This window comes from Spinacia oleracea, chromosome 1, assembly GCF_020520425.1.
Source record: "Spinacia oleracea cultivar Varoflay chromosome 1, BTI_SOV_V1, whole genome shotgun sequence".
Lineage (NCBI taxonomy): Eukaryota > Viridiplantae > Streptophyta > Magnoliopsida > Caryophyllales > Amaranthaceae > Spinacia > Spinacia oleracea.
In genome coordinates this window covers 66,136,777-66,208,865 of record NC_079487.1, presented here as the reverse complement: position 1 = coordinate 66,208,865, position 72,089 = coordinate 66,136,777, and the positions used below count along the sequence as shown (strand labels likewise).

Below are 72,089 nucleotides of genomic sequence, written 5' to 3'. Positions count from 1 at the left end.
ACCAGATTCAGCTTAATTTCTGATTGTTTTTCTCTGACTCCATTTTCTCTGAATTTCGCGTTCATCAGATCGTTGCTCTGACTTTTTTGATTATTTACTCGATCAATTTTTCTAAGGTTGTTCTTCGTTTTTCTCTGAATCTCTTCAATTTTCTCTTAATTTGTTCCATATTTCTCTGAATTTATGTTTGAGTTGTAGTTATTTTTTTCAATTCAAGCATTTTTCTATGATTTTTTCAATTCAAACCCATTTCTTCCGCCGCCGAAAATTTCAATTTGATTCGTCCATTTCGTCAGCAAAGACCTTGTTCAGTTTGAATTGCTAATTTGTTTGCACAAATTACTTGAAACAATTCTCATGGTGATTGTTGATCAATTAAGTTGTTGTGGATATCACTCATGTTGCCATCGTAGAACATCACAACTCATGAGAGTTAAGCGAGGAACTTGCTTTAGAGAGTTATGAGTCATGGGATGAGAAAGTCAATGCACTCATCCGCCCGCACTCGCAATCCGATTCTCTAACCCGTTGGTTTGCAGAAATTTGCAGAGAGGAGGGGATGCAAAAGAATAGGGAGAAGGAGAGAAGGGAAGAGGGAGTAAGGGGAAAATCAAATTTCGACGATTTGGTAGTTTATGGGATTTTAGAGGAGGTGATTTGGTCGTTTATGGGATACAGGTTCGAAGAAGACGAACGACAGAGTAGAAGCAAGGTAACTTCCATGGAGGGAAGAGAAGAAGGAAGGGGGTGAGAGAAAAGAAAAAGTAATTATGGGGAAAATGGGTTAATGGGTGGGTTAATTGGCTCAATTAGGGTTGAAGACGTCAAAAGGGTATTTCGTGTATTAAGTTTTGAAATAAGGGTATTTTATGAATTTCTGAAAGTCGATGGACATTTGGTGAATTATGCCAGAACTCGGGGGTATTTCATGAAAAATTCGATTAAAATAATATATTTATAAAACATAATCTCTATTATAAGTATGTAGAATAATGTCAAAATCCTAATTATAGATAATAAAATTATAGCATATATACTCATAAGTATCTTTGACTTTATCACTAATTTACATACTAACTATTTCGTAATGTGTAGTTGTTAGGAATTAATGCTAATCCAATTAACAATACGAAAACATTCATCATAACCAAGATCATATGCAAAAGTATGGATTAAATGTAACATACATTCGTATCGTGTACTTCCATTAGCCTCACGGACATGATCGAGAACTCCAAGTGTAGTTCCTCTACAATCGTCCACCAACACGTTCAGATCCGCCTTGATGACCATCTGAAAGATTATGGAATCTTGTCAGAACTAACTCCTCCTGGAACACCACAATGGAATGGTGTGTCGGAACGGAGGAATAGGACCTTGCTAGACATGGTTAGATCAATGATGGGTCAGGCCGAACTTCCAATAGAATTTTGGGGACATGCACTAAACATAGTTGCACTCACACTAAATAGAGCTCTACCTAAAGCTGTTGAAAAGACTCCATATGAGTTATGGTTTGGAAAGCCTCCAAATGTGTCTTTTCTAAGATTTGGGGTTGTGCAGTATACGTCAAACGATTAATTTCACACAAACTTCAACCAAAATCTGACAAATGTATCCTTGTTGGCTACCTAAAGGAAACAAAGGGGTATTCTTCTACAATACATTTGAAAACAAGGTGTTTGTTGCTCGAGATGGTAACTATTTGGAAAGACAACACATTTCCAAAATGATAAGTGGGAGTAAAGTAGACCTCGAAGAACTTCGAGTCGAACGACAAACTCTAGAGAATGATCAAGATGACATTTAGGTTGAAACTCAGAGATCTTTAGAAGTACCTGGTGAGAATCAAGAACCAACTAGGAATGTAACCCCGCATAGATCGCAAATGTATAGGTCTCAACCAGAAAGATATGTACGTATTTTGATGAATGAGAGCCTGAAATTCTATTGCTGGAAAGTGATGAGCCTGCGACTTACAAACAAGCTATGACGAGCCCTAGCTCCAAGCAATGGCTAGAAGCCATACAATCTGAATTAGACTCCCTGTCCGAAAACCAAGTTTGCGATTTGGTCGATTTCTCAAATGGGTTTTCATGTTGAAAAAGGACAAGGACGGAAAACTGGAAGTTTTCAAAGCTAGATTGGTTGCAAAAGGATACAGGCAAGTCCACAGTGTGGATTACGATGAAACCTTTTCACCAGTTGCAATGCTTAAGTCTATTCGGATAATGTTAGCAATCGTTGCATATTACGATTATGAAATATGGAAAATGGATGTCAAAACCTCTTTCTTAAATGGAGTTTTAATAGAAACTGTGTTTATGACACATCCTGAGGGTTTTAAGGATCCAAAGAATGCTAAAAAGGTATGCAAGATTAAGAAATCCATTTATGGATTAAAGCAAGCATCGAGGAGCTGGAATATACGTTTTGATGAAGCAGTCAGTGACTTTGGTTTCGTCAAGAAGGGCAGATAAATCTTGTGTTTATACAAGAAGGTTAGTGGGAGAAAATTTTCTTTCCTAGTATTGTATGTCAATGACATATTACTTATCGGAAATGACATTCCTATGTTGAACTCTGTAAAGATTTGGCTTGGGAAATGTTTTTCGATGAAGGATCTAAGAGAAGAACAAAACATATTAGGCATCAACATCAACATAGATAGATCCAAGAAGATGATTGGACTTGGTCAGAGCACTTACATCAATAAGGTGCTTGGCAGGTTCAAGATGGCTGACTTGAAGAGAGTCTACCTACCCATGTCTCATGAAATGACGCTTATCAAGACTTAGTGTTCAAAGACACCAGATGAGCGAAGACGAATGAGTAAGATTCCGTATGCATCACTAATTGGTTCAATAATGTATGCTATTGTGAGGGGGTCGAAAAAGCACGAGGCTAATGCGTGACCTCGTCCCTCGTGGGTGTGACGATTCTTTTTATTCAATCAAGTGTAATTGGATTTCCTGTGAGTTTACACCCAATTGACTAGTAATATAGGAGTCGCCATTCAGTTTTTAACGACAATGAGAAAAACTGACAAAACTCGGTTATCGTGACATAAAGGGAGTGCAATTATGTTTGACCACGACGGCCGTAGGTTCCCTTGTGATCCCTGGTGTGGGGATCTCTCAACATACACCCGCAAGGTAGAGATTGAGGGTTCGGGGGACTGTAACTACCGAGAGGAGTACTTCGCTCGTCGATAACTCCAGAGGCAGGATATTCTTACTAGCTCAGCATAAATAATTGAAGGGACATGCGTTAACTATTAAACTAATCTGAGTTGATTTTAGCAATATGCAACATATAATACTAATTCGATCGTGATTATCTGATTTAAATAGCATTAAGGGACCTAGCATGATAATCCGATTTCCCAAAAATATTATATTTGTTAGGCGTGATAGAACAATCAGATTTGGTTAGTTTAACAGTTCATAAAAAGGGCGAGGAAAGAAGTTAAATCATCGAAAAGGGACACATTACGACACACCCTTGAGAGGTGCGTCACGGTTCTCAGAAAACTAACCACTTTGACTTTGCTATTTCTCCTTTTTATTTAACGAATCTCAATTATGGGACAGGATACGTTCTGTTCGATTTATGGATCGATTGCGACAGAACGCGTGAACAGTTTCGCAGCGTGAGGCTTAGGCTAAGGGTTGGAGTCAATACTCAAAATATAATTGTGTTGTGTGTGTTCCTTTCACGTCGAATTTAGGGGTCTATTTATAGGGAAGAGTTCGTGGAAAGATAGAATTGCAGAGTCCTAATCCACAAAGAATTAGGAAAAAACACGTACCCAGGTATTTTCAGCGCCCAGGCCTGGACGCCGAAGATTTCGGCGCCCAGAGCCAGGCGTTGAAAATAGGGTCTGGGCTGTTTTCTTTAGTCAGATTCGGATTCCTGAAATCCGTAGAGTTTGAGATTTAATCGAGTCTTTTAGTGCGTATCAATTTTATGACGGAATGCGTCTGGGCCCATTACGAACTCTAGGCTCGTTAGGATTTTAATTAATACGTAACTCTTATTTCCGAATCATATTAGGAATAGGATTCTCGCAGTTTTCTATCTCGTTTAGGATTTACGTTGGAGTGCAACACCTAATTCTGACAGGTTTCTATCTTTTATGACTTGCCACTTTTAACAGCTGCCCATTACGGCAGTTACTATTTTTAGCAGGTTTCCATAAATAGCAGGTTTCGGGTGAAATGAAAAGGGGAATTGAGATTCGTTTATTTTATTGGAGATGCGTTGTCAAGTGGAGATTTATGCTTTCATCATCGAACCTTTCCCTTTCGGGAATGGGGACAAAAGTAGGTGTCTACAGCTATGATATGTACACGCCCGGATATTTCGTACGAACTCAGTGCTACGAGTAGATACCAGTCAGACCCAGGAGAGGCACATTGGACTGCTGCCAAGAATATTCTGAAGTACCTCAAAAGGCACAAAGATGATTTCCTGGTCTATGGTGGAGATGATGAATTAATTGTTAAAGGCTATACGATCGCAAGTTTCCAAACCGATAAAGATGATTTCATATCACATTCTGGGTTTGTCTTCTGCCTCAACGGAGGTGCAGTTAGCTGGAAAAGTGCTAAGCAAAGCACCATTGCGGATTCTACAACCGAAGCGGAGTATATTGCTTCACATGAAGCAGCAAAGGAAGATATTTGGCTAAGGAAGTTCATTGGTGAACTTGGTGTAGTCCCCTCCATTAAAGGACCAATAGCTCTATATTGTGACAATAACGGAGCAATTGCACAGGAAAAGGAGCCTAGACACCACCAGAGAGTCAAACATGCACTTCATAGATTTCACCTTCTACAAGAATTCGTGGAGAGAAAAGAAGTCGAAGTAAGCAAGATTGAAACTGAAGACAACATCTCAGATCCATTAACTAAACCTCTGCCGCAAGCAAAGCACAACTCGCACAATGCAGCTATGGGAATTAAGCATGTTGGTGAATGGCTTTAATGTCCTTATTAAATCTTATAAAGTTTTAGAGTTTAATACTTTGTAAAACATTTTTGGTTAATCATTCATAGAAATGGGATTAATTTCATTTTTCCATTTAATTTTGTTCTTTATTAAATAATGAGTCCTTTCAATTTGACAAATATTCAAGATAGACTGTCAGGACCAGTCAGGTGACTAAGAAATGTCAATCGAGAGAACTTGAATGTCAAAAGTTAAAAATGGTCTCTGGTCGGAATTTTTTCTATAAAGGTGGACGCATAGAAAACAATAGACGACTAGAATGCAAGATGACTAGTAGTTATGTTTCTTGAACTATGTGGACATGGCAATGTCGCAATCATTTGAATAGATACTTACTTTGAGAAGACTAGCATCGGACAGACCTATGAAACTTTACTGTAAGAGATGAAAATCTGTCATAAGTAAATTTCATTAAAACTATTAGACACTAATCCTCAATACCTGAGTGATTTGAGATTACTTGTTTGAGAACGGTTACTTTAACATTGTCAAGTGTCGCACCGTAAAGGAGACCATAACGGAAGCGCTTAGGTAATCACCTATCAAACGAAGTCTAACCTCAAGATCGCATGATTGGGATTGTCTTTCCATAAATCGGGATGAGATGCCGAAAGTTGTACAAGGCCACTCGGAGAGCTAGAAACTATAAAATGCATGGTCGGGCTAAGATGAATCGTAGGCTATGGTTATCTTTTATTTGATCAGTTGAACTCTGACACCGAGAAATACCTCTGGACATAATAAGGATGAGTTCTCTTACCTTATGTTCATGAGCAGGCATGAAGCGACAAAGGAATTAGGAAGTGTACACTTGTCCATAAAGACAATGTGAGAGACTGAAGGAAATAATGCCCTTGGTCCAAGTTTGAATTTAATGCTAAGTCTAATAAACGCGGTTCAGTATTAATTAGCAAGTTAATAATTCAGTGAGATCAATTGATCTGAATGCCTAGCTAGAGGTCGCTTCAGTTCAAGTGTAATTTAATAATATTAATCCACAACGTACTCTTGACTGAACCTGTACGGTTACACAACTAGTACGTGAACGGATCAAGTATTTAGGTGCATATAATATTTAGTAAATACTCTATTTATGGACATTCGGAAAGTGATTTATCTCGGTTCCAGTGGGATCTGAAATCATTAAAAGGCAAAGAATGAATATTTGCCGGAATTGAAGATATTACCGGAAACGAAAATATGGTTCATGACGGAAATATGAATATTATCGCAGTTGAAGATATTTCCAGAAATGGAAATATAGTTCGTTTCGAAAAATATTAATGAAAATAGAAATATTGCCGGAATCGGAAATATTGCCGGAATCGGAAATATTACCGGAAATTGAAATATTACCGGAATCAGAAATATTGTCTGAATCGGAAAATATTCTCCGAGTCGGAAATATTATCGGAAACGAGAATATAGTTCGAATCATAAATAAATTCCGGAATCGGAAAACGAATCGGAAGCACGATGAGCGGCTTCTGGACGAGTAGGCCCGCAAGACGCAAGGCCCAACGCAAGCGCCAGGCCCAACGCCCAGCAGGCATGTGAGCGCGAGCAACATCAATGGGCCTGCGAGCCATTGTGTGGGCGGCAAGCAACGAGCAGCAGCGTGGGCTTCAAGCTACGCTTGTTGTAGCGAAGCCCAACCCGCATGCCTTGCTTGCTTGTCCGACAAGTAGGCTTGGGCGCCAAGTCTACTTTCACGGCAAGTAGCTTGGGCCTCAAGCTAGCGTTTTTCTAATCCTACGTTAATTAGAATTCTAGGATAAATCTAATACTTAATTAGTGTTTGATTATTCCTAGAATACTAAGTGGTTATGTTTAACTAGAATCCTAATGGGTTTAGTTAAATCTAATCCTAGTAGGAAAAGAATTCTATATTCCCCCCTATAAATATGTGATTGATGATCACAAATTTATAAGTTTAGTACACATTGAATTCAACCGAGTTTAATATTTGCTATCACTTAGGGCATGCTTGGATTGAGGGTAATGCATTAAGGGGTTAATAAAAGTCGAACTAAAAAAAATTGAAGGTGATGATGAGGGGATGATGTGGTGGCAAAGAGAACAAGCTAGTATTGGCAACAAAATAAAAGGAAAGGGGGAACAAATACCCTCATTATGGGAGGAATAGTTACCCACCATCCCACTAGGGTAATTATTACCCTCATTTTGGGGGTAATAACTTCCCCCTTCCTGCCTTCTACTCACAACACCACCACTACCACAACTTATCATCACAATACCGCCACACCATCCTCCTTGCAACCACCTCAATTCAACTTCATTGTGCTTTTATTAAGGTGGTTTGACTTTTATTACCCCCATAATCCATTACACCCAATCCAAGCATGACTTTACTGTGAGTTCCCGAGTGCACATAAAACCTTAGATTATATCCTAGTTAGTTGAGCCTAAGGCGGACCCGAACGTGCTATGGACTATCTACGGAGGGGCGACATTTGGAGCCCTATACTTGTTCTTGTTCGGTTCGGGAGCGCAGCTAGGGAAGGCACGTATCACATAGTATGTATACTAAATTATGATAATTGATTATGTGGCAATTAATTTGGATTCCTGACTTTATGGTTTTTTCACATGACTTATATTGTTCATAACCACATGATAAAGGGAAAAACTAGGTCGTTGCTAGTCTTACACCTAAATCAATTCAAATACCTAAACTAACCACTAGAATCAAGTAGAGTGGCAAGCAAAGGGTCGATATCCACAGAGAATTGCGAGTTTCGTAGCTAGAAATGCTAATATAAGCTCGTTCGAAAAGGGGTTGGTTATTGAAAAAGAAAATTCAAACTAAACGATTAGAATGATAAACAAGGATTAAAAACACTAGGGAATTGGGGTTCACCCAGGGGTACATGCAATAGGGGATTAAGGATTTGGGGATTAACTAGACTTGCAAAGACAAATTGAAAAGGGGAATCGATCTTTAATACTCTCAAACAATGAATCATGCTTCCGCATCAACCCAAGGGCTAAGAATCAATCAAAATAAATCCGATCGAAATCATACAACGCAATGACTCACAATCCCTTGCCAAATCAATGCATCGTATTCCATTGACCAAGCAAAGTTACGTCTAACCAAGCTAGCAAGCAACAAGGAACCCCCCAACTTATGCATTTAATTGCAAAAACTAATAAATCCTACCTTAAAACCCCATACATGGAAACCCTAGGCTACACCCAAACCCCTAGATGAAGACTACTCACTCATGGAATTGACCACAAATTCAACATGATATATTCAATAGGAGTATGCATTTCCGAATAATCAAGGCAAAAATCTCTAACCAAATAGTTTAAGCTAATTTCATCATGGCCATCAAATCTATAAGCAAAACCATCATCAACAATACAATCAAAATCACCAAATCTTAAAAGATTAGAAAAGAAGCTAGTAAGTCTAATCATAAAGGATTAGGAAAAGCTAAATAATCAAACAAGTAGGAAGGAAAAAAATATAAAAGTGCCTATTTTTGGGGATTTTTGATTAATGAGAAAATAAGAGACAAAAGTGAGAAAAATCAGAAATTAATGACAATAAATGGAAATAAGAGTTGAGAATTTTTACAATGAAGCTTCAAATCCAAGATTAGGGAGAATCCCAAGCAATACAATGAGCAATGAATGAAGTTCTCTTCCTTTCTCTCTATAAAATAAATTCCAGACTACTTTTGTAAAAAACTAGGTATTCTAAAAGTCTCCAAAATGCTTAAAATAGTCCCGAAAAAACGGTTCAGCGCTGGCAGCAGGTTCGGCCGAACAACAAAGAAGTTCGGCCGAACTAAGAGGAAGGTTTGGCCGAACCAACATCAGGTTCGTCCGAACTTGAGGGGAAACAGGAACTGCTCACAGAGAGGTTCGGCCGAACTTTTTGAGGAAGTTCGGCCGAACACAAGGAGGTTCGGCCGGACCTTCAGAATTGTTCAGCCGAACTCTGGGCTTGTTTGCTTTAGGCTAGACCTGATCAAATGGCGGGGCGGGCTGGGTTCGGATCGGGCCCAAGCATAAAAAATCATCCCGTTATGTCTGTTCGGGCTGGGCAAAGATTCAGGACAAAAATTTGTGCCCAAACCCGCTATTTTTTGGCCTAAAATACCGGGCTTTTCGGGCCGGGCCAAATTTATAACTAAAAAGTGTAGTTTTGTGTTTCCCTAACCCGCCCAAAAAATGTAAATTTTCGGGCCGGGCCGGAAAATTATTCCCAAACCCGCAAATTTTTCGGCCGGGCCGGGCTCGTCTTGATCAGGTCTACTTCAGGCATTTCTGATTCGGTTCGGCCGAACACCTCTGAAGTTCGGTCGAACATCTCGAGTCCTTGATTCCTTGATTTCCTTTTTCCACTTCGACCTTTCCTTGGGATACCGTTGACTTCCATTGACTTTTTCGTCTGTTTTACTTGCTTTCCTACACATTAACAAACCCGTGAAAAGCAAAAGCTTGACAAAAGAAAAGAAAAACAAGGCGAAGGGACGGTAATTAGGAAAAACCGAGTCAACTAAGCAAGTAAAAGCAAAGGGGACTAAAATAAGCACAAAAGGGGAAGAAAACGAACAAAAACAAGAATAAAATGAGGCAAAGTACTATCCTAAGAGTGACATAAATGTCACTCATCACCGCATGAATTATTTTCGAGATTTTGAATCGTTTATAAATTATAACTGATCATTTGATGTTTCGTTTATCAAATTGAATAAATTGAATCAAAAAGGGAATTCCGAAATTTAGCAAACAACAACAGCAACAACAACAACAACAACAACAACAACAACAACAACAACAACAACAACTACTACATTACAGGAGAAGGAATATCAAATAGAGATGAATTGGAGAATTTGGGCTACGAATCAGTGGGAACTTTTAGAGGTTTTTTGACGTTTGTTGGGGTGGAGTCAAGAGTCAAAGAAAAAATAAAGGAAAATGTAATTTGTAATGATAATTAAAGACACGTCAACATATTACCCGAGGTAGCATGTCGTCGATGACGAAAGTCCTTTAAAAGAAGATGTGTGCATAAGGTTGTGTTATTCTTAGTTAAATAACTCGATCCTTTTTAATCAGACCGCTTAAAAGTTGTATGTTTAGAATCAATTTTCCCCATAAATAAATAATAGTGTGTACTTTTATTAATACCTTTTTAAATTTTCTTCAACAACAACAACAACAACAACAAAGCTTTTGTCCCAAAATATTTTAGGGTCGGCTATTTAAAATAAATTTTAATTTTAATTTTAAAAAATAAACAATATTGACATATGTGAAATGAGGAAAGAGAAAAGGAGATACATGTGAAAAAGTATTAAATGGTGTGGAGAAAAAAGTACAAAAACAATAAGCTAGGTCTTGAATTGTTCAATACTCCATCCGAATTTATTTAAGAGATACACTTGGTCGGGTACGGGTATTAAGAAGAAGAATTGAATGAAATAAAGTAATAAAACAAGTGGGGTTGGTTGATATTTTAATAAGTAAAACAAGTAGAGAACATGTGATTTTAGGGGGTGGGGGGTTGGAGTGGGGTATAGATAGATTATTTACTTGGATGGTGGGGTTGATAAGTTGCTAAAAATGGCAAGTGTATCTCTTAAATAAATACGGCAGGAAAGGCAAGTGTATTCCTTAAATAAATACAGAGGGAGTACTTAATTCCGGTGTACTGCATAGAAATGAGTGTGTGTACAAACACCTTAATTTGTGTGAAATCTCTAACCTTTAAAATACTCACATTTTGAACACTATGCTTAGTAATAGTGTTTTGAGTCACAAATACATGAAATCCACTATTCCTAAGGAAATTTTTTGCATTCCTTCCCTTTGCAAGCTCTATAATGCTTGTTTAATCAACCAAGGTTCAAACCTTGTTGCTTACATATTTCCACATTTTTTTTTACTTTCTCTCTTTTCTGTTTTCTGATTCCTAAGAAATTTGTTTCTTTCTCCTAATTTATTCCATTCCTCCCTCCTCTGGTTCTCCTTTCCTTTTGCCTCTGCTTCTCCGCTCGTTTATTCGTCTTGCCCTTACTCCGTTTTTGCTTTTGTGCGGCGTCGCTCGTTTATTTGTTTTCAGATTTTTTAGTTCTTGTTATTTAGTGCTTTTTATTTTTCCTGCTTCTTATCCCATGTTAAATAAAAAATAAAAAAAATAAAAAAATAAATAAAACATTACTTATGCATGGTTGTGGTACTCACTAATTAAGGTTACATTAGTATTGGCATACAAAAAGTCTTACACGCATAAGATGTACAATAAAGTTATTGTATACCGAGATCATTTTTACTCATTGTTTTGTATGAAATAACTTTTAACATTTTTTGATTAATTTTTTATTATGAAAAAAATTGTGGATAAACATTTTAAAATGTTAAATGGTTATGGCTCCTACACTTCTTAGCCTAGAATCAAACCCTTTAGTATTTGCACGTAATATGTTTATGGCTCCTACACTTCTTGCCAACAGAATTAGTTTCTGTTGCAATAGTATAGAAGGTGGGAATGTAGGCTCATTACCTAAAGGTTTTTGAAGGGAACAAGCTCGTAGTGCGGTGTTCTCAACAAATACCCCTTAAATATTTTGTAACTTGAACATAACTACTCTTGTACATATTATGACTCGGGCACTATGCCGAGTTCTTTATGTTCTGCTTTGCAATGCTGATTTCAGGAATATGTAATGTTGTTTTTCTAGCATGAACTCCTATAATGTACTATCTAGCTTGCATTAACCTGCTATTTGAACAGATCAAGCACCCGATATTGGAATACGGAATGCTATCCCTTGTAGTTGTTTTCGGACTACCTAATTCCCTCGATTTTTTCCCATACAAATTTTGCTTATACGCTAATTAATTATACGAACTAATTCCGATATCTTGGGGGACCGCGCGCGTTAGCGTGCGGTCCAACAACTAGTACATAAAAATGATTGTCCTTATAAAACTTTTGCTCTGCAGGTCAGACTTCGATCTGAACAACCATTGACAGCCCAATTCGAAAAAGGATTGGGCACCATCAAATACGTATATTTAGACCGAAGTCGGAGTTCGACCCGAGAAAGCTTGAAAGGCTCGAAACAACCCATTTTAACCCGAAAAGCTTGCACTAAATTTAAGAATTTAGGCATAAGTTCTTGTGTTAAAGCCTCGGCCTGTACATAATTTTGATCACCTCTGGTGACCACATTAGAAATGAGGGGTGATGATAAGGAAAATGTCCACCTCCAAAAAATAATAACCTTGAGGTTATGAGGCCAAGACTTACTTGATTTGTCCCATTAAACATGCATCACGCATTCACGCACATTGGATCAGTTAATTACTATTACTTGAGCCGACCAGACACCATATCTAAATATTTTGAAAAACTCTTGCATCACGCATTCGCACACATTAGATCAATTACTATTACATGAGCCCGACCAGATACCATATCTAAATATTTCAAAAAACTCTTACTAACTAAACGAGTTGGCATCCAACCCCGATAATAATAATGTTTTAAAGCCGTGTATTGAATGAGGCACCTACCACTTTTTGGCTTTCTTGCCCTCCTTGTAGCGTGGTGTTGGTAATAGTGTACTATTACTACGACTACAGTACTACTTCAAAAGCGTCCATCTTCCTTTCTATTCCATTCCATTTAAAACTCCCAAAAACAGCAAAATTCGGACAATTCAAGAGAAGAGAGAGAGAAAAAGCGAGAAAATGGGTAACAATGGCGAAATCGGCAACTGCTTAACCCAGTTTATTGACACGGGAAGCGTCGAGAGTCATAGGTATTTCTTGGCACGTAAAACCCTCTTTGAACTTCTCAACGACAGGGGTTACACTGTTCCTTCCTCCGAGTTAAATCGCTCTCTCCCCGAGTTCCGCGCTGAGTTTGGGGAGAAACCTGACCCGCTTTCGCTCCGCATTTGCGCTCCTCTCCGAGCTAACCCGTCTACTAAGGTACCTTACGGAGTTTTTCCTTCGTATACTCTGTTTTCATAATAATCCCACCATTTTTGGGATTTTTTTGTATAAATATTTTATCTTTTTTAACTTTGTCCTTTCTTTGGGGGGATTAGGAACTTTTGGGCTACCACATTATTATATTGGAAAATAAGTTTAAGTAATTCTGTGAAACCCTAGTCTCCAATTTTCATTTTCGCTCTTCTGATGATTGGAGATGTGTGCCTTTTTGTTTTGAACTATGTTACTGGGACTTTTGATTATAACTTATGGGCCCGTTTGATAAACGACAATAAATACTAATGAGAATGAATTTATAGGTAAACTTATACAGAAAATCAATATTTATTTTCATGATAATGGTAGGTTTTTATTTACATTTCCACCATTTATTATCGGCTAAGAAACGGGTTAAGTACCCGTGTCAAAACATTTGACATTTTGGACACCTGTATGGCACTTTCGACACTTTGATTTGGAAAGATTTCATGCTATATTTCTCTTGTTAAGTGTTCAAACGGTAAAAAGGGAAATGACTTAAATTTCTCCCTGAAATCGAGCTTGTGTCGAAATGTCGTATCTGTTTTGTTGATTTTGGTTTTATGTACTTGCCTTACTGCATCCACTACGAAATTAGCGATTCAAGCATGTAGGAGTTGATGATTGGATCCTTTTTACAACTTGGTAAAGGGAGTTTGTTGTCAATGTCCGAGGATAATGTGCAAACATGCGCGCGTCCCTTACTATTACTATCTTATGTGGCCATTGTGTGGTACTTGACCCTTGGTAGGCATATTTTCCACAACATATTAACCATAAAAAATCTTATTTTATAACAAGTTTACTATTGGTGTGTTCATTAAGATCATCTTCCCACTTTCTTGATGAGAAATTTCCTACGTATTGGGTCTAGATTCCAAATTTGAATTTCAGATGACTATTTGTTTGGCATGATGAAATTTACAAGAATGCCTAAAAAATGCTACTTTAAAAATGGATATTAGCATATACAGTTTTGATATTTGGGTTGGGCATTAGGGAGCAGGTTAACTGAATCTAAAGACCTAAAGACACCCCCTTGGCAAGTTTGTGGTTTTGTGCTATGTCCTTACTCCTTAGGTAATGTTGTATTCCTGTTCCTAGAAAGGGCTTATGCTGTCGATCTTCTTTTCTTTTGAATCATATTGTTAGCATGGTAGTTGGTATTCTGTGCTTAAAATAGATTTTCTAGTATGTTACTAAATTTATTGATTGATGATTTGGTGCATTTGGGACCTAATTAGCTATTGAAACCATATGTTATTGGTTTTTTCTGTTACATAATATGCATAGATAGTGCTTTCTTAAACAACGTTTTGGTAAATGATATGGTTGTCAATGTATAACCGTATAATGTCTGTCCCCTTATGAAAATATGAACCCTTCTTTTACGTTATTCGCTTGTTCATTCCCTTTGTAGAGGATCTTGAAGGTATAAGTGACGCTTGCCAGCCTGGGATTGTGTAGTGTACTTTTGTCTAGCTATATACTCCGTAGCATTTTTGTGAAAATATTCTCTCACTTCTTGAGCGTTCTTAGGATGGTGAAAGCAGTGCAAAAAAAAAAATCGCAAAGCGCACTAAAGCGATATGAGTCCTAGAGGTTAAGCGCAATGCGTGCGCTTCATCAAAGTGAAGCGCACTTTTTTAGAATTAAAGGTTACTAAAATAACCATAAAAATATATAAACATCAGATTTGCTTCCAAATATATATTACTCTTTGTTTTGACAAAAATAAAGTATATAACATAGTGTTTATCCAAAAGCTAGGATCGGTTGCTGTGAATGTTGTCTTCTTCTTTTCTTCTTTTTTCTTTTCTTTTGGACTCTTGGTCTACTTTCTATTATTAAGGATTAATAGGAAGTCGTCCAAAACACAATAACAACTTATAAAAAAGCTTTCAACGTAAAGTAATAAAAATTTAAAAGAATTTCAATGAAGCGCTAAAAAGCTCGCTTTTTGCGCTTCGCGGGCTTCGTGCGCTTAAGTGCGCTTCGGGACGCTTAATCACAAGAGCTTCGCTTAGACCTAATTAAACGCTTTTCCCTAGAGCTTCGAGCTTCGGGGCTTAAGCGCGCTTTCAAAAACTGGGTGAAAGAGAGGTCATCCTAGTCCTTAGGATGGATTTGGTGAAAGAGAGGTTAGCCTATTCAATATTAGAAATTCCAGATTTGTGGATATGGTAGGCTTCATAATTCAAGTTCAGTAGCCCGAGGGTCGATATACAAGTACAGTTTTATCTTTTCTTCAGCTGCTTTTTTTGTTTTTTGGTCTCAGAGCATCTACTAATAGTCTAATACCACTGTTAAACTTTCATGCAGATTTTGGTCATCTTTGGTGGAACTGAGGAAATAAAAAAAGGCAACATCCTTACTATCTTCAGTCAAATCATTAACAAAGATAGCTTGCACCGGATTATTTTAGTCCTGCAAAACAAAATGAATCACCATGCTCGGAAAGTTGTTGATGACTACCCAGTCAAAACAGAGATTTTTCAGGTTATGTCTATATAATGTTGTGTAAATATGTCAATAGGCATCTTTAAGCTTTTCGCTCAAACTTTTTATGCAATTTATGTTTTAGCATTCGACCTATTTTGAGAGTTATTATTTCTCCCTCGAGCTTTAGGGGGTATATCTGTGACTGTGACTGTTATTTGTTCTTTTTTTCTTTTTTTTTTGGTTGAGAAGTTCAGATTTTCTTCTTTGGTCATAGTTTTCTCTAAGCTTGGAGGAAAAATCTTGATTAAATAGTAAGTCATACACGATCCACCTACTAATATCTGTGAGTTTCTGGTGCTGGGTAGCTCCATGAACAAACTTGAGTGTTCTGTTGTTACTTTTGGTGGGGGTGGGTGGGTAGGGGGGGGGGGGGGTCTTTTGAATGGGGGTGCAGTGATTTTCTTCTTTATCTCGTATTCTAACGTTCATTCCCTAGTAGGTATAAGAGTTGGAGGTCATATGAGATAGTTCTCTTTGTGACTTTCTGTTATGAGTGATTGGTGCTGCATGATGCCCTCTTGACATTTTTTAGCACCTATCGAGCATGCCTGAGGTTAATGTACTACGGGGATAAGATTTCTCAGTAACCCTACGGGGATAAGGTTGGCCAAAGGAGATTTTTAGGCATTGGTTGTAATGTTGATGTTTAATGTAACGTTGAGGACAGTGTAATTTTATCCATATCTGGAGCTTCTCTTCAAATCACTCAGCAGAGTCAGCACTCTGTTCAGTTGTCCTTACATTAAAATTTCTGGAATAGGATTTAAATGATAAGTTGGCTTCCACAGGGTTAGACTATTTATTGTCAGTTGAGCTGTCAAATTATAAGAATGATTCGATGTATGCCTGATTCCGAGCTTCAGTTTTGTTCCTGTAATGTATAAATGTATAACTACATTCTTGTAGTATGTTCATTGAAGGGGTTGAATGGTGGATTGAGTTGGTTGTGTGAAGAGGCTACTGTCCTCTTGTTGAAGGGTGGATTCAGATAGCTCAACTGACAATAAATAGTCTAATCTGAATCCAATTTACGCTATTAAACATGTAATTTCTTTTCCTTTGTAGATCACTGACTTGATGATCAACATCACAAAGCACGTCCTGGCACCAAAACATGTAAAGCTGAGTGTTCAGGAGAAGGAACATCTGCTAGAGAAGTACAAGTTAGAGGATTACCAGGTAATCTATTCTTTCTCCCCTTTACATTACGACTTGCACTACTACCATCCTTAGGGCTTGAACTTGCAATGACATTTCCATATACATACATGAGGGGGGCTGAATAAGTCTGTTTGGGGTATCATACATTTTGTTATTTACATCTGGGATTCTGGTTATTATCAGCCAATTGTGTTGGTTTTTGGTACGTTTTGATTTCCTTTCCGGAATTATTCTCATACTCATAAAGTCATAATACACTCAGTCATAAACAGTAGTCATCGTCAATTCAGAACTACAGCTAGGGGAAAGCCCAAAGGAGATAGTGATTCAAACTTGTATTTAACAGATTCTTGAATAGAGGTGGGTACTAGTTCCTGAAATTTGTGACATAGACATTCCATCTGCGGTCTAATCAGGATTGGTATCATTTTGATTATTGCATACGTGAATTAGATTTGTTTCTGTTCTGCTAAGATTGCAGTAGTAGCTTTCCTTTTTCCCATGTGTTGTTCTGTTCTTTCAGAGCCATTTATTACTTTATTAACCCGTGTTGCGTTAATACTTAATACCCATACTAGTTGTTCTTTTTCTATTAGAGATTACTACTACCATTTTCATAAAAATGGATAAGCCAGCAACATTCTACAATTACTGAATCACATAAACTTTGTTATTTCAGAGTGAAATTTATAGTTTTCTTCTGTGAGAGGTCTGTGTTTCTTAGGCTTTAAGATGTGCAGAACTTTCTTTTCACATCATAATTAAGAATTTTGTTCTTGATACTAACCAAGTACTCGTAACTAGTTAAACAGTAACCTCTAATCATTCTTAACCCACGCGGTAATTATACATGTTTATTTTTCAGATGCCGCGCATGCAGGGGAATGATGCTATTGCACGGTACTATGGGTATGAGAAGGGTGAAGTCCTGAAAGTCAGCTACACTGGTGGACTGCCCAACTCCATGGTTAATTATCGCTGTATTCTCTGATGACTGGTGTCCCACACTTGAAAACTTTGTTGGTAACCACTCAAACAGTTAACAAGTGTAGTCTGCTTTAATACAAGTCTTAACATCTTACAAAAACTATAACAAGTCATCTTATGCTCTATCTATTCTGTGTATTTGGTGCCGGAACTTGAATATGTAGTACAAGAACTAACATTTTGGCGTCTTTGATTTTTGAACAAATTTGTTGCTTTATCATCCGTTTGGTAGCCGCGATAAGCCGACAATAAATGGTGTTAATGAAATAAGTTTGTACTCACCGTGTTCTTCAAAGATTGCACCATATAATTTATGTCTATATTTGTTTGTCTTATGTCTTATACCATATTTTGTTAGTTGTCCTCGCATTTTTTTTTCACAAGTTACTCCCCCCGTCGCTTTATATTCGCACCGGTTTGATCGGTACGGAGTTTAAGACACTTGAATCGACTTATTAATTTAATGGGTGTTAGTTGATAGTGACGTATTTTTTTTTTTTTTAATATAGTTAGCGGGAAATGTGTAAAGGGTGGGGAGTGGTGAGTGGGGATGTGAATTTTTAAATAATTTTTGTAGGAGTATGGGTGTAAGTGGGTTAGTAGGTAAATGTGAGAAATATATAATATTGGTAAAAATTTATAGAAGCGGTGCAAAGATTAAAGGACGACCCGAAAAGGAAAGCGTTGCGATTATTAAGGGACGGGTGGAGTATTATTTAATTCAATTAAAAGACAAATAGCTAGATACCCAATTGCTTTAATTTTGAGCATACCTAGTTATTAATAATGTGAATAAAAGTATTTGGGACAATCTTTTAAAAACAGATAAACCATATAATTTGTATAGAAAGTCAATGTTCAATGTTCATAGTCAATGTTCTACTCCCTCCGTTTCGAAATAATGGGGACGGTCTCCTTAAATGGGTGTTTCAAAATAATAGGGACAATGTGTTTTATTCTAATTTTGGTATATTACTCGTCATATTTAATGAATTCACACTACTCTTTTTTCCACTTTACTTACAACTTTCCACTCAATCTACTTTTATATTCTCTTTTTACTCATAACTTTCCACCCAACCTAATTTTTTATTCTTGTTTTTCTTACACCACCCCACTCAACCTAATTTTTTATTATTCTTTTCTTACAACATTCCACTTTTCCCATACTTGTTTCTTACATTCCAATCATTTATCTTGATTTTTGTGAAATGCGTAAGTGTCCCCATTATTTCGAAACGGAGGTAGTATATGTTAAACCGCTACTACTGTTAGTGGTTCATCTTATTATCATTATTATCATTACACTTAGTATGTGCAAGAAACATATACTCCGTAATAAGATGAACCGCTAACAGTGATAGCGGTCTAACATATAAATCTGCTACTAGTGTTAGTGGTTCTTTATGTTAAAACTACTGGTGTTAGGAGTTCATCTTATTAAACCGCTAGCATTGTTGATGGTTTTATGTTGAATTATATATAAAAAAAAAACGAAGCTCATACCCGATCCTACTTGGACGATACCATTGGAAATAGTTTTAAACCAATGCAAATTGGAATTAATTTTCGTTTTAGCTATTTCTAGGGAAATCGTTCCTCTCTTTACTCACGAATTTCCACTCAACCTATTTTTTTTATTTTTCTTTTCTTTCACCATTCCACTAAACCTTATTTTTCATTATTCTTTTCCTATAACATTCCATTTTTTCCATATTAATTTCTTACTTTCAAATCATTTATCTTGAATTTTGTGCCCGTCAAAAGAAAAAAAAATCTTAATTTTTGTAAGTCCCCATTATTTCGAAACGCAGGAGTACAACCTTAACACTATTTACTTCAATTCCTATCACTAAACCCTGAGTAAAGCACAATCAAATCAAGCTTAATAGATTCAAAACGAAATACAAGTATATCGGATTCAAACGCATTAAACCACAAGAACATGTTAGATCAGAATCATAACTTACGAGAACCAAAAATACTATCCAACTTGAGGAAAGTGTTGGAGGAGAACTGGAGAAGACATAATATTTACCTCATTGAGTCATCGAAATAACAAAATCCATATCTGCCCGTCTAAACCAAAAATTGATGATGGCAGGAAAAAAAGATCATACCACATATTTAGAGATAGACGAATAATTACGAACCACTACCGTTTGGGGTGGGGAAAATGTTGGATATACTACACCAGTGGCTGAAACTTCATCAGCAAGGCAACCACACAATAGCAAGGGTGGAGCTGGCCTCACTTGATTATACCCCTTGTAACAGATTCTGTTATTGTGTCAGCTTATGGCAGCTAGTTTGTTAGCTTATGCCACGTAGGATGATTATGATTGGTTGTTAGTTTTTATCCTGCATGCTGATTGGTTATGACAGCATAGCAGCAAGGTAGTTTATATAGCTAGCCTTTTCCATTTTGTACGAGTAGTTGAGTATATTCCTAAGCTGTATCAGCATACTCTCTCTCTCTAAATATAAGCTTCTACACAGCTTCTTCAATGGCTGTTTGAGCACCAAAATCTCTGTGTTTAGTTACTTATTTTCTTCTTGATTTCAACATGGTATCAGAGCAGACGCTAAAGATCCAGAACCAGTAATTCTAGTTGATTCCAGTATTTTTCTTCAAAATCCGAAGTTTCATTCTGCAATTTGGAGGTCTGTTGTTTCCTCTTTTCTGAAATTCTTTGATTGAATTTCCTGTCGTAGATTCTTTGTTACTTCACCATCTGTGATTCTGCTGAGTAGTTTTTGAGATTATAATCTACTGTTTTTACTTCCTAAATCACAAAATCAATTTAGATCCTCTTTTACAATGGCACAACAAACACCACTTCATCCTAATCAAGATCCTTCTAGCCCTTTCTACTTACATCTTACAGACAATTGGTTTCAGTGAAATTCAAAGGAGAAGGAGAGTCATATGGTGACTGGAGAAGAAGTATGATGATCTCCATGTCATCTAAGAATAAGTTAGGGTTTGTAAATGGAACTATAAACAAACCAGAAATTACTGATGCTACATATCCAGCTTGGATGAGGTGTAATGACATGATGATATCCTGGTTATTGTTTAACCTAGAATCAAACATTGCAAAAAGTGTAATGTATTTTAACACAGCCAGAGAAATATGGCTGGACCTTGAAGATAGATTTGAATATGTTAATGGACCTCAATTGTTTGCATTAGAACAACAAGCTTCAGAAGTTACTCAGGGAACACAAAGCATATCAGATTTCTTTACTGAAATCAAGTCAGTCTGGGATAAATTGAGTGTTGCAAATCCATTGCCTAGTTGTACTTGTAATATGTGCACATGCAATTTGACACAGAAGATTGCTAAGATGCAACATGATCACAGACTTATGCAATTTCTCATGAAATTGAGTGAGCATTTAGCCAATGCAAGAGGTAATCTCCTCATGATGCAACCACTTCCAACTATATCTCTTGCCTATAGAATGCTGGCACAAGAAGAAAAGCAAAGAGAACTCAGTATGCCTTCAATTCAGCATCATGACAGCCATGCTTTTGCAGCAGACAGAAGGAGATACAATGATTTCAATAACAGAGGAAATTACAGAGGTCCACAACAGACGTATGGCAGAAATAACTACTCATACAACAACAGAACACCTGCTTACAGAAGGCCTACTTCAAGCTATTTTTGTGATCACTGTAAAGTGAATGGGCATAGTACTGAGAGATGTTTTAAGCTGCATGGTTTTCCACCAGGATTTCAGGGATTCAAAAATGATAAAAAGTGGCAGCAGCAGCTTACACAGAAGAAGGTTATAGTGATGATATGATGTCAGAATATCAACAACAACAGTATGATAGAGACCAATCACAACACAATTCGCCTGTATTTCTCACACCTGAACAATGTACACAGCTGTTGAGTCTCTTAAACAAACCACAGAATGAGAAAGTGACTACTGCAGAACCTAATCTGGAGGAAGGAGAAACTTCTGATCATGCATACATGGCAGGTACAACTTACTGTTTTCTTACTTGTTCTCATTCTAGCTGGTTATTAGACAGTGGAGCTTCAGACCACATGTGCACAAGTCTAAGCATGTTTGATAGCTATGAACTAGTAGCAGTTGATGAGTTTATCACTATACCTGATGGTAAAAGAGTAGCTGTACATCATAAAGGGACAGTCACACTAAATGAAAACATTCAGTTAAAAGGTGTATTGCATGTACCTGAGTTCCACTACAATTTGTTGTCTGTAAACAAACTGTGTTCAGATCTTCAATGTATTGTCTCATTTACTGCTGACAAATGTTACATCCAGGGCCATTTAATGAAAAGGCCACAGGTTCTTGGTAGTGTGAAATCTGGACTTTACAGTGTTCATTCAAGTCAAGATGCAGTCATCAATTCTCCAGAACCAACATGTCTTACAGCAGCAACTTCAAGTCAAACAGAAGCAGAAGTTTGGCATCTGAGGCTAGGACATGTGCCTTTTCAGAAGATGAAGCATGTCATTGGTAGTCTAGGAACTCTCAATAATAATAGTAGCATATGTCAAATCTGTCCAGCAGCTAAGCAATCTAGATGTTCTTTTCCTACTAGTAGTATCAAGACTACTAAGATGTTTGAGATGATTCATTTGGACACATGGGGTCCATATAGGAACAAGACACATACTGGCTGTACAATGTTTCTTACTATAGTAGATGATTTTACAAGAACAACATGGACTCGCCTTTTGAAATCTAAAACAGATGCAGTTCCTGTGATTGATTCATTTCTCAAAATGGTAGAGACACAATTTGATACCAAAGTTCTTTGCATTAGATCTGATAATGCCTTGGAACTGTGTGAGGGTGAAATGAAAAGAATAATGCTCAATAGAGGTATTCTACACCAAACCAGTTGCAGTAGAACACCACAACAGAATGGTGTAGTTGAGAGGAAACACAGACACTTGCTTGAAACTGCTAGAGCATTGCACTTTCAGTCCAAATTGCCTATACAATTTTGGGGAGAATGTATACTTTGTGCCACTTACTTGATAAACAGAATGCCACAGAAGAGTATAGGAAACTTGACACCATATGAAAAGCTTCATAAGCATAAACCTCTCTATGATCATCTCAGAGCCTTTGGGTGTCTATGTTATGTTTCTACCTCTAAGGTAGACAGGGAAAAGTTTGACATGAAGGCTACATCAAGTGTGTTCATTGGCTACTCTCCTTCACAAAAGGGCTATAAGGTTCTAGATCCTGTTACCAAGAAGATAACAGTTTCCAGAGATGTGATCTTTCATGAATCACATTTTCCTTTTCATCACACTCCAACAACAGATCCTTCCTCTACTTTTTTTCCACCTTCAATTTATCTCCCTAAACACACTCCTCTTCTTCCTAATCCAGATCTCATTCTTCCCTTCTCCACTCCTACTGTCATTCCTACTAGTGTCAGTCTCTCTACTGACACAGATACTTCTCATCATGACACTCTTTCTTCTCCTTTCTCTTCTCCTCATACCACTCCACTTTCTTCTCCACACTCTTCTCCTAAATCTTTCTCTACTTCTACTCCTCACATTCCTTCTAATGCCACACAGGATCTTACAGATACATCTCTCAGAAAGTCCAGCAGACATCATAAGCCACCCTCTTATCTTGCAGATTATCATTGTCACACTGCTAGACATTGATGCAATTTGGTCTCATACACTAGCTTGCCACCTACTTATCATGCTATAGTAACTTTTATTGATAGCCTGATGGAACCAAGGAATTATAAAGAAGCAGTTCTTCACCCAGAATGGATTGAGGCTATGGAGAAGGAAATAGAGGCATTACTGAATAATCATACATGGGATATGGTACCTCTCCCACATGGCAAGAAACCAATTGGATGCAAGTGGGTGTTCAAAGTCAAACTTAAGGCTGATGGGTCTTTGGAAAGGTGTAAAGCCAGACTTGTTGCACAAGGATATACACAAAAATATGAAATAGATTTTGAAGAAACATTTTCTCCTGTAGTGAAGATGACCATTGTAAGATGCATTATAGCTTTGGCAGCAAGTATGCAATGGACTATCTATCAGCTAGATGTCAACAATGCATTTCTTCATGGTGATTTACATGAAGAAGTGTACATGAAAGTACCAGAGGGCATTCCTAATCCTGACAACATGGTCTGCAGACTCAAGAAGTCTCTCTATGGCTTGAAGCAAGCATCTAGACAGTGGTTTGCTAAGCTTCACCATGAGTTGTTGCATCAAGGTTTCACTCAGCCTAAAAACGATTATTCATTGTTCATTAAGAAATCTGGACCTCACATCACCTTAGCTGCAGTATATGTAGATGATATATTGCTTACTGGAAATCACTTGCCTACTATTGTTGCTCTCAAAGAACATCTTCATGCTGTTTTCAATATTAAGGATCTGGGGGTCATGAGTTACTTTCTAGGTATTGAGGTTGGATATCTGCCTGATGGTATCATCCTCACTCAGAAAAAGTTAACTAAATCACTTCTTGCTGAATGTGATTTTGATCTTCACAGAACTGCTGCAGCACCCTTACCTATCAACACTAAACTTCTTGTTGATGAAGGAGAAATTTATGATAAACCAGAACATTACAGAACCCTTGTGGGCAAACTGATCTTTTTGACACATACTAGACCTGATCTTTGTTATGCACTTCAGTTGCTCAGTCAGTTTATGCATCTTCCCAGGGTTTCTCATGTGGCGGCTCTTCATCATGTCCTACAGTATGTGGCTGGTACAGAGGGGCAAGGTATTAAGGTATTCTTCTTAAAGCTGCTGATACCTTAACACTACAAGCTTCTCTGATAGTGATTGGGCTTCTTGTCCTAACACCAGAAAGTCTATCACTGGTTACATTCTGTTGTTTGACAACTCACCCGTTTCTTGGAAGTCAAAGAAACAAGGCACTGTGTCTAAAAGTTGAAATCACTTGGTTGGTGAGATTGCTAGAGGAGATTGGTGTTACTGATATGAAGCCAGTTACTTTACACTGTGACAATCAATCAGCAATTTATATTGCTAAAAACCCAGTTTTCCATGAGAGAACAGAACATATAGAGATTGATTGCCATTTTACAAGGGACAAAGTATTGGAGGGTCTAATCCAGCTAACTTATTTGCCTACTACTTCACAACTGGCAGATGTTTTCACAAAGGCATTGCCTTCACCTTAGTTTTATGATCTTCTCTCCAAGCTTGGAGTCTCTCCTGCACCTCCTAGCTTGAGGGGGGGGGGGGGGGGGGTGTTGAATATACTACACCAGTGGCTGAAACTTCATCAGCAAGGCAACCACACAATAGCAAGGGTGGAGCTGGCCTCACTTGATTATACCCCTTGTAACAGATTCTATTATTGTGTCAGCTTATGGCAGCTAGTTTGTTAGCTTATGCCACCTAGGATGATTATGATTGGTTGTTAGTTTTTATCCTGCATGCTGATTGGTTATGACAGCATAGCAGCAAGGTAGTTTATATAGCTAGCCTTTTCCATTTTGTACGAGTAGTTGAGTATATTCCTAAGCTGTATCAGCATACTCTCTCTCTCTAAATATAAGCTTTTACGCTTCTTCAATGGCTGTTTGAGCACCAAAATCTCTGTGTTTAGTTACTTGTTTTCTGCTTGATTTCAACAGAAAACAATCCAAACCAATCAAATATTCGTTCAATCATACTCCTTTAGTAAATCAAACTGTTTGTCTTGCCTGGAGAGGGTTTTCGGACATGGTTGTTATAAGTAACACTCTACACTATAGACTAAAACATATCCCCGATGATAATCAATTTTTTCATTTTTTCCCACATCTATCAAAAGGCAAACTAGTTTGATTAATTGGGTTGCTATTATACGCCATGGTTGAGAAAAAAATTGAGTATCACGTATTATGCTTGTGAAATGATGCACAAATTTGACCAAAGACAATAAATGCAAAGTAAAAACAAATGAGTATTAACTATTAAGTATTAACAGGAAGAAGTACTCACATATAGAGTACCTCACTGCAAGATTTTTGACGCCTAAATCGACTCTGCCTAACAATCCATATTTCTCCAAAAGGATTAACATAGCGGCAATTCTAAAAGAAAATAGCCTCTTGATGATTGGTTTTAAAGAATAGGATTAAGGGTGAAGAAAAAGAGGAAAAGGGTACCGCGCCCTAACTTTAAAACTCTGCTACACCACCCTGAAAATACTCCAGTGATTAGTGATTACCCTTTCCCGAGCCCCAGAGAGCAATCCCACCTCTGTATTTCCCGGTGGCATAACAAGTAGTTCCCAGAAACTATTTAGAAGATCCTGTGTTATATTAGAACTGACATTTTCAAGTATTTGTATACCTATGACTCACCCAGTCTCCTGTGAATCTGTGATGGCAGACTGTACCTCACAGCACTCGGTAATGACTATTTAGTACCATGACTAAACTTAAATGGTGATAAAGATCATACTGAAATATCCACCTGGGCAGTTTAACTAGTTTGTTAGGTATAAATCATACATATCATTACCAAGACGGAGAGTTGACTCTACCATGAAGTTAGGTTTAACAATCATTGGCAATAATCACGTTCCGAAAGATAAAGATGACAAGATAGATATACTGGCTTAAGTTACTTAGACAGATGGCTTTGTCTGCAGCAAGGAATTTTAATAACCTCCATGACATGCGCCTTGCAAAGACCAAGTTGGCTGACAAAGAAAGAAAACCACCCAATTACAAGTAATCCGGTAGATCAATTTACAATTGCAAAATAAATAGCCATGAAGAGATAAAGGAAGGAATTACCCTTATCATCCTGATTACAATCTCTTCAATTGCCAACAAAGTTCAGTCTTCATGCTCTGCTGTTATTTGTTTCATTTTTTGATCAATTCTCATCTCGTTTCGAGAATCATCATTCGGGACATCTTCCTCATCGAAATCCACATAAACGTTAGGAACGTTTGATCCATTCGGGGAGAGATTATATTCATTTTCGGAGCTCTTGGGCAACAAATCAATCAGCTGGCTGCTATGAGCAGTTGTTTCTTGTTCGGTTGAGACTTCTGCTTGTGTGGATGACTCTGGTGTCTCATCAGGCCTGACTGACAACTTCAGAGGCCGATGAAAGAGTAAGTGAGCCACAGCTCGGTCTATATGATTGGTCTCAGTCTCCAAATTTGCATTTCCAACATACCTGAAATCCCACCACAGAAATATGGAGATGAGGTTAAAATAAATTTATTTCATAAAGGAACATCACTAACTTCATCTCAAACATAAATGCATTATTTCCAAAATATAGTGGTCAGGTCAATATATTTTTCTGATGGAAAAACCAGGCTAACACATGCCGGTAACCTACCATGATTTCACTCAAGCTCTTTATTTTACTCCGTATTAAATACCCAGAAAGACGGAAAACTCAACTGATCAGATGCCCTTCCTACAGAATTATGTTCAAAACCAAAGACTTTAGGGCTGGCATTTGAGTCATTTTCAGGTAACCATGAGGAACACTTAGAAAGGAGAATAATAATCAATTTTGTATTGTAGGATGTGATTCAGATGGGTGGATTGACTAAACTTATTATAAGTTTAGAATCGTTTAGATGATGAATGGAGATGGTTCATGGTTGTATACTTTTGAAACGGATCATATACGGTTTTGAAACTTCGGAGGTAGAAAGAAAATCCCGTACGCTCTTACCATCTTCCACCAAGCTTTTGATGAAGGCGTGTTTCAGAAACTTTCAAACGACATTACATCTAAGAAGGCAAGGGAGACTTGAGAAATTCCTAATCGTTTAGGAAAGTTGAGAAAGTTACAAAGGTTTGCATTCAAACTTAAGGGCAGAGTTTGGAATGACTATCGAAGATAGATAGTGAAAATGTGTCTGATTATATAGGAAAAGTTAGATGCAGAGACTAGGAGAAGCAATACAATTGATTTGTTCTTTAAATGCATGTACACAATGAAGTGTTGTGAGGTCTGGAAAAGTTGGATAAGGTTTGCAGTCAATTTTTCAGCCTGGATAGATGTAGTAAATGGATGTTGAGGACTAAAATTGGTAAGTTTAGGAAGATGGTCTTGCATGCTTCAGTTACAGCCTTGATTTATGGTGTCTTGGAGCAATGTAATAGCGGCTGTGTGGAACCAGAAAGTCATGGCACCTGTGGAAGTGGTTAGAAAGTTTCAACAATGTAGTTTCTTTAGAGCTCAAAGCCTCAAGCTATTTACACTAATGCAGATAAATTATAGTCTGATAGCTTGATTGTAATTTGTCAGTGTCCTGGTTTTCAGGTACGTACCATGGTTACAATTCTGGGATTCTGTAGGCCCTTCCTAGAACGTAACCCCCTCAGAATTGGTTTATTCATTGAATGTTTGGTTGGTGTTTAATTAATCAAAGCTATTCCTCACTGATAAAAAACTGTTGAAAACATGTAATGAGAATCTAAGATGGATATGTTATGTCTTGTTAACAAAAGATAATAGCAACAAGACATGTGGTTGGCCACTAGGATGCTCGGACTCGGCTCACCACCCCTCCGTACCGGTGTCGACACGACGCGACCCGGGTACGGACACGGAATCCGGATCGGACCCGCCGGAGAGAAAGTGGACTCGGCAACTCGCTAACCCTAGATCTAAAATTGAAGGAAGAAAACAACAAATCAAGAGCCGAAACCTTAGGGCTTTTGTTCGGCCAAAAAATCCGAGTAGATTGAAACCAGTGACTTGTTCGTTTTCTTCTCCGGCGAAGGGTGGCTGTCTTCACCTTCTCTTCGACCTTTTAAAAAAAAAAAATGGACATTGTGCTGGTTCTGGTTCTGGTTTCTATTTTTATTTTTTTATGTGGGGTTGGGTAATGGAAGAAAGTCACGTGATTTTCATCTCTCATTTTATTCATTACTGATTCTTCTACCTCTTTTTCTGTTTTTTAACTTTATTGGTGGGGTATTCTTGACTCTTGAGTCCTTTTATTATGTCTCTTTTTCTGTTTTTTACTTTATTTAATATCAGCAATAAAGTATGGTATATTTATCCAACCAAGGAGTTTGACTTCTCACCTACTCCTCCATAATACTGAAATTATGTATATTTAAAAAAAAAAAAAACCAGTACTTTAAAAAAAAAATATCTGCAAATAAAAATATAAAATCTTTATTTTTTTTTTGCATTGCCGTGTCCCCGAGTCCAAATACCAGTTTTGGACCCTTTCGAAACGTGTCCCCGAGTCCTTGATTTTTGAGTTTCTCATGTCCGACACTCGGATCCCTTACCCGAGTCCGACACCCGTACCCGAGTCCGAGCATCCTAGGTTGGCCATATTGTGTTTTTAAACCAAAAGAAAATAGCAAACTGTGGTAAACAAGTACTAAGATGGAATTAATTTTTAACTCATATATTTATTTTAATATGTGTTTTGGTGCTGAAAAATAATACTCCCTCCGTATTTTAAAAAGAGATACACTTTCCTTAAACGGCCATATTTTAAAAAGAGATATACTTTCTTTTTTTGACATGTATTGGTCCCCACTTCCAGTTATATTAATATTTCTCTCTTTCTTGTGGTCCCCACACTTACTCACATAATAATTTTACTATAATATATAATTCACCCACTACCCCACTTTCATCTTATTTTAATAAATTCAACTCACTCTCCTAAAACTATATGTCGGTCAAAGTGTATCTCTTTTTAATCTCTTTTAAAATACAGAGGGTGTAGTGGTTTGCCAAAGTGAATAAAGAAGAAACAAAACTATACTAGTGGGTTTGTTTCCCAAAAATTTCTTATTAATACATGCAAACAATGGCATATTTGTTTCACAAAAGAAATATACTTGTATCATTTACATTCTAAGAAGTTTAATATGTACGATTAACCTACCCAAACTTCGAAACCAGAATCGACAAAAGGTAATGGAGAACTTGTGAACCCTACTTACTTTTTTTTAGTATTGTTGGAAGTGTAATAAATAAGATCTCTAACCAAGCCTGACAGTAATGGAATTGCATTTGTATGTAGCACAAATTATTTTGTTTTATCGTAATTGTATAAGAAAACAAACTGATTGTTCTTACTTTCCCTTACTTTCAAAACAGTTGTTCTTGTTTTCTCTTACCATTCAAACCATAACAATTGACCTTTCACCGCTTCAGGGGGAGGAGGAAAAGGAGAGAATGTCAGCGGTTCACTTGAGAGGAAAGAGAAATCCCAGCAGAAAGATTGAAGGCGGAGGGGATGAAAATGTTAGCTTGGATGCTGGGTGACGCCAGAGATTTGAGGGGATAGTGGAAGAGGGACGCCGGAGAACTGAGGGCATAGAAGAGGATGCAGTGCCAAGGTCATTGAGTTTTTGAGGGGAGGTAGGTGGTAGTGTGGCAGTTTCTGAGGAAGTGGGTTGAGATCTAGCAGTTTTCGGGAGGGAGATGGTAATGGGGGTAGTCTAACAGCTAACGGAGGGATATTGGCTGTGGTGGCTGCCACGGAAATGGGGAAATAGAGAGAATTTTTGTTTTCTGAAAAAAATGTTCGCTTGTTTTGTTTTGATGTACTTAATCATTAGTTTTTGCTAAATAAGGTCAAAAAAATTAGATAAGAAAAGGTATGGGGTGATTTGGTAGAATCACTTTTCTTTAGTACATTGTAAAGGATGTCAAGTACATTGTAAAGTGTAGAATAGAGTTCATAGGAAAACGAGTGAACTGTAAAGATAGGGACTGGGTTACTAGCCTGTAACTAGTCTTGCTTGGTATTTTAGGCCTGGTTAGGTTTTTTTCCCTCTCTGATAGCAAAGGATCCTGCCTAGCAGGTTCGTTTGCTGCAACGTATGGGATTAGGTTGTATAACTGTTACTTGACGAAATGATTTTTTTATTTACCAAAAAAATTTCGTCAGTTACCAAAGATAAAAAAGAAAAAAACAGTGAAGTCGTGAAGAAGTTACCCTTTTATTTCACGGGATTGAACTATGTAGTATGATTATTTTGTTGATTGGAATTTCGTCTGTCAACCAAGGAAATAGGGTTTTAATTTTGGTAATGGTGCGTCAAAGATCAGCTCTTTAGTAAGACAGTGGTTATGGATGTTTCTTTTGGAATCTGCCTCTATTTTTCTCAAGGTGATCAAGTATACGCTATTGCTAATTTATCCTATCTATTCCCGTGGAAGTTTGTCGGGAACGCATCTTCTCTATTCATTCCCTTGGACCTTGGTCAAGTTTCAGGTGGGTAAAGGGGCTACTATGGGGTTTAAAGAGTTTCTTGAATAGGAGATAACTCTTGTTCTATCCTTTTTTCGCTGTCTTATTTCTGATCTACCTTTAACCCAGTTCTTATCTCCAATGTCGTGGTCTGGTAAGGCCACTATTCGTCATGGAACCTTAATTCCAAAGAAATCTGTGATATATAGAGTTAGAAGATGTGGCTACTGTTTTAGGAATCCTAGAGTCCTACACTTTTCTAATAAAATGAATCACAGATCTATAAGACATGGCCTCGGTTTTGGAAGCCTAAAAAACATGTCCTACTGTGTGGACAATAATTTTGCATAAGTTGAACACCCTAGACAATTGCATGCCAGCAGCCAGATATTTGTCCCCTAATGTTTGTATTATATTTTTTTTCATAGAACCAAACATGTTGTCTCCGGTTCTCATCTCTTCCTTCATTATGAGATGCACAGTATGTTATGGTCGTAGGATTTATATTTTATAAATTTGGCAATGTGTTCTGCCTTTCTGATGGCCCATATACAGGTAAACTAGTTTGGTAGCGAGAGGGTAAAACTACAAAGGTACTCTAAAGGTGTGTGTAATGGCAGTGACTTGGTTGCATTGGTTAGAAAGTAAACGGAATACTACATTAAAAGGGTCTCGAGATGGTGGTGTGGGATCACGTGGCATTTTAGCATTACCGGCAACACTTCCCAGTTCTGTTAATACTCCGTTAGTCCCAAAACAAAAACTTAATTCTGTCTTCAATTAGGTCTACTTAATATAGAAATGTTTTGCTTTCCTCCATGTTTTTTCATCCATCTTCTCTCTAAATAATATGGTCCCTAATTTCTCTCACCTCAATTGAAAAAATTAAAAAACAATGCCCATTACCTTAGTTTTAATGCTCTTAAAACTATGTGCACAAGAGAAATTGGAAAGTAAAAAAAAAATTAAAATTAGCACGAGGGATCAGTTTGAATAAGGCTCAAATAAGACATCAGGAATTGCAAAGCTCCAAGATCATTTTTTTTTCCGGAATATAGAGAATAGATTCTCTTTCCTTGTATTAAACAGAAACTTGTTCATGCACATGTTTTAGAAATCTAAAAATCAAGTTCAGGCAAAATTAAATAATATGGCAGTGATAAACATGAACTAATTAACCATTAAACAAATAAGAATCGAACAGGTTTAACTTCCTAACCTGTCATGACTGCTTGTTTCTTCCTTTACAAAGTCGGGCTCAAAAGTGCTGCTCCTTTTACTACTTGTATCACTAACATGGTGTCTTTGTGTTGCACTATGAGCCAATCGATATAAGCTGTCTCTAATACACAGCCTTATCTTCATATCCAGCTGCATATAAGAAAGGAGCTTCCCGTCAAAAAGAAAAACAAAAATTAAAAGGAAGAAAAGGGAGCTTCCTTTAGATTTACTTGACATTATCCAGATGAACAAAAAATTTCTATGTGTCATCCTATAAGAATTACAATGCCTGATACATATTTATAAAAAGGTGAAATATGCAATAAGTGCTTTGTCTACCTGCTTACTTGCGCAAAACTTAATAATGACTCAAATGAAATTTCAATCATATCTGGGGACAACTGAAAATAAAAGATTTTACCAAAAATTATGGAACAAGGAGAGTATAACATTGGCGTACTCTTGATATTATATCTTGAAGCTGGTAGAGAACTGTGTCCTCCACTGAACAGTCGTCGATGTTGGAAATCATACTGGAATCGTCCCCTTTGGTTGGGGAACCTGGATCATAGCGTGGTACAGTGCTCAAGATCTCTCCTGCCTCATTATCAGTTTTTTCCATATGACGGACGTGATCCTCCAGGCATCTCTTACGAGAATGGGAGTAATCCTCACTTGAAGCTTGGTGACCTAAACGTAGCTGCTGTTTCTGAATTGCAAGAATTGCTCGCATTTGCTGACGCCTCCTCAATTTTTCAATCTTCTCTTGGGGTGTCATCTTTTGGGGTTTTGTAGTAGTCACAACAGGGTTGTTCACAGTAGTTATATCACCAGGCCTAACTTCAGAACTAGACAGAGTATACTGATGCTCATCTTCTGTTTGTTTCAGCATGCACATGGCTGGATATTGATTGGTGAAATTCCCATATGCATAAGGAGCACCATATGGAGATGAGAACTGATGGTATGGAATAGGCATAAGTTCCCGAGACAACTGATGTTGACCAGGGACTGAAGTTGAAGCAGATTGATGACTGAACTGTGGAACATTTTCTGCAGATGATGGCCATGTGTTAAATACATCCCGCCGTAGTCTGGTATCAGTTATTCTGTCAGTTGCCTGCTCATGTTGTGACTGAGTTTCAGACCATTTGTCCTGTAGGAAAGATAAAGAAACATCAATGAGGAGGACAGATTTCAAAAAACTAATGCCCCCTGGAAAAGTGCACACTATTTCAAGATGACAGGTGAAAGATAACATTAGGAGGATACATCTTGTAACAAATTTTGAGGAGCAGTATTTTAAACTCCAGAAATAAAGAAATCAACTACTCTGTATTGGTTAATAACAAGAGACCTTATGGAAAATTTTGAACAGTATTTTAAACTCCAGAAATTAAGATATCTACTACTCTGTATTGGTTAATAACAAGAGACCTTATGGAAAATTTAAATTCAATGTCATGCTAAACAATGTGGTTCTATTTCTATTCTCTAGGCAGAAACTTTAGGTTTTCTCCTTCGGATTCAAAAAGCAAGAGATTTTAATATCTCTATTCAATAAGGGAACTCTTGGGGTCATTATAATAAAATGACATTTTGGTGTCCCCATCCTCTGTAGAATAGTCTATATTACCCTCATTCATTATTTGAATTAAATATATTTTTATTAAATATTAATTAATGCCAAGACTTAAGGAAATTTTAATACAAATTTGCAACTTATGCTATTTTTTTAATTAGGAAATCAATCTGATTGGAAAAAAGTCAAAACAAGATTATTTAGTGACCATAATTATTCAGTAAAATATGCAAATAATACATGTAGTATTCACTTTTCAAGATTAAGAGTAAATAAAAAAAAATACTAAAATGCATTAAATTATACACTAAAATGTTAGTATTCACTTTTCACGATTACGCTTTGCTCTGTAAAAGATAAATGTTCAATACAAAATAGCAGAAATCACTGAAGATGTAGGACCAACAAAAATAAATAATAATAAGGTTGATTAATAATGTTGGTAAAATAATATGCGTAGTTCTAGAGTTCTATATTGGACGAAAACGAAGATCAAGATACGCAAGATCGAAGGGCAAAACTAATATATAATTTTTTAAGGGAAAATCAATATTTTATTTGGTTTTGTAGGTTATTGATTCGACCTTGCCCAACGCAATTTAGACTTCTTAGCTACTGATATAATCAGTATTTCAACAAGTATCAATCTACTATAACTAAATACTCTTATGATTATAATTCGCTCATATTGAGTTTTACATTAAAAAATAAATTGTTTAAGTTTATGTAGACTAATAGACGTAATTGGCTCATGGAAAAAGAATTCTCAACTCTGGAACAAAAGCTTTTTTGTGGGTGTTACCTACACCAATTGAATATCTTAATCCAGGAGATTCCTATAGTGTTAGACTGTTAGTTATGTGCTGCAAATCGATTGTGTGAAGAAGTGCACGTGGTTAGGCAATACATTGCGAGCAAAATAAAAAAGTGAAAATATTTTATATGTTTAATTTTTTACATTAGTACTACAATTTAGATTTTTCGTCATATAAGGGCATGAGTATTACATCGATTCACTATTTAAAGGTTTGGTCTGTTATGCTTGAATTAATGTATTAATAACTTACTAACTTCATTTTTAATTTCTATCGCTGAAAAGATCTTGTAGTATATTCTTTTGACATTGGAAGGAATAGAAACAGGAACAGATTGGCTTAACATTGATCTCCATACCAATCCATACAAAAGTAGTTCCAATCCCTGCATGTGAATTGGCAGTTTGATTCAAAATGTGATATTTACCCTCAAGAAAAAACCACCCGCTCTCTTCTCATTTTCTACTTGATTGCTCTATCTAACTTTTTAATGAATGTCCAATCCTTCACCTGGGATATGGTTTTGACTTCCAAGTATTATTAACAGATTCAGACAAATTAGACAGCAATTGATCTCATTTTTATAGATGTTTTGTGTGCAGGACAGTTATTTTTCAGATCCATCATAGTATTTCACTTCTTGCAGCTTTTATGGTGTTTACAATCTCTAGTCTTTAACCATCTAGATAGGGTGAACGGAAAGAATCATTCAAATTCCATCTGGTTACGCTGGTTGCTTATTAAGAATTTCGTAAAAGTTCAGCAAGAATGCATACAATGCACAGATAATATTTTTGTATTCTTTCACTAAGAGAATGCTTTACCTTTTCGGTAGGCTTGTTTGAAGATGCAATATTTTCAGCAGCAATATGAGCATCAATTGGAGTCTTTACAGTAACGCCCAAACCTAGCTGTATACAGTATATTACAGTGACCAATTAAAGCATTTTATGATAAGCCTCACGGAATGTGAAGAACAAATATGATCAGTTTCACACGATTAACTGGTTGTACCTTTTCCTCAACCAACCCTGTACTATCCACGGCATATTCTTCTTGTTCCACATGTCTACCAATGGTCTGGTGAGGGTAAGGGGAGACGCTATCAGCTTTTTGGCAGCCAGGTGTTACACAGGGGTTTTCATTGTGCAAATATTTGGAATTGATTTTAATATTAGCAGAGGAGTTGCCTAATGCTCCAAATTCCCAATTTGTAGAACCTAGAACTGCAGATGAGGATTTAGCTACCTCAACTATGAGATCCTTAGGTGATGACCAAAGCTCATCTGTGCTTCCAAGACTTGTGTTTCCATCTATGTCATCGTTGCTGCAAAATCATCACTTGTGAGAATACTCTGTCAGGTGGATATATCACAAATTTTCAGAATTTTGTTTACTCCATCAAGAAAATTCTTTAACAATAAAACATAAAAGGGATAATGAAATTCATTGCGCGAAAGAATGAAGGCATAAGGAGAAGTATAAAATGAGTTGTCAACTTGTCATGCACACATGGAAAATAAATCAAATGATGAAGTGCAAATGACTGAATAAACAAATAAAGAAGATAACAAGGGGCCTAATTTGGAATAAGCTGCAACATTTTATTAGGTATCCGTTCCTAACATGCTTCGGTTATCTAAGTTCAACGCTAAAATCTGTACTTCACTAATTCCCGAATTAAGTGCTATTACACTTATATCGTTATGCCTAACCTCAAGACCATTAGGTGTCCGTTCCTAACATGCTTCTGTTATCTAAGTTCAACACTAAAATCTGTACTTTACTAATTCCCGACTTAAGTGCTATTACACTTATATCGTTATGCCTAACCTCAAGACCTTTGACATAGCTAAGTCTGGGCATGCAAAGGTTCATGAAGTTCATTGTCCCACTTTGCATAATTGTAGTCAAGTGTTCCGAAACGCTCGTTAATCCTAAAGCTATTAGCAACAAGCCAACAACTCCCTGAGCCTCATCCACTGATGAACGTCTTTCTTACTCAATCCACCAACCTAAAATCATATAAAGAAGAGCTCCTGGTAACTTAACCATGAACAACATTCCTCCAAAATTGTGTGGTGTAATATTCTTCATAAGAATAAACTTAGCTTAGACACCATTAATGGCAGAATTTAAGGGAAAACCGGAAAAAGAAGATGATTGATTAGAAACTCGAAATTACAGAAAATGTAAATGATATTCAAGCTTTCGAGAGGCCTGATTCTCTTCCAATTAACAATGTATTCCCTCCGACCGTAAAAGGCTACCCCAAATATTTATATTCATTTTATAAAGAATTGGGTACTCCCAAGAGCAAATGTATAAATAGATTTGTCTTTTAGTTAAATTAAATAATAGTGTGTAAGCAGAAACATGTGAGGACCACAAACAAAATAAGGGATGTGGCAAACAAATAAGGATATCCGTTTATGTTATATGGGGCAATCTTTTAGGCAGAGGGAGTAATATCTAATTATAACTCTGATCAATATTCAATATGATTTCTCTATCTAATTTGCACTCTATATAGTCCCCTAACAAAATAGCTAGCTTATTAATCAAGTCACTAATAACAGAATCATAATGCAACTACCTAAAGTTCCCCTCCCCCTTACACTGATGCTAAGCAATTCTATTTTCAGTCCTCCCGCTACTTTTAACTGCTTGCTACTATTTCTCAATATTCTTCAATACTTGCAAATATTCTCAGCACTCTTGACTCTTACTTCCTTCGTGGCAAAATACTACACATTTATCATTTATTTATAGTAGGAGATAAGTTAGAGGTTGGTCATCAATAGTCAATTTGTTAAAAAACTTAATGTTCAAGGAGTTAGTGGGATACTGTCTTTATTGAATGAGAAAGAGTTGGTGACCCTAACGTTCTGGTAGTTGAAAAGAGAGGTATTAAAATATTAGTGGATCATTCCAAAAATAGAAGTGGAAAGAGTATTTTGGGACAAATAACACGAAAATGTGAAGAGTACTTTACGACAATGGTAGTAGTATTTTTCCAATATTCTTTAATGTATAATCAACACAATATCATGGATCCAACATAAATTTAAGTCTCAGCTTCCATTAATTTTCCAAAGAATATTTTTTAGAAATTAGATCAGATTAGAAATTATCAAATAATTATATTGATGAAAAAAGGAAGAGACGATGGGGGGTTTGACAGTTGAGGCATATTAAGAAGAGCTGACTAAGAGATAGAAAAAAAAAGAAAAAGAGAAACATATAAAATGGAACAGAGAGATAAAGAACAACGGAGTTGTACCTAGAGTCTTAGAGAGTTCAGAACTACCGAACAACGCTAATCGAAGATTATTTAGGATTGAATTCTGAACAGTAGTTTAGGGGGAAACACCTGTAAAAGGAATGTGCTTTTACACATTTTTATTAATTCACTTGATAAGTAAACATACTACAAGTATATCCATCAGGCATATAATCCTTAAGCTGAAGTGCTTAACACCTATTAACAAGGTGGTTGATGGCCAACGATTGTGCAATAATATCCAGTCGGAATCCGCCAATCTGATAAAAAATTCACACAGCCCATGTGTTAAGATTTGCAATCAATTTTTTGAAGAACCAACTTCCACGTCCACCACTCAGCCTGGGGGTAGTTCGGTACAATTGAAAGCTGGGGTAAGCTAGGTTAGTTTAAGAGCCAATTAGGATCATTAGTGATTATGTGTGGCTTTGAGTTTAGGCACTAAGGAATGCGTTGTTAAATTATTTTTTCACTTAAGGTCGATTTTGGGAATAATGCCTCAACTTATGGATGGATTTAGATGGAAGATTCCTTTATAAAATGGACCAGGCATCCAATTTGTCATTTCTAGATCAGAAAAAAATTGTGTTGATATAGTCAGTGAGTGTGTTAAGCCATAAAGGATATTGGATCAACAAAATGCAGATTGAGGCTTCAGTGCAATTTCGAGATTGTTATGGGTTTTTACAAATGGTATCTCCAGAAAGATCAGACACCACAGTGTCAATGTGAACGGTAAGTGTGGTAGTCAAAATTTTCTTTTCCGTTTTTGCTCTCTTGTAGATAATTATCCTTTACACAAGGATTTGCTTTAATTCAGTGAAATGTTTCATTTAGTTAAAGAAGCATTACCCCAAAAACATGCACACATTAAAACACCAAACGTTTTTTCTAAGTAACTTAGCTAGAATCAGTCCACAGAACAAGGCCAATCTAGACAATGATAGATACACATACATATGTACAACCGAAAGCTGGCAGGAGCAAGGACAGTTTTTATTACCTGAATATCCGATCAAGATCTTCAAAACTCCCAATGCTAGCCCAGCTGTTTCCAACAAAGTCACCAAGCTCCTTGTCCTCATGATGATTCCGGGAACTTTGAGGACCAACATCTAGCTGACTTTTTTTAGCTGCAAGGATGGTATTTTGCCAAAATCAGAAATCACGTATCAAATAAATTCTTCAGAACTAAGGACAGCACAAACTCTATTTTGTGACAGGGAGGAAAAAGGGTAACATCAGGTAATTTAAACTAAGAGGAAAATATGAATTCAAAAACTAGCCGAGGAATGTACTTGGCAAAGAAACTACCAAGTGTCAGGAAGTATTTTAACACAAGAAGACACCTGACAGTGGCGATAAGTAGAAGATTATTTCTTTGCAACTGCCCGAATACTTAAGTCTCTTTCTTTACGGGGCATAAGAATTTTAAGATACAAATTCACTAAGTGGATCTTGTGCAGCCAGGTACCTAATTGTGTTACAGAATTACATTGCAGCATTCGCACACAAAAAAAAATGCTAAGAGATTGAGGAGCTGATAGCCCGCATGGAACTCTTATGTTCATGCCAGCATATCCATAATAGTTATCATGGCTTTTAAAAAAATATTCCTAAATAGATCCTGGTATGCTAAGACCAAATGTCTAGACATCAGACAGGGGTGAAATGCTTGCTCACCCACTCTGTTGCCATCCCTACCACTACTACTGAAGAGATATTTTAGTACCTATGCCATTGTCGTCAGGTTTTGAAGCAGTAAATGAAGGCAAATGTTGGAAATCAACAACTGCTCCTGAAGCAGGCAAACAACCATTCTTATCTCTTTTACTTCCGTCTAAAATCAACTTGGAGGTAGATGGGTTTTTTGCAGCAGCCTCGCTTTTTGAATTCTCGGTCAATGTTTTTTCGTCATTATCACCATAATTTGACAGCAGTTTTGTCTCAATATCTTTTTGATAAGGGACAATATGATCGTCAGCTTCTCTACCTTCACCCCATATAATATTTGCTAGCTGAAAGTACATTAGAGCAATCAATTAGTTGTATAGCAGTAATTGGAGAAAGATCTGTAGCTTGCAGAAGCCAAACTGGTTTAGTGACTGAAAAGAAAAAGCTTAAATATGTCACAATGAGGAAAATTCATAATTTGGAGGACTTTACATTCTTTCTTAATAACAGTAATGTCCCAAAAAGAAAGGCGCACCTAGTACTTTGAATGATCTAATAATCCTCACCAATACTATGGTGTTTCGTTTGACAAAACTCAAAAAAAAAAGTTGCACCAGTTTACAAAATTTCCTTTATTCAGCATTTGCATCAAAATTACCGAATGCAATAACGAAACACTTCACTAGGAAGCAGGCAAGGTAATAGGAGTCAGATCAAGCCTCAAGTAGTCAACCTACACTAAGGAAGAGGTTGTTTCCAATTGACCTTTCCAAGTTCAAAATGATTCAAAGAAAAAGGACGGGAAAACATTGATACTTTTGAAATGAATTATTCAGATTTTCCAATGTTATTGACTGCAACTTTTAATCATCATGTCAAGATTTCTAACCTCTCATTCCTTGCATACGAACAGCGGTTTCCACCCAACTTCACTGAAAACCTTCCAAATGCTCAAAAGTCAAGCATCAGCTAATATCCCTCACAAGCCCTCCAGAACAAATGTCTTATGACTTTAGATACCCAAACGAATAAGTAACCCTCATGGAATATAAATGTGAACCAGTGACTCCGTGAGTGCTCTACTAAAATGGTATTACAAATAGGTAACCATCATGGGATTTAGATGTAAACGGGTGACTGTGTTAGTGCTCTACTTACATGATATTTGGTATGGGCATTGTCCCTTGAAAGTTCGACTATATCATTCAAAGAAGCTATGTCGTGCAAATTGGTTTTATGGTGTGGGAGACAGAAAAGAAGTTTATAATTTTAAACTAAGAAGAGGCACTTGTTAGGTCCTTCCTATACAGATTCATTCATTAAGAGCAAGAAAGTTACGAATTATAATAGCCAAGTTAATGACAATTGAGCACACCATCCTAAGGAACACGACATCCATAAAACCTTTAAGGAGGCCTGAGGTGCTAAAAGATGTCTGGTCAGTGAATTCAAGGATGTCGTCAATGCCACCCATACTCTGTGATTGCAAGCTAAGAGAACAGGTAGTGAGAAGACACTAAGCCCCCATGCAACTTACTCAAGCATGATTGAGACAGTAACTTCCTTTTTTCAAACAAGAGAAGAACTTTATTAAATAAAGAAGCAAACATCATAGTAAAAAGCTATTCTGTCTAACATAATGGAGTTTAAACAGAACCAAACTGTACATCGTACATTAAGAAAGATAAACCCAAAAAATCCCACAAAGCCGAGTTAACAACTCTAAAGGCAATGGAGGTGTAAGGGGCAACTTAACCATATTTTCTAGGGTCACCCAAAATCCTATACCACCACAAACCAACAGTACATCCATTGATTCAAATAGTCAATGATTAAAAGAGTACTCTTTAGGGTTTTTCACTAGCATTGTTAGAAGGAACTAACGTGTGAGTCACAGGAACCTAAAAAATTACAAGCCCTAACTCTTCAACTATGAGTTCCTACTTCCTACGAACCACAATCACAGGGGTTCTTCCTTGGGTGGAAACTGCAAAGGACAACATCAGAAAATCTACAATGGGGTATGAGGTGCAAAGAGAGACCTAAAGACAGGGTAGAGAATATAAACGGTTGCTCCCCTACCATGCTTACTCCTGGAAGTGTCACATGCCCACACCTGACAAGGGAAAGAAAGGAGAACAAACCTAATAAAACCAAAATCGGATAACTAGTAACTTAGTGATTATTGAGAACATACATATACAGCTCCTCATATTCTTCGTTAGCAATACAAATACTGAGTTGTTCTTGTTCTTATATGGAGTAAATAAGTTGAATTTCACTCCCATACAAAAAATATAGATTGGTAGATACGGCATTTCCTTTATGGAAGATATCATTGATTTTGTTTTAGTCAAGTCTCCAAGCCAGGCCAAGCCAATGGGTTCATGATTGAAGTGCGTTATACTAATTTAGAACTGTTAGAGTGATATTAAAATAAAGTTCAATAGAGGGTTTCTAGAGTTCTGTTATGATAACATGTGGTTGGGCACTAATTCAATTGTATTTTTCTTTTATCCTAAAAAGGATACTCTACCATGGTTCATGATTTTATGGATATTTCTGCATATCATTTACGGAGTAACATGTTTCCTTCCTTTACTTTCTCTAATGTTCAGAACGGCCTGTAAGTCTGTAACTACGAGATGATTTCATCCCAAGCTACATAGGGGAGGAGAATGGAAGCATAAGGTAGATAAACTATAAAGGAGCTTCTTTTTACATCTTCAGTTTTAGGTTTACCAAAATTAGGCATATATCTTTTAAATTGTGCGTCGTTATATCAGGTTTTTATGTTCATTATCAGATGGATCAGAGCAATTTTAAACGTGTCGTCATCCACTCTTCCTAATTCTCTTTGTTGGCGGGTTCTTGCATTTCCAGAATTGTCACAGCTACAAAAGAAGAAATGTTGAAACAGGAAAAAATCGGTTCCCTAAATCTAAACCATCACATGCTTATATTACCTACACTGCAACTTTCCAATGTTCTTAGAAAATTCTCTTATACACGGCTACAGCTACATTAGTAGTACATTACCTACTATCGACAATTATTCAACATCCACAAGACCACAAATTCACATTGAAGTGAAAAATAAATCATAATGTAGGCATCAAGAAAATACTGCTTCAATCAAATTTATGCAAAATCCACAGTAATTCCTCAAAAAATCTCCTTTTCACATTCTGTGATTCCTCTTGAAAAAAATAAAATTAATAATATTAGTAGAGACATACTCCGTCAACAGAATATAACCAAAATCCACAGATATTCGACCAAATTTCGTTTGAATTTCACATTCATTTCCACAAAGTTTATGAAATTATAGAAGGAAAATACATCATCAACAAATTATACCAAAATCCATAATAAATGCCGCCAAATTTTTGTTTAAATTTTCAAAAAATAAAAGTTGATAGAATTGCAATTTTTTTAAGAAATAGTACCTCTTGATCGTCCCAATCAAACATCTTCAGGCGACGAAATCTTACCCCATCCTCTACTCAAAGTCGCCAAATTCCAAAATCAAACTCAAATTCAGATCAAAATCTCTCGTCGAAACAAAACTGAGAATGAAGTATAAACGAACTAGAAGCAGAAAGTAGCGCAAATTGTTGGGAAACCTAATTAAATGAACAACACAAGTTGTTTGAACAAGTGACAAACGTCAGGCAGAAAGAGTAGAGAGAAAGAGAAAGTCTGGACAAGTTTGTGGTGATTACTGGCTAGAGTTAGGAGAGAGAAACTGATTGACACGTGTAAGTGATGGTTGGGCGTATCTAAATTGATACTTGTGGTGTGGAAGAGAGATCTATTGCTTTCCTTTCATTGGTAGTCTATCATGTGCGGCTCTGCCCATTTCTGTGGCCCCGAGTCCGACTGCGTTCTTTCTTTATTTGCCTACTCCATTACGTGTGTACCCCAGTTTAATACATTTTGATTTCGTTTTTATCACACGTCAGCTTCGCTTATAGCCTCACATTCTGTTTTCCCTCTTAATGCCCAAATTAAGTATAGAGCATACTAGAATTTTACATGTACAATGCACATGAGCATTATATAAAGTGTTTGAAAATCTTTAATCATTTAACATAGAATTTTTAGGTATCATAAAATAAAATTTATCTTTGGTACCACAATTATTTGATTAGGGTAAACAAAATTATTTTACAAACTTTTGTAAAAGACGGTCATACTTGTAAGACCGCCTTGCTGTCACGAGGTTGTCAACGCAGCACCATGTCACAAGGTTGTCAACACAGCACCATGTCATGCGCCGTGACACGAGGTTAATTCACACATAGCATGTAATTAGGTTTTGATTTTAGATTCTTGCGTTGCAGTTGATATTTTACGGTGTCTGCTAGAGAAATTCATCAGTATTTTGTGTTTCAATTGTGTTTCAGTTGTTAATTCGATTTCTTTTTTGAAATCTTCTGTTGCACTTATTAGTTGGTGTTGTTAATTTATTTTTGATGTTCTTCAGATCGGTAGCGGATGGGTGACAATAAGGATTTCTTAACATGAGGTTGTGATGGAATCGCTGCTGACCGAGAATTGGTACCTGGAGGGAAACACTATTTGTTGTGGTCGTTGTTGTTGTTGTCGTCGTTGTTGTTGTTGTTGTTGTTGTTGTTGGTCGATTATGTTGTTGTTGTTGGTGTTTTAATTTCGTTTTAGTTTTAGTTATGAATTGTAATGTTTTAATTATACTTTTGTCTTATTTAGTTAAGAAATAAATGGTTTAGTTGATTTGTTCTCCAATTAAGTCAACTATTGTTCAGTTAAAATTTATTTGCTTTTAATTAAGAATAGTTTTGTTTTCGTTATCATAATTTTGTTTGACTTATTTATCGTTTTAGTTAAGAATTATTGTGTTTAAGTTATGCTTTTGTTATATTTAGTTATGAAATATAATGATTTTGTTATAATTTTTTTTAGTTATATTTTAGTTATATCCTATCCTATATAATAATAAAAATGTCAGTGGCTTATGTGAGGCCTCTAAATCACCAATGGAACAATTATGTGCATTCCCCTCAAAACCAATAAAATCACTATAATCTACCAAATTCGAATGGATTTTCATTATAAAAAAAACAAAAAAAAAACACAAAAGATGCAAACCCACGTACAATATAACCTCCCATAAACTACTACTCCTACTTTCATGGAGTATCACAACCAAAAAAAAAAAACTCCCATTGTCGTTTCTGCATCGTCCGATCGTTGTTTCTCCATTGTTATTGAGCATAGTTTCTCCTCAGTACTTTAATACTACTAATTATTTTGTTTGTGAAATAAGCCTAATTACTTGGAGACAAGAGGAAAAAAACGCCGCTTCAACCTTCTTCTTTCTCAGTCGCCAATTACCGGCGGCGGTTATACCAGAGACCATCGATTTTCTTGCGGGAGCGGTGGTAGTATTGTTGGAGGTCCGCCTTGTTAGGTTATGATACATATAAACGAATATAAATCATGCGGAAAAACCATAAAAGCCAGGATTCCAAATTAATTTCCACATAACAATTAGCATAATTAGGATGCATACTCTTTGTAGCGTGCCCTCCCTTGCTGCGCCCGAACCGAACGAGAACAAGTCTTTAGGACTCCAAGTGTCGTCCCTCCGTAGAAAGTCCACAGCACGTCCGGATCCGCCTTAAGATTGACTAACTAGAATCGCCCTTCAGGTACTAATATTTTCGGCAATATGGGCAAAGATGTGACTGAATTTTTCTGCTCAAAAATCACCTTTTTGAATCCTTGAAAACTCGTTGTGAATTATGAGCATTGATCTCATATTTATAGGCTATGGAAAAAATAATCAAATCCTACTAGGATACGAATTAATTAAGTAGAATCTTATTAGAACTCTTATTAATTAATTTATCCATTTAGGATTAGGAATTTAATCATTAACAGAATCCTATACATTTTAGGTTTCGTACGGAAGCACAAACACTACGCGAGCATGACCTGCAAGCGTGCAGGTCATGCCCGTGCACAGCCCACACGGCCGCTCGGCCCACGCGAGCTACAAGCCCACGCGAGATTCGCATCCTGCTCGCAACCCACTGCTCGCAGCTACGCTCGCAGCCACGGCCTACTGGACGCGGGCTTGGCTTCGTGCTGGGCCTTCGTCTAGCAAGCTCTTCCGATGCTAATTCGTACGACGCGCTTCCGATTAATTTCCCGATTCCGGAATTCATTTCCGATACGAACAATATTTAACATTTCCGATTCCGGAATTAATTTCCGTTTCCGGAATTATTTTCCGATTCCGATAATATTTTCGATTCTGACAATATTTCCGTTTCCGGCAATATTTCCGATTCCGGCAATATTTCCATTTCCGATAATATTTTCCGATACGTACCATGTTTCCGTTTCCGGCAACATCTACGACTTGGATAATATTTATATTTCCAATACGATCCATATTTCCGTTTCCGGCAATATCATCGTTTCCGGAGTGTTCACTATTTGCCTTTGACGATCTCAGCTCCCACTGAAACCAAGATCCGTCGATTCCGAATATTCATTGATGGAGTATTTAATGCTATTAAATACTTGATCCGTTTACGTACTATTTGTGTGACCCTACGGGTTCAGTCAAGAGTAAGTTGTGGATTAATATCATTAATCCACTTGAACTGAAACGACCTCTAGCTAGGCATACAGTTCACTTGATCTCACTGAATTATTAACTTGTATAATTAATACTGAACCGCATTTATTAGACTTACCATTAAATGCATACTTGGACCAAGGGCATTATTTCCTTCACGCCTTTCTTTCTACGCACGAAAGGAAGTCGTACCTATTCATCTTACATTATTACCCCATTGAAGTGCAACCTCTATAAGCATCTCACCTCCTCTTTAACTCTTTTCATATGCTTCGTTTCCTCTCTCCTCTCTCTCACCGCTCTGCAATCTTCTCTGCATACAATCAACAACAAGCTATATCAATCAACAACAAGATATGTAACACCCCTGATTTACTAAACTTTAAATAAATAAGAATATAACGGACTTTACAAAAATATGAGGAAGCTTACACCTAAATCGGAGGTATCACCGCCACACTTGACCACATTGTCAAGTGCTAAGGCTTACAAAACTTAAACTATTACATCTCGGTTACTAGGTGGTCTGTTTATAACTGAAAAACATTAAACTTTCATACAATAATAAACGATAATACTGGAGCTCCTTCAACTTGTAACTGCATCATTCACGATCAATCTGCTCCAGTCAATCTTGACTGCTCACCATAGAGGACAAATTCCAAAAGGATTGTCGCAGGGCCACCATAAGAAAAAGACATGGCCGCAAACACACATAACAAATAAACACACACGTCAGCAAAAAGCTGAGTAGTCAGCTGTTGATAGGCTGTCGTACACCCGTCAAAAATAAAATCCTAACGAAACCTCCTAACAATGTAGTAGGGTAAGCAGGGTCGAATCCACAGAGAAATGGCTATTTAAATATAGCATTCAAGGTATGGCGAAACTAACAATGTCACGAAATTTAGGATTGAATGTTTAAACCAAAATAAATAGGAAAATAAACTAAAAGATCTAGGGCAATGGTTCACCATGTTCATAGTTCAAAATCAATTAAAACTTCATCAACGATTCAAAATCATTTGCATAGATACTTACTTTGGGAAGACTAGTATCGGACATACCTATGAAACTTTACTGTAAGAGATGAAAATCTGTCATAAGTAAATTTCATTAAAATTATTAGACACTAAATCCTCAATACCTGAGTGATTTGAGATTACTTGTTTGAGAACTGGTTGCTTTGACGTTGACCAACCGTCGCACCGTAAAAGGAGGCTATAAAGGCAACGTTCAGGTAATCACCTATCAAACGAAGTCTAATATCAAGATCGCAAGATTGGGATTGTCCTCCCATAAATCGGGATGAGATGCTTAAAAGTTGTACAAGGCTACTCGGAGAGCTAGAAACTGTAAAATGCATGGCCGTGCTCGGATGAATCATAGGCTATGATTATCTGTTTATTTGATCAGTTGAACTCTGAAACCGAGAAACACCTCTGGACATAATAAGGATGACAACTCTTACCTTATGTTCAAGAGCAAGCATCGAGCGACAAAGGAATTAGGTAAATGCACACTTGTCCCTAAGGACAAGTGGGAGACTGAAGGAAATAGTGCCCTTGGTCCAAGTATGCATTCAAAGTTAAGTCTAATAAATGCGGTTCAGTATTAATTAACAAGTTAATAATTCAGTGAGATCAAGTGAGCTGAATGCCTAGCTAGAGGCCGCTTCAGTTCAAGTGGAATTAATGATATTAATCCACATCTTACTCTTGACTGAACCCGTAGGGTCACACAAATAGTACGTAAACGGATCAACTATTTAATGGCATTAGATACTCCATCTATGGATATTCGGAATCGACGGATCTTGGTTTCAGTGGGAGCTGAGATCGTCACAAGCAAGAAATGAATACTCCGGAAACGATGATATTGCCGGAAACGGAAATATGGATCGTATCGGAAATATAAATATTATCCAAGTCGTAGATGTTGCCGGAAACGGAAACATGGTACGTATCGGAAAATATTAACGGAAATGTAAATATTGCCGGAATCGGAAATATTGCCGGAAACGGAAATATTGTCAGAATCGGAAATATTATAGGAATCAGAAATAATTCCGGAAACGGAAATATTAAATATTTGTTCGAAACGGAAATTAATTCCGGAATCGGAAATATTAAATATTGTTCGTATCAGAAATGAATTCCGGAACCGGGAATTTAATCGGAAGCGTATCGTACGAATAAGCATCGGACGAGGCCTGCCGGACGAAGGCCCTGCACGAAGCCGGGCCATCGCCCAGTAAGCCAAACGCGCGCCACACGCCAAGCCAAGGCAGCGCCCAGGCCCACCGCAAGGCAGGCCCAGCGCGCGCCAAGGCCATGGCTGCGTTGCGGGCCTCGTGGCGTGGGCTGAGCGCGCGCGCGCATAGGCGCCCCTCGTGGGCTGCCGTGCGTGTGTGTGTTTGTGTTCATGCACGATTCCTAAAGCTATTAGGATTTGGTATATGATTAAATTCCTAATCCTAAAAGGATAAATTAATTAATTAGAGTTCTTATAGGATTCTAGTTTAATTAATTCGTATCCTAGTAGGATTCCAATTCCCTTTCCATACCTCTATAAATAAGAGCCTAGGGTCATAATTTATAGAGACAATTGAAGTATTCAAAGGGTAAGTATTTGAAAGAAAATTCAGCCATACACTTGCACTAACCTAGCCGAAAATCCTAGCACCTTAAGGGCGATTCTAGTTGGTCAATCTTGAGGCGGATCCGGACGTACTGTGGACTATCTACGGAGGGACGACACTTGGAGTCCTAAAGACTTGTTCTTGTTCGGTTCGGGCGCAGCAAGGGAGGGAACGCAACAAAGTGTATGCAACTAAACTATGCTAAATGATTATGTGTAAATAATATGCTTTCCTGGCTTTATGGTTTTTCCGCATGATTTATGTTTTGTCATATGAATCATAACCTAACAGTGGTATCAGAGCCTCTTATTATTTTCATAATCTAAATTGCATAACATGGTTAAATTTCACAAATTTGCAAGGAATTAAAAGGGGTGATTAATTTTCGTAATTGTTAATTAATTTGCAAATTGCGTTTATTTAATTATATGTACGCAGTTTTTCGGCAGTTTCTTCGTTACTCATCCAAATCGAGTGATTTTTGTGTCAATTCCGCATGTAAAAGGCATTCTAAAATTTTGACAAAATTAGTATTTTTCGGCCAAACCCACAATTCCCAAATTCAAAGCCTAACTATGACTTTTCGGAGGTTTTAGTTTTTCGAACGTAAAAGTTTGTAAATTTAAGATGTTAAATTAAGTATTTGCGATTCTTGTTGATAAATCTTGAATTTTTGATTGACCCACTGTATATGTTTAACAAGTTTGAATGCCTAGCCTTGTTAATTAGGCAATCTAATTTGTAATTATGATTAATTTGTTGAAATTCGAATAATTTAGAATTGATTTGATTTTCATGATTAATTAATAATTTAATTAGATACCTATGATTAAAAAACCACCATAAAAATTGTTAATTTGTGTTAAATTTTAAATTTTTATGACTTAGATTTGAATCCATGTTAATCGGAAATTATTTAATTAGTAAATTTTCGATTTTTCGCCCTAAAATTATGAAATTAATATGATTTATTAATTTGTCTTTAATTTTGAAAATAAAAGTTTTAATTTTTATGCAATTCGCTCATAAAACTTGCACGCACAAAGCAATGGACGCTACGTGTTACCCTAAAGGGGTGTTGTATAGTGCGGGCATGCGACGACGAGCAAGGGAGCTCGTCGCCCATGCGGTAAGAATGCAACGAGTAAGGCAATGGTGCGCGAGCACAAGGCAGTAGCCCTGCCTTGTGTCGTGTGCTATGCGCGATGGGCGAGTGGGCAAGGGCGAGAGGCAAGGCAGCGAGCAGTCGCGTGTGGGCAGCAAGCGAGCTGCGCCACAGCGCGCACTGCCTCGCGAAGCGAGCGCGGGCTCGCGCGCAGCGAGCGCGGGCTCGCGCGCAGCGAGCGCGGGCTCGCTCGCAGCGAGCACTGGCTCGCGTGCAGCGAGCAATGCCTCGTGCAGCGAGCACTGGCTCGCGTGCATCGAGCGCTGGCGCGCGCAGCGAGCACTTGCTCGCGTGCTTCGATTGATGCCTTGCGAGGGTGAGCAGCAGACGCGACGCAGCACAAAGGCTGCGCGCATCGTGGCCAGCGATGGCTGCGTGCGTGTGGCCTATGGCTGTGCGTTGCGTGGTGATGTGCGTACCTTGTGTTACGATTAAATCGTTTTAAAATTTTAATTTAAAATTTTCAGTTCATGTAATTTTAATTAATTTTAAAATTAATAATTTAAATTGTTTTCTTGGATTTTAATTTTGAATATTATAATTATGATAAATTTTATTTATTCTAATTATTTTACTAAAATTAAAAATCTTGAATTAATTTAAATTCGACTGAAAATAAATTAAATAAGCGGATTCAATTATAAATTTATATGAGCTTTAAATTTTAATTAAATTTGTATGTTTCCGGTTAGACTAGAAATAAATTTTTATGCTTAAAATTAGTAAAGCATATGAATTTATTGGTTTTAGTGGGAGCATTTTTAGTCATAAACTCTTGATTAGGTCTACAAATCCCTTAAGGTTAAACAACTTGATTAGAATTAATAAGGACTGAATAATTGGTAGATTATTGGTGCCCTTGATTAATTGCTGCAAATATTTATGTGATGCATAACGTGTTTTACTAACCAGCTATGTGGGCCATTCATGATAATGAATGGGTGAATGGTATATATTGTATATGTACTATTTTGCAGGTTATGAAGTGACTAGTATGGCCCAAATAGGATAGAAAATATGGTCTGCGTACCATTAATTTGAATGTAATTGGTCTAAAGTACCAAAATTGTTTTTCAATTCAAATATGGTCTGCGTACCATCAAATAGTTGTAATTAGTTTAATTATAGCTTATCTTATTTGAAGAAAATGGCGCCTCCCACGGTGAAATTCAAGACGAAGTATCCATTTTCAAGACGGACTTTGAAGTTGAAGCTTCAAGATGAAGTCGGGCCATACTATATCACATTTATCTTATGCATGTTTTAAGTTATTTATTGCTTTTAAATATGTCTTAAATATGCATGAGATCAAAGCTTGATTATGTTACATGATTAAGGATTTTAGTTCACTTAAAATCTAACCAACATAGTAAGAGCTTTAAGTTCCAAACTTAAAAATTGAGTTAAAAGGAGCCATGCCAAAATAACACTTACTTGGATATCCTTTCTTCATCGATCTTAGTAATAGTTTTCCGCCATAGAGAGGTGTTACTTATCGATACTAAGGTACACAAATAATTGTAAGTACATGTTAGTTTTGGTGAAACTCAACGATATAAGTAAGGAGTCCTTTTATGTCGTGGCAAAATCGATAGGTTTACCTAATAAGTTCTTAGACGTACCTATCAACCAAGAGTAGTTTCTAGACTATTAGTAAAAGGCTTTTGCTTACCTAAAAGATTTTAGAATTAAGTCTAAATACATAATGTGCTTAATTCTTCAATGGATTTTAGGATCTTGGAATCATTTTATTCACACCTGCCGGAACACATAACTTGAATAAAATGCTTAATGAAAATTAAATTATGCATGTATGCTAGAATTTAAGTTTATTAAGAGAAACTGTGAATGGTTATTTATTTGTTTATTCTTTTCAATTGTAGTTTTACTATGGCAAACAACAATCAAAACATCATCATGGGTTCTGAGCTTATGGTCAAGCTGAACCTAACGAATTTTCTTGAATGGGACGCTAAGCTAGTTGAAATAGTCAGACTCAATGGACTTGAGTATGTACTATTACATCCCATGCCAAGCTACTATGCCAGAGACATGACCCCTGAAAGATTTTCCGCCTGGGATGCGGATCTCAAAAAGGTTATGAGTCTCATGCTGAACAATATCCCTGATGAATGGGCTAGAAGGTTTGTAGCTTATGAACCTTTTACGCTCATCAAGAATCTGAGGGATATCTGTCGTGGAAGCACGGAGGACAGGGACCTAAACGTCCATGAGTTGATTGAATCAATGTCTGGTCTAAAGGTTAGTTCTCCCAACAGGTGTTATAGGATGGAAGTCCAAGAAACACATGTTCAGCTCCTTCGCACTAAACAAAGGGTAGGCGTCCCACTAAGGTTCCATGTGGATCTTATGCTTTCATATTTTGATCGCCTAAGTCTGCTAGGAACACCAATAAGCGAAAGGATGGCAGTCTCTATCTTGCTCAATTCACTGCACAGTGGGTTTGGTCGCTTCAAGCAACTATACCTAAGGAACCAAGAGAAGAAACAGTTGCAGAATTTGTTCACCTTGTCAGAAAGGCTGAGATAATACTGGACTGCAAAGCCAAAGATTTACTCAAGGCTAAAGGGAGACCGTTCAAGAAAAGTGGAAAGTCCAAGGGCAATGCTAAATCAAAGCAGGACAAGTCCACATCAAGCTGTCTTTATTGTGATGGAATAGGCCATTACAAAAGAGAATGTCCAAAGCTAAAGGAAGATCAGAAGAACGGAACAGTCGTTCCATCTTCAGGTATTTTCGTTATAGACTGTACACTTGTTAATTCAACTTCTTGGGTATTAGATACAGGTTGTGGCTCACACTTATGTTCCAATTCTCAGGGACTAAGAAGAAGTAGAAAGTTAAGCAAGGGTGAAGTCGACCTACGAGTGGGAAATGGAGCACGGATTGCTGCATTAGCTGTAGGAACTTATTATTTGTCGTTGCCCTCTGGGCTAGTTTTGGAACTGGAAGAGTGTTTCCATGTTCCAAGCCTTACTAAAAACATCATTTCAGTTTCGTACTTAGATGCTAAGGGATTTTCTTTTTTAATAAAAGACAATAGTTGTTCGTTTTATTTTAAGAGAGATGTTTTATGGATCTGCTAGATTAGTCAATGGACTTTATTTATTAGATCACGACAAACAAGTTTATAACATAAATACCAAAAAGGCCAAAAAGGATGATTCAGATCTCACCTATCTGTGGCATTGTTGATTAGGCCATATTAACTTGAAACGCATGGAAAGACTTCAAAAGGAAGGAATTCTAGAACCATTTGACTTAGAGGATTATGGTAAGTGCGAATCATGTTTACTTGGCAAAATGACAAAGCAACCTTTCTCTAAAGTTGGAGAAAGAGCAACTGAACTATTGGGTTTAATCCATACAGATGTATGTGGACCAATGAGTACAAATGCTAGAGGTGGTTTCAGCTACTTTATCACTTTCACTGATGACTTCAGTAGATATGGTTATGTCTACCTAATGAAGCATAAGTCTGAATCCTTTGATAAATTCAAAGAATTTCAGAGTGAAGTAGAGATGAAGGAAATGATGCCCTTGGTCCAAGTATGCATTCAATGATAAGTCTAATAAATGCGGTTCAGTATTAATTAACAAGTTAATAATTCAGTGAGATCAAGTGAGCTGAATGCCTAGCTAGAGGCCGCTTCAGTTCAAGTGGAATTAATGATATTAATCCACAGCTTACTCTTGACTGAACCCGTAGGGTCACACAAATAGTACGTAAACGGATCAAGTATTTAATGGCATTAAATACTCTATCTATGGATATTCGGAATCGACGGATCTTGGTTTCAGTGGGAGCTGAGATCGTCACAAGCAAGAAATGAATACTCCGGAAACGATGATATTGTCGGAAACGGAAATATGGATCGTATCGGAAATATAAATATTATCCAAGTCGTAGATGTTGCCGGAAACGGAAACATGGTACGTATCGGAAAATATTATCGGAAATGGAAATATTGCCGAAATCGGAAATATTGCCGGAAGCGGAAATATTGTCAGAATCGGAAATATTATCGGAATCGGAAAATAATTCCGGAAACGGAAATATTAAATATTTGTTCGAAACGGAAATTAATTCCGGAATCGGAAATATTAAATATTGTTCGTATCGGAAATGAATTTCGGAACCGGGAATTTAATCGGAAGCGTATCGTACGAATAAGCATCGGACGAGGCCTGTAGGACGAAGGCCCAGCACGAAGCCAGGCCATCGCCCAGCAAGCAAGGACGCGCGCACGCCCACCGCCAAGCAGCGCCAGGCCCACCGCAAGGCAGGCCCAGCGCGCCAAGTTAAGGCTGCCAGCGTGGGCTGCGTGGGCCGAGCGCACGCGTGCGGGCGCCCTCGTGGCTCCGTGCGTGTGTGTTTGCGTCCATGCACAATTCCTAAATCTATTAGGTTTTTGGTGTGTGATTAAATTCTTATTCCTATTAGGATTATTTAATTAAATAGAGTCCTTGTAGGATTCTAAGTTTAATTAAATCGTATCCTACTAGGATTCCAATTCCCTTTCCAAACCTCTATAAATAAGGGCCTAGGGTCATAATTTATGGGTACGATTGAAGTATTCAAAGGGTAAGTTTTTGAAAGAAAATTCAGCCACACTCTTACACAATAATAGCCGAAAATTCCTAAGCACCTTAAGGGCGATTCTAGTTGGTCAATCTTGAGGCGGATCCAGACGTACTGTGGACTATCTACGGAGGGACGACACTTGGAGTCTTAAAGACTTGTTCTTGTTCGGTTCGGGCGCAGCTAGGGAAGGCACGCTACAAAGTGTATGCATCTATACTATGCTAAATGATTATGTGTAAATAATATGCTTTCCTGGCTTTATGGTTTTTCCGCATGATTTATGTATTGTCATATTTATCATAACCTAACAGTGGTATCACGAGCCTCTTATTATTTTCATAATCTAAATTGCATAAACATAGTTAAATATTACAAATTTGCAAGAATTAAAAGGGTGATTAATTTTCGTAATTGTTAATTAATTGCAAATTGCGTTTATTTAATTATATGTACGCAGTTTTTCGGCAGTTTCTTCGTTACTCATCCAAATCGAAAGATTTTTGTGTCAATTCCGCATGTAAAAGGCATTCCAAAATTTTGACAAAATTAGTATTTTTCGGCCGAACCCAGAATTCCCAAATTCGAAGCCTAACTATGACTTTTCGGAGGTTTTAGTTTTTCGAACGCAAAAGTTTGTAAATTTAAGATGTTAAATTAAATATTTGCGATTCTTGTTGTTAAATCTTGAATTTTTGATTGACCTACTGTATATGTTTAACAAGTTTGAATGCCTAGCCTTGTTAATTATGCAATCTAATTTGTAATTATGATTAATTTGTTGAAAATTGGTAAGATCTGAACTTCCCCCGGTCCATGGGAAGCACAGTAATGGGGGGACCTTATTCACAAGATTCCAGCTCGAGCGAGGCTGGGGAAGGAGCCTCTGTTGCCGTATCCGATGATGCTAGCGCAGTCAGAAGCCATGTCCCACGTAAGAGAAGGGTCCTTTCTGGAATAATTTAGAATTAATTTGATTTTCATAATTAGTTAGTAATTTAATTAGATACCTATGATTAAAAACCACCATAAAAATTGTAAATTTGTGTTAAATTTTAAATTTTTATGACCTAGACTTGAATCCATGTTAATCGGAAATCAATTAATTAATAAATTTCGATTTTTCGCCCTAAAATTATGAAATTAATATGATTTATTAATTTGTCATTAATTTTGAAAATAAATTTTTTAATTTTTATTCGATTCGCTCATATAACTTGCACGCACAAAGCAATGGACGCTACGTGTTACCCTTAAGGGGTGTTGTATAGTGCGGGCATGCGACGACGAGCAAGGGAGCTCGTCGCCCATGCGGTACGAATGCAATGAGCAAGGCCATGGTGCACGAGCACAAGGCAGCAGCCCTGCCATGTGTCGTGTGCTGTGTGCGACGAGCGAGTGGGCAAGGGCGAGAGCAAGGCAGCGACAGTCGCGTGTGGGCAGCAGGCGAGCTGCGCCACGACGCAACTGCCGCGCGCAGCGAGGGCAAGCTCACGTGCGACGAGCGCTGCGCCCAGCGATGGTGAGTAGCGAGCGCGTGCGACGAGCGCTGCGCCCAGCTATGGTGAGCACCGAGCGTGTTGCGACGAGCGCTGGCGCGCGCCTTGCGATGGTGATCGAGCAGCAGCAGATGCGACGCAGCACATAGGCTGCGCGCACATGGCCAGTGATGGCTGCGTGCGTGTGGCCTATGGCTGTGCGTTGTGTGGTGTAGGTGCGTGCTTTAAGTTACGATTAGATCGTTTTAAAATTTTAATTTGAAATTTTCAGTTTACGTAATTTTAATTAATTTTAAAATTATTAATTTAAATTATTTTCTTGGATTTTAATTTTGAATATTATAATTATAATAAATTTCATTTATTCTAATTATTTTACTAAAATTAAAATCATGAATTAATTTAAATACGACTGAAAATAAATTAAATAAGCGGATTCAATTATAAATTTATATGAGCTTTAAATTTTAATTAAATTTGTATGTTTCCGGTTAGACTAGAAATACATTTTTATGTTTAAAATTAGTAAAGCATATGAATTTATTGGTTTAAGTGGGAGCCCTTTTAGTCACAAACTCTTGATTAGGTCTACAAATCCTTAAGGTTAAAACAACTTGATTAGAATTAATAAGGACTGAATAATTTGTAGATTATTGGTGCCCTTGATTAATTGCTGCAAATGTTTATGTGATGCATAATGTGTTTTACTAACCAGCTATGTGGGCCATTCATGATAATGAATGGGTGAATGGTATATATTGTATATGTACTATTTTGCAGGTTATGAAGTGACTAGTATGGCCCAAATAGGATAGAAAATCTGGTATGCGTACCATTAATTTGAATGTAATTGGTCTAAAGTACCAAAATTGTTTTTCAATTCAAATATGGTCTGCGTACCATCAAATAGTTGTAATTAGTTTAATTATAGCTTATCCTATTTGAAGAAAATGGTGCCTCCCACGGAGATTTTTGAGACGGACTTTGAAGTTGAAGCTTCAAGATGAAGTCGGGCCATACTAGATCACATTTATCTTATTCATGCTTTAAGTTATTTATTGCTTTAAATATGTCTTAATTATGCATGAGATTGTGGCTTGATTATGTTGCATGATTAAGGATTTTAGTTCACTTAAAATCTAACCAACATAGTAAGAGCCTTAAGTTCCAAACTTAAAAATTGAGTTAAAAGGTGCCATGCCAAAATATACACTTGCTTGGATATCCTTTACATCAATCTAGTAATAGTTTTCGCTCAGTGAGGTGTTACTTATTGGTCCTAAAGGGGCAAGGTACACAAATAATTGTGAGTACATGTTAGTTTTGGTGAAACTCAACGATATAAGTAAGGAGTCCTTTTATGTCGTGGCAAAATCGATAGGTTTACCTAATAAGTTCTTAGACGTGCCTATCAACCAAGAATAGTTTCTAGACTATTAGCAAAAGGTTTTTGCTTACCTAAGATGTTTTAGGATTGATTCGACAAACTGTGCTTAATTCTTCAATGATTTTAGGATCTTGGAATCATTTTATTCACACCTGCCGGAACACATAACTTGAATAAAATGCTTAATGAACATTGAATTATGCATGTATGCTAGAATTTAAGTTTATTAAGAGAAACTGTGAATGGTTATTTATTTGTTTATTCTTTTCAATTGTAGTTTTAACTATGGCAAACAACAATTCATTCAACATTGGATCAATTCTCGAAAAGGAGAAGTTGAGCGGGAAAAACTTCCTTGACTGGCAAAGGAACTTGTAAATAGTTCTTATGCAGGAAGAAAAGGAGTATGTCCTGGAAGAGGCGATGCCCGAAGCCGCAGGCGACGGGGTCACTCAGGCAGCCCTCAATCGTTGGATTGATGCCAACAAGGATGTGAAATGTCTAATGCTCGCCACCATGAGTGCAGATCTGCAGAAAACGTTCATCAACTCAGATGCTTTCACGATCATCAGTGAGTTAAAGAACATGTTCCAAGATCTGGCTCGAGTCGAAAGATTCGAGACTCATAGGCAAATTTTTGAGACCAAGCTTAAGAAAGGAGAGCCCGTAAGTCCACATGTTCTCAAAATGATTGGACTCATTGAGAATATGAGTCGGCTGGATCAGCAATTCTCTCAGGAAATGGCTGTAGACACCATCCTCCATTCTCTTCATAACGGGTATGATCAGTTCAAACTGAACTACAGTATGAATAGTCTGGACAAACGCTCACTGAGCTTCACGGTATGCTGAAGACCGCTGAAAAGACGCTCAAAAGTGATAAGCAAGATGTGCTTATGGTGCGTGGGGGCAAGTTCAAGAAATCTGGAAAGAAGAGGAATGCTAAGAAAGGTGGCAACAAGGCCAGCCCAACTAAGCAAACTGGCGCCAAGTCTGAAAAGAGGAAGGTCAGTCAACCCACTTCTGAATCTGAATGCTTCTACTGCAAGAAGAAGGGGCATTGGAAGAGAGATTGCTTGAAGCTAAAGGAAGATCAGAAGAACGGAACAGTCGTTCCATCTTCAAGTATTTTCGTTATAGACTGTATACTTTCGTTATAAATTGATTGCTGCATTAGCTGTAGGAACTTATTATTTATCGTTGCCCTCCAGGCTAGTTTTGGAACTGGAAGAATGTTTCCATGTTCCAAGTCTTACTAAAAACATAATTTCAGTTTCTTGCTTAGATGCTAAGGGATTTTCCTTTTTAATAAAAGACAATAGTTGTTCGTTTTATTTTAAAGAGATGTTTTATGGATCTGCTAGATTAGTCAATGTACTTTATTTATTAGATCACGACAAACAAGTTTATAACATAAATACCAAAAGGGCCAAAAAGGATGATTCAGATCTCACCTATCTGTGGCATTGTCGATTAGGCCATATAAACTTGAAACGCTTAGAAAGACTTCAAAAGGAAGGAATTCTAGAACCATTTGACTTAGAGGATTATGGTAAATGCGAATCATGTTTACTTGGGAAAATGACAAAGCAACCTTTCTCTAAAGTTGGAGAAAGAGCAACTGAACTATTGGGTTTAATCCATACAGATGTATGTGGACCAATGAGTACAAATGCTAGAGGTGGTTTCAGCTACTTTATAACTTTCACTGATGACTTCAGTAGATATGGTTATGTCTACCTAATGAAGAATAAGTCTGAATCCTTTGACAAATTCAAGGAATTTCAGAGTGAAGTAGAGAATCAATTAGGCAAGAAGATTAAGGCACTGCGGTCTGATAGAGGCGGTGAATATCTGAGCTATGAATTTGATGACCATCTGAAAGAATGTGGAATTCTATCAGAATTGACCCCTCCTAGAACACCACAATGGAACGGTGTGTCGGAACAGAGGAACAGAACCTTGCTAGACATGGTTAGGTCAATGATGGGTCAGGCCGAACTTCCAATAGAATTTTGGTGACATGCACTAAATACAGCTGCACTCACTATAAATAGAGCTCCGACTAAAGCTGTCGAAAAGACTCCATATGAGTTATAGTTTGGAAAGCCTCCAAATGTGTCTTTTCTTAAGATTTGGGGATGTGAAGTATACGTCAAACGATTAATTTCAGACAAAGTTCATCCGAAATCTGACAAATGTATCCTTGTGGGCTATCCAAAGGAAACAAAGGGGTATTACTTCTACAATACATCTGAGAACAAGGTGTTTGTTTCTCGAGATGGTGTCTTTTTGGAGAAAGATCACATTTCCAAAATGACAAGTGGGAGAAAAGTAGACCTCGAAGAAATTCGAGTCGAACAAAAAACTATAGAGAATGCTCAAGATGACATTCAGGATGAAACTCAGAGATCTTTAGAAGAATCTGGTGAGAATCATGGTCAATCTAGAAATGTTACCCCGCGTAGATCGCAAAGATATAGATCTCAACCGGAAAGGTACTTAGGTATTTTGACTAACGAGAGCTATGACGTTCTATTACTTGAAAGTGATGAACCTGCGACTTACAAACAAGCTATGATGAGCCCTAGCTCCAAGCAATGGCAAGAAGCCATGCAATCTGAATTAGACTCCATGTCTGAAAACCAAGTATGGGATTTGGTCGATTTGCCAGATGGCTACCAAGCCATTGGAAGCAAATGGGTTTTCAAACTGAAAAAGGACAAGGATGGGAAACTTGAAGTTTTCAAAGCTAGATTGGTTGCAAAAGGTTACAGGCAAGTCCACGGTGTGGATTACGATGAAACCTTTTCACCAGTTGCAATGCTAAAGTCTATTCGGATAATGTTAGCAATCGCTGCATATTACGATTACGAAATATGGCAGATGGATGTCAAAACCGCTTTCTTAAACGGCGTTTTAATAGAAACTGTGTTTATGACACAGCCTGAAGGTTTTGAGGATCCAAAGAATTCTAAAAAGGTATGCAAGCTAAAGAAATCAATCAACGGATTGAAGCAGGCATCCAGGAGCTGGAATATACGTTTTGATGAAGCAGTCAGTGACTTTGGTTTCATCAAGAACGCAGACGAATCTTGTGTATACAAGAAGGTCAGTGGGAGCAAAGTTGCTTTCCTAGTATTATATGTCGATGACATATTACTTATCGGAAATGACATTCCTATGTTGAAATCTGTCAAGATTTGGCTTGGGAAATGTTTTTCGATGAAGGATCTAGGAGAAGCACAGTACATATTGGGCATCAAGATTTACAGAGATAGATCTAAAAAGATGATTGGACTTAGTCAAAGCACTTATATCAATAAGGTGCTTGATAGGTTCAAGATGGCGGACTCCAAGCGAGGCTACCTACCCATGTCTCATGGAATAACTCTAAGCAAGACTCAGTGCCCAAAAACACTTGATGAGCGTAGACGAATGAATGGGATTCCGTATGCATCATTGATTGGTTCAATAATGTATGCTATGATATGTACACGCCCGGATGTTCCGTACGCACTCAGTGCTACGAGCAGATACCAGTCAGACCCAGGAGAGGCACATTGGACTGCTGCCACGAACATTCTGAAGTACTTGAAAAGGCACAAAGATGACTTCCTGGTCTATGGTGGAGATGATGAATTAATTCTTAAAGGCTATACGGACGCAAGTTTCCAAACCGACAAAGATGATTTCAGATCACAGTCTGGGTTTGTCTTCTGCCTCAACGGAGGTGCAGTAAGCCGGAAAAGTGCTAAGCAAAGCACCATTGCGGATTCTACAACTGAAGCGGAGTACATTGCTGCACATGAAGCAGCAAAGGAAGCTATATGGCTAAGGAAGTTCATAGGTGAACTTGGTGTAGTCCCCTCCATGAAAGGACCAATAGCCCTGTATTGTGATAATAACGGAGCTATTGCACAGGCAAAGGAGCCTAGACACCACCAAAGAGTCAAGCATGTACTTCGTAGATTTCACCTTCTACGAGAGTTCGTTGAAAGAAAAGAAGTCGAGATAAGCAAGATTGGAACTGATGACAACATATCAGATCCATTGACTAAACCTCTGCCGCAGGCGAAGCACAACTCGCACACTGCAGCTATGGGAATCAAGCATGTTGGAGAATGGCTTTGATGTCCTTATTTAATGTTTTAAAGTTTTAGAGTTTAATTCTTTGTAAAACATTATTGGTTAATCATTCACAATAAATGAATAGAATTCATTTTTCCATTTAATTTGTGGTTTATTAAATGATGAGTCCCTTCAATTTGACGATATATTCAAGATAGACTATCAGGACCAGTCTTGTGACTAAGAAATGTCTATAAAGTGAACTTGAATGTCAAAGGTTGAAAATGGTCCCTGGTCGGAGTTTTCTATAAAATTGGACGCATAGAAAACGTTAGACGACTAGAATGCAAGATGACTAGTAGTTCTGTTTCTTGAACTATGTGGACATGGCAATGTCATAATCATTTACATAGATACTTACTTTGGGAAGACTAGTATCGGACATACCTATGAAACTTTACTGTAAGAGATGAAAATCTGTCATAAGTAAATTTCATTAAAATTATTAGACACTAAATCCTCAATACCTGAGTGATTTGAGATTACTTGTTTGAGAACTGGTTGCTTTGACGTTGACCAACCGTCGCACCGTAAAAGGAGGCTATAAAGGCAACGTTCAGGTAATCACCTATCAAACGAAGTCTAATATCAAGATCGCAAGATTGGGATTGTCCTCCCATAAATCGGGATGAGATGCTTAAAAGTTGTACAAGGCCACTCGGAGAGCTAGAAACTGTAAAATGCATGGCCGTGCTCGGATGAATCATAGGCTATGATTATCTGTTTATTTGATCAGTTGAACTCTGAAACCGAGAAACACCTCTGGACATAATAAGGATGACAACTCTTACCTTATGTTCTAGAGCAAGCATCGAGCGACAAAGGAATTAGGTAAATGCACACTTCTCCCTAAGGACAAGTGGGAGACTGAAGGAAATAGTGCCCTTGGTCCAAGTATGCATTCAAAGTTAAGTCTAATAAATGCGGTTCAGTATTAATTAACAAGTTAATAATTCAGTGAGATCAAGTGAGCTGAATGCCTAGCTAGAGGCCGCTTCAGTTCAAGTGGAATTAATGATATTAATCCACATCTTACTCTTGACTGAACCCGTAGGGTCACACAAATAGTACGTAAACGGATCAAGTATTTAATGGCATTAGATACTCCATCTATGGATATTCGGAATCGACGGATCTTGGTTTCAGTGGGAGCTGAGATCGTCACAAGCAAGAAATGAATACTCCGAAAACGATGATATTGCCGGAAACGGAAATATGGATCGTATCGGAAATATAAATATTATCCAAGTCGTAGATGTTGCCGGAAACGGAAACATGGTACATATCGGAAAATATTAATGGAAATGGAAATATTGCCGGAATCGGAAATATTGCCGGAAACGGAAATATTGTCAGAATCGGAAATATTATCGGAATCGGAAAATAATTCCGAAAACGGAAATATTAAATATTTGTTCGAAACGGAAATTAATTCCGGAATCGGAAATATTAAATATTGTTCGTATCGGAAATGAATTCCGGAACCGGGAATTTAATCGGAAGCGTATCGTACGAATTAGCATCGGACGAGGCCTGTCGGACGAAGGCCTAGCACGAAGTCGGGCCATCACCCAGCAAGCCAAACGCGCGCCACACGCCAAGCCAAGGCAGCGCCCAGGCCCACCGCAAGGCAGGCCCAGCGCGCGCCAAGGCCATGGCTGCGTTGCGGGCCTCGTGGCGTGGGCTGAGCATGCGCGCGCATAGGCGCCCCTCGTGGGCTGCCGTGCGTGTGTGTGTTTGTGTTCATGCACGATTCCTAAAGCTATTAGGATTTGGTATATGATTAAATTCCTAATCCTAAAAGGATAAATTAATTAATTAGAGTTCTTATAGGATTCTAGTTTAATTAATTCGTATCCTAGTAGGATTCCAATTCCCTTTCCATACCTCTATAAATAAGAGCCTAGGGTCATAATTTATAGAGACAATTGAAGTATTCAAAGGGTAAGTTTTGGAAAGAAAATTCAGCCATACACTTGCACTAACCTAGCCGAAAATCCTAGCACCTTAAGGGCGATTCTAGTTGGTCAATCTTGAGGCGGATCCGGACGTACTGTGGACTATCTACGGAGGGGCGACACTTGGAGTCCTAAAGACTTGTTCTTGTTCGGTTCGGGCGCAGTTAGGGAGGGAACGCAACAAAGTGTATGCATCTAAACTATGCTAAATGATTATGTGTAAATAATATGCTTTCCTGGCTTTATGGTTTTTCCGCATGATTTATGTATTGTCATATGTATCATAACCTAACAGCAGTGTCCCCACTGCACAAAACACTACAGTAAAACCAAAGTGAAGGGAAGAGAAGACATACAACTTCACCGATCAGGGACACCAAACCCGGTGCCATCGAGTATCGAACCTCTTGTTCCAACTTTTGGACTAGAATCAAATGCATCTCTAGTAACATCATCACCTGCGAGCCCTTTCAAACCAAGTGCATTGTTTGAAAAATTTCTAGAATAAGAATGAGGCAACTTAGCATTAGAAGCAATCAAAGAACACGACATTCTTGCATTGAACTTTTCATTACATGAGACAAGCTAAAGGTCACCTTGTCATCCCTTACAGTCAAGGTTAGCTTCCCTTTCTTAACATCAATAACTACCCCTGCAGTATGAAGGAATGGCCTTCCTAAGATTATTGGAATTTGGTTGTCCTCTGCTATGTCAAGCACAACAAAATCTACAGGAATATAGAATTTACCTACTCTCACGGGGACGTCTTCTAAAACACCTAAGGGGTATTTAATAGAATGGTCGGCCATTTGAAGAGTAATGGTGGTACAATTCAATTCTCCCATGGTCAACTTTTTATAAATAGAGAGGGGAATGACAGACACATTAGCACCTAAATCACATAGAGCCTTATCAATGAATAAAGCACCTATATGACAAGGGATGGAGAAACTACCGGGGTCCTTTAGCTTAGGAGGAGACTTATTTTGTAACATAGCACTACACTCCTCAGTTAGAGCCACTCTCTCTACACCACCAAGATCCCTTTTCTTAGTGAATGCCTTTAAATATTTTGCATACATAGGAATATGAGATATTAAATCAGTGAAAGGAGTCGTTACCTCGAGATTTTTGACCATAGCCAAGAACTTACCGAACTGTTGATCAACCTTTGTTTTCTGCATTCGATGAGGAAATGGTAGTGTAGGTGCAAAAGGGGGAGAATCAATAAACTTCTCCTTGCTGCTTTCCTTCTTCTCTATTTATTCTCAACACCCGTGGTTTCAACCCCTACATCCACAGTCTTAATTTCAACATATGCCTCTTCACCAGACTGATGATCACCCTTTGACTTATATTGTCGATGTGGAAATGGCAATCAAGGAACAAAAGGGCGAGAATCATCAATAACCTTCTCCTTGACTCTTTCATTATTTCTTCTACCCTCCTCTCTCCCCTTTCCGAGATCCGCAAAATCAATAGGTACCGAGGGGGTATCATATGTAGTACCACTCCGAAGAACAATGGCACAAGCCCTCTCTCTAGTGTGATCTTGAGATGAAGTAGATTGCCCTGGAAGTTTGCCCGATTGCCTTTTTGACAAAGTATCAGCGAGTTGAGCAACTTGGTTCTCCAACATTCTATTTTGATTCTTCAACTTCTTTATGCTCTCATCTGTAGACGCCTACTTTTGTCCCCATTCCCGAAAGGGAAGGTTTGATGATGAGAACATAAATCTCCACTTGGCAACGCATCTCCTATAAAATAACGAATCTCAATCACCCTTTCATTTCAGCCAAAACTGCTATTTATAGAAACCTGCCATGAATAGTAACTGCCGTAAAGGGTAGTTGTTAAAAGTGGCAAAGTCATAAAAGATAGAAACCTGTCAGAATTAGGTGTTGCACTCCAACATAAATCCTAAAAGAGATAGAATTTACAAAGGAATTCTATTCCTGGTATAATTCGAAAATAAGAGTTACGTATTAATTAAATTCCTAATGAACCTAGAGTTCGTAACGGGCCCAGACGCATTCCGTCATAAAGTTAATACGCACTAAAAGACTCGGATAAGTCTCAAAAAACTTCGTGTTCTAAGAGTCCAAATCTGACAAGGAACTCGGCCCAGATCCCATTTTCAACGCCTGGATCTGGGCGCTGAAAATGCCTGGCGCCGTTTTCTATCCAGATTCTTTTTGGATTCGTATCTTAAAATCTATCTTTCCACACACCCTTTCCCTACAAATACAGCCTAAAAACTGACGTGAAAAAGGACACACAATCCCATAATCTGAGTATTGACTCTCGCCTTAAGCCTAAGCCTCACGCTGCGAAATTGATCCCGCGTTCTGTCGCAATCGACCCAAAAGTCGAACAGAACGCATCCTGCCCCTTTTAGCTGAAGAATTAAGCCTGAGTACCGGAACATTGCTTGGAAACCCGAGATTCGATAAATAAAAGGAGAAATAGCAAAGCCAAAGTGGTTACTTTTTTAAGAACCACAACGCACCTCTTAAGGGTGCGTTGTAATGTGTCCCTCATATGATTGATTGATGTATTAATTTGATTGATCTATCACGCCTAATAAGATAATACCTTGGACAATTGAATTATCATGCTAGGTACCTTAAATCAATCTAAATAAGATAATCACGATCGATTTAGTATTATGTGTTGCATATTGTTAAAATCAATTCAGAATAGTTTAATAGTTTAACGCATGTCCCTTCAATTATTTATGCTGAGCTAGTAAGGATAACCTGCCTCTGGAGTTATCGATGAGCACTCCTCTCGGTAGTTACAGTCCCCCGAACTCTCAATCTCTGCTCTGCGGGTGTACGTTGAGCGATCCCCACACTAGGGATCACAAGGGAACTTATGGCCGTCGTGGTCGAACATAATGGCACTCCATTTATGTCACGATAACCGGGTTTTGTCAGTTTTTCTCATTGTCGTTAAAAACTGAATGGCGACTCCTATATTACTAGTCGATTGGGTGTAAACTCACAGGAAATCCAATTACACTTGATCTGACAACGTCACGCCCACGAGGGACGAGGTCATGCATTAGCCTCGTGCTTTTTCGACCCCCTCACAGTGGCGACTCCACTGGGGACGTTAATGAAATACTCGTGCTCGTAGGTAACCAAAATAGCCGAAGGGTGAAACGATCCTACCCCGCGTTTATTTCCCTATCAAGTTGGGACGACCTGAAAATCAGCATATTAATGTGAACGGACAGAACCGCATAACGAATCTTGGCTCCATTGGCATGTTTATCTCTGGAGTTGGGAATAAGGATACCCATCGCCACTCGGGGGGTGCATACGCTTCGAATGTTGTCCAATCGGCACTTTTCGCTAGTAGTACACCTATCCCAAACCCAATCGCTCGCCCACTAGGTCCCTCTCATTGGTGCATGCCCCCTTGGCTTACATCGTGATTGGCCTCTTGGGACGAAATTCGCTCGTGAATGCACTACCCCGAACGGGGCATGTGTTGGATCGACGATAGAGGAAGTACCAAGCCGGCACAAATATTACCCATAGAAGCCTATCATCAACTACGTGACATATTATTTTGCTTCATGTTGTAATGTTAGTTATGTGTAGCGAATTATGTGATTGTGTGTGACAAATAATACTAGAAAACCAACGACCTTAAAAATTTCCCAAACATTCATAAACACCAATTGGCCAAAGAGTTATACCAAAATACGTGTTCCGCAGCTCCGGGCGATCGCCACAAAAATAAGCGACGCCCAGGACAGCCTGTAACGGATCCCACAACGCTGCACAACGCGTAAAGGACTTTATTAGGCAAGCACGCAAAATTAAGTCGTATGTACGAAAAAAGGATACGCGAACAGAATACGAGTACCAGTCAGGGACGCATTTTCAGCGCCCCTGGCTGGGCGCCAATAATTTCCAATGCCCCTTGCTGGGCGCTGAAGTTGCTGCCTGGCCTTTTGGTCATGCACAGCAGCCTTGGTACCCGCGCATAAAATATACGTTGCAATAAAAAAGATTTATAACAAATTTTCTACGAGGACGTATGAGAAAAGGCACTCGATTCTAAGAACGACTTATAAAATAAACAACTCTTTGTGTCGCCATTAGGCCTCCTAAGACGACAATGTTCGGCACCAAAACCGAGCATGCTAATTAAGATGACTTGGAATGTCACACGGGCAAATGTTTCGAAAATCCAAAGAATGACCAAAAGAAGAGCCAAAAGTGTACCAACCAAAAGTGAGAATAGAAAACCAATAGAAAGAGTCGTCAAAAGTCTAGACTAAGTAATGCTTAACTTTGGGGCCTAAACTTTAGCTTATCTTATGCATAGGGCTGGTTTTGCCACTTGGTGTCGATCTGAAAATCAAAGGTTAGTGCGTCTCGAAGCTACATCACCAACACAAGGTTTAGTAAATCCAAGCTCCGTCCATCATTCCCCCTTTCAAGGATCTCCGCTTCCCCAGCCTCGATTCGCACCCTCAAACATGTCCATGGAAGAATTACGAGACCAAATGGTCCAAATGACCCAACTTATGAGTCAACTGAAAATGGAAAACGAAGCCTTAGCGGCCGCAAGCCAAAAATGACCTCGATAACGAGAAGAAGATCGAAAAAATGGTTTTGCAGCAAACCATGGGGAGCAAGTACTTCTCCCTATATCCTAAACCTTTTCCCGGCAAGCTACCGGAAAAGTTCAGTTCATCTGACTTACCAAAGTTCAAAGCCACGGACAATCCCCGTGATCATCTCTTGAGCTTTGTGAATGCCATGAACTTGAAAGGTGTGGACAAGTCCATGTATTTGCCTGCCTTTCCTTTGTCCTTGGAACCTGTGCCACTCAAATGGTACTACCACCAAGACCCTAAGCTCTTCCCCACTTGGGAGGACTTTGTCAATGTCTTCATCAAGCAATACTCGTCAAACATGGATTTTCAAGTCACCATGCGCGAGTTGGAAGTCCTCTTCCAAAAGAAAAATGAATGTTTCACGACCTATTTTGCTAGATGGAGAGACCAAGCGGCCCAACTAATCTATAGGCCTCCTGAAACTGAATTGGTCCAAAAATTCATTGACAACCTAGACCCAACTTATAATCAACATCTCAGGTACTTTGGCCTTGATACCTTCAAAAGGGTTTATGATGTAGGAATAAAGATCGAGGATGACCTCGCAAAAACAGTGCAAAGCAAGCCTGCATACAAAAGTAACGCCTACAACAGGGGCCACACGCCTCAAGCCCAAGAGGTCCATGCCGTAGAAGAAACCCCAGCCCGAAGGAGCCCTGGAAGATGGACCCGAGATTGGAAGTTTGCCCCACTCGGGTCGACTCTGGTACAAGCCTTCCAAAGACTAACCAATCAAGGAAAGCTAAGACCCATAGGCCCCACACCCGACCCCTCATTCAAAAAAAAGTATTGGGTCGAGGGCACCTATTGCAAATTCCATCAAGGAAATGGGCATGATACTGAAAACTGCTGAAATCTAAAAAACACAATCCATGATATGATAGAGGACGAAGTAATACCTCTCCCTAACGTTGGCAAACCCAACAACAACAAAAGCCCACTCGGATCTTGTCACATCTCTCTCGATCAACCAGCAAAATAAGAACTTTGATCCTACGGTGTATATTACGCCCCAAGGTGCACCACTCGCCATGGTTCCTATGGATCAAATCGAGAGAGAAGTGTGCTGTGTGTGGGATATGATGATGCTGAAGATGTCTACCTGTCTCAAGTATCGGGCCAGGACCTCTTTACTGAAACTTGGCCCGGGCATGCTCCCATTGACACCACCCCTCAAGAGCCCGAAGTTGACAATCTCACTCGATCCAGAAGGGTATACCAACAGGATATTCGCCCACCTCCCGTGGACGATATCCCAGTCAGACAGACTCCTGAAACATACGGCACACCACCATCGCAGAAGTCATCGAAAATCCTCTCTTGAAGCAACTAAAAAGAACTAAAGCCGAGATTACCATCTGTGATCTCATGTGCACTTCAAAGGAACATCGTGAAAAACTTATTCGCTCACTTGACCTCATCTCAGTCCCTACGGACATCACACCTGACTCGTTGGTTAACCATGTCACAAGAGATGTTGAGGAAAAAGCAATAGTTTTTACTGACAAAGACTTACCTAAAGAAGGAGGCGCCCACAATAAGGCCCTCTATTTAGTGGTTGGATGCAAAGGACAAAACATCCCCCTAGCACTCGTAAATAACGGTTCAGCGGTAAATGTTTGCCCATTGCGAACCGCCCATTGCTTGGGGCTAGGAAGCGATGACTTCCAAACCTCCACGCACGGAGTACGAGCTTATGATAACTCTCGAAGGCCTGTGTTGGGAAAAATCAACCTCACAATACAAACCGGGCCCGTGGCACGTACCACGAAGTTTCAAATAATCGACATCAAGCCCACTTTCAACCTCCTCTTAGGACGCCCTTGGCTCCATGACTTAGGAGGTGTGGCTTCTACCTTGCACCAAATGGTTAAACTTAACCATAACGGGGTAATTCTGGAAATACACGCCCCTCCTCTCGACATCAGTTGTACTATGGTTGGAACGGCTGAAACTGAAGAAGACCTTTACGGTTTTCAAGTGGAGGAAACCATCCAAGTCATTGAGGACTATAATTTAGCATTCCTAGATCCGCGTGCATCCCGGGTCATCCCTAAAATATTGCTAGCTCAAGGCTATTTCCCGGGAGCTCCATTGGGCATAAGGAAGAAGGACTACATGTTCCATCCCCTACCCAACAAATCTACTCCCTTAATTTGGCCTAGGCTATGAACCAACGGAGAAAGATATTGCTGACCACTTGTCTAAGCTACGCCTTAAGCCAGCCAAGACAAACCAAGCCACCCTTATTCCCCCATATTAAAGAACCCTTAACGGTATGTTTGTCCGGGAAGGAGAAGAACACCCATGCTGTGACTTCCCTGAACCCTTCGTTCAGGATGGCCTGCTAAAGCCCGGATTTGAAATTTTCCATGACTGCCATACTTTGGATGAGGCACCCCACCTCACCAAGACTAAAACAACTGAAATATTGGACAACCAAGCTCTATAGACATTGTTTAACGAATTAAGGCTTATGGAGGATGAGACTGTGATGACTACCCTAGCTCCAAAAGATGAAGGTTTCGATCCAACTCGGTTAATCGCTTCTACATCAACACCAGAAGAGGCCGAGAACGGATGGGTGAAGACATGTCAGTGGGTCAACGCAAAGGGAATAGAGTTCAAGATGAGTACAGGCGAAGGATCAAGATTCTACGAGACTAAACCCAAGGCTTGAGCCGTAGAGAGCACTTTAGCGAAACGCCTAGTAGTTCTTTAGATGATAGAAAGAATAAAACTTTAGATATGGTCCTAGGAACCCTTAGAATATTGGTTAATTTATTTCAGTGTGTTTTCCTTACTTTCAAAATTAATAAAGGCGTAAAATTTCTCCCAAAAATTTTATTCTAACACTAAATAAGCACTAATCATACTTGCAAATATAAAAAATAAAGCGGCCCACTTTAGGCCCAATAGCAAGGCCCACTCGGTCTTGAATCGTGACATCGAAACCAATTTCCGAAATCCACAAAGTAAACCATACCATCCCATTCATATTTCAAAGAAATAAGGGTCAAGTCCGTGCGACCCAAAGAAACCAAAAAGAAATCAAATCCAACCAATGCGAATGTTGCTCAAAAAAAACATAACCCCATCATCCACATCATTAGAAACACGCACCTCAACCCACCCAAAAAAGCCTACGCAAAGATCTTCATATCTTCCGCACCCTAACTCCGTTTCCAAAGCCGTTTCGAGTCACGAATGGAAAAAATTAATCCGAATGAAAATGCGTCTAACGCTAACAGCCCAAAAAGCTTCCGAAATAGCGTCAAAATTGATTTATGACGAACAAAAAGTAAAATGAAATAAAGAAAAAGAAATAAATGCAAGAACATGTGAAGCAACGCGCCAAGAAATCTCCCCAGGAATCATTTTCAACGCCCAGAGCTGGGCGCCGAAATCTTTAACGCCCCAGCCTGGGCACTGAATCTCTCTGCTTGCCAAATTTTGCCCAGAAGTGCTCGTCATTTTATCCGCACATACACGGAAAAATAACGAACACTTGGGGGGGGGGGGGGGGGGGGTACAGCACGTATTCAGATATACGTACAAAAAAAAATGACAAAACACATGAACATATTTTTGTACAAAATACATGGCTTACGGCAAAGCAGCAGATTAAAATAATAATAAACTTCACTTATTTTACCGTTTCAAATAACATGTTTCCATCTCAGAAGATACTTATCGAATTCGGCATCCTAGAATTTATTCTAGCTAGAACTACGCGCGACCTGATTCTAAGTTAAAATTATTTAACAAGGATACGTAGGCAATCCTATTTATGGATTCGGTCCAATCAAATAAAAAAAATATATAATGTGCGTAAGTGTTGGAAATGAGCAAATAAAAAAGAGGAGAAGCAAAACGAAAACAAGAAAAATAAAATTACGCCTTTATTAATATTTAAAAATAATAAGAAGGAAAACAAAAGTGCTAAGGAATGAAAAA

General features: G+C 38.0%; 4 protein-coding genes and 1 long non-coding RNA gene across 6 annotated transcripts; 3 read left to right on the top strand and 2 right to left on the bottom strand.

The window, feature by feature from the left end:
* The first annotated feature begins 12,578 nt into the window (after nucleotides 1–12,578).
* LOC110798912 (DNA-directed RNA polymerase V subunit 5C) lies at nucleotides 12,579–18,023 on the top strand. Its single transcript, XM_022004109.2, has 4 exons — nucleotides 12,579–12,996; nucleotides 15,361–15,537; nucleotides 16,606–16,719; nucleotides 17,567–18,023. Exons 1-4 carry the CDS (start codon nucleotides 12,754–12,756, stop codon nucleotides 17,690–17,692), a joined length of 660 nt encoding a protein of 219 aa, XP_021859801.1. The 5' UTR covers nucleotides 12,579–12,753; the 3' UTR covers nucleotides 17,693–18,023.
* A 2,030-nt stretch (nucleotides 18,024–20,053) lies between these two features.
* LOC110798906 (uncharacterized) lies at nucleotides 20,054–21,504 on the top strand. The gene is made up of 3 exons (XM_022004105.2): nucleotides 20,054–20,085; nucleotides 20,266–20,352; nucleotides 20,577–21,504. The coding sequence occupies exons 1-3, from the start codon at nucleotides 20,054–20,056 to the stop codon at nucleotides 21,502–21,504; spliced, it is 1,047 nt and encodes a 348-aa protein (XP_021859797.2).
* Nucleotides 21,505–26,156: 4,652 nt separating this feature from the next.
* LOC110798913 (protein LNK2) lies at nucleotides 26,157–43,274 on the bottom strand. Of its 2 annotated transcripts, XM_022004110.2 has the most exons (9): nucleotides 42,928–43,274; nucleotides 39,537–39,822; nucleotides 38,808–38,937; nucleotides 35,536–35,848; nucleotides 35,346–35,432; nucleotides 32,585–33,280; nucleotides 32,123–32,274; nucleotides 26,498–26,888; nucleotides 26,157–26,400 (listed from the first exon to the last, which is right to left on the bottom strand). In XM_022004110.2, the coding sequence occupies exons 1-8, from the start codon at nucleotides 42,949–42,951 to the stop codon at nucleotides 26,540–26,542; spliced, it is 2,037 nt and encodes a 678-aa protein (XP_021859802.2). In that variant the 5' UTR covers nucleotides 42,952–43,274; the 3' UTR covers nucleotides 26,157–26,400; nucleotides 26,498–26,539. The 2 variants fall into 2 exon arrangements, with proteins under 2 accessions (XP_021859802.2, XP_056686922.1); XM_056830944.1 differs by having other exon boundaries at nucleotides 26,157–26,888; nucleotides 42,928–43,230.
* A 152-nt stretch (nucleotides 43,275–43,426) lies between these two features.
* LOC130462533 (uncharacterized) lies at nucleotides 43,427–44,293 on the top strand. The gene is made up of 2 exons (XR_008922963.1): nucleotides 43,427–43,769; nucleotides 43,968–44,293. It is a non-coding gene; the product is annotated as an uncharacterized lncRNA (long non-coding RNA).
* Nucleotides 44,294–63,853: 19,560 nt separating this feature from the next.
* LOC130465411 (uncharacterized) lies at nucleotides 63,854–64,677 on the bottom strand. Its single transcript, XM_056834153.1, has 2 exons — nucleotides 64,076–64,677; nucleotides 63,854–63,992 (listed from the first exon to the last, which is right to left on the bottom strand). The coding sequence occupies exons 1-2, from the start codon at nucleotides 64,675–64,677 to the stop codon at nucleotides 63,854–63,856; spliced, it is 741 nt and encodes a 246-aa protein (XP_056690131.1).
* Between the last annotated feature and the right edge of the window lie 7,412 nt (nucleotides 64,678–72,089).

Coding starts and splice junctions, on each gene's coding strand:
- LOC130465411 (XM_056834153.1), bottom strand. CDS start 64,677: ATGCAGAAAACAAAGGTTGATCAACAGTTCGGTAAGTTCTTGGCTATG. Junction 63,993..64,075: donor GACAAGGTGACCTTTAGCTT/GTCTCATGTAAT, acceptor TTCTTATTCTAG/AAATTTTTCAAACAATGCAC.
- LOC110798913 (XM_022004110.2), bottom strand. CDS start 42,951: ATGTTTGATTGGGACGATCAAGAG. Junction 39,823..42,927: donor TTGATTGGGACGATCAAGAG/GTACTATTTCTT, acceptor ATGTACTTTCAG/CTAGCAAATATTATATGGGG. Junction 35,433..35,535: donor CAGGGTTGGTTGAGGAAAAG/GTACAACCAGTT, acceptor TACTGTATACAG/CTAGGTTTGGGCGTTACTGT.
- LOC110798912 (XM_022004109.2), top strand. CDS start 12,754: ATGGGTAACAATGGCGAAATCGGCAACTGCTTAACCCAGTTTATTGAC. Junction 12,997..15,360: donor GAGCTAACCCGTCTACTAAG/GTACCTTACGGA, acceptor ACTTTCATGCAG/ATTTTGGTCATCTTTGGTGG. Junction 16,720..17,566: donor ACAAGTTAGAGGATTACCAG/GTAATCTATTCT, acceptor TTTATTTTTCAG/ATGCCGCGCATGCAGGGGAA.
- LOC110798906 (XM_022004105.2), top strand. CDS start 20,054: ATGCTGATTGGTTATGACAGCATAGCAGCAAG. Junction 20,086..20,265: donor TATGACAGCATAGCAGCAAG/GTAGTTTATATA, acceptor ACATGGTATCAG/AGCAGACGCTAAAGATCCAG. Junction 20,353..20,576: donor TTTCATTCTGCAATTTGGAG/GTCTGTTGTTTC, acceptor TACATCTTACAG/ACAATTGGTTTCAGTGAAAT.